Raw genomic sequence first — 72,089 nt, forward strand, 5'->3', positions numbered from 1 at the left:
TCTAAACAGTGAAGGCCAAGAAACATTTAAGTCGGGGTGTGCAGCTACTGGTTCGCCCCGGTTCGCGTGAACCGGTAGCTAATTTTACCCATTTTTAACGATCGGTTCATTGAACCGGAAAGTCTCACCGCTGGCTGGCCTCGCCTACCCTGCCCTTCCCCTCCCCGGAGTCCCCATGTGGTTCGTTTTGCATGTCAGGGAAGTACAGGGCCTGCGTGGAGGCTCAGGAAGGGCGAAAAAACGGCCTCCGGAGTCCGGGGAAGGCCATTTTTACCCTCTTGGAAGCTCGAGAAAAGCCTCCGGAGCCCAGGGAGGGGGGAAACACCCCCCTGCCATGGTGCAAGAGGCCGACTAGGCCACGCCCACCATGGCCACACCCACCCGGCAACTGGGCAGAGAAACTTTGCTAAAATTTTTGAAGCCCACCCTGACTTAAGTGCATTGTAAGAGTCGCACATAGTAGCAGAACTGAGCATAGAAACGCATAAAGGTAATTCTCGACTTACAACAGTTTGTTTAGTGGCCATTCATTACAAGGTTACAATGGCCCTGAAGAAATGTGACTTACGGCTGCTTTTCACACTTATGACCATTGCAGCATCCTCATGGTCATGGGATTAAAATTCAGTGTCCTTGGAGATCTTCTAGTCCAACCCCCTCGTCAAGCAGGAGATCCTATATTATTTTAGACAAGTGGCTGCCCAGTCTCTTCTTCAAAACCTCCAGTGATAGAGCACCCACAACTTCTGGTGGCAAGCTGTTCCGCTGGTTAATTGCCCTCACTGTTAGGAAGTTTCTCCTTAATTCCAGGTTGCTCCTCTCCTTGATTAGTTTCCGCCCATTGTTTCTTGTCCTGCCTTCTGTTGCTTTGAAGAATAGCTTGACCCCTTCCTCCTCTCTGTGGCAGCCCCTCAAATATTGGAAGACTGCTATCCTGTCTCCCATGGTCCTTTTCTTACCAAACTAGCTATGTCCAGTTCTTGCAACCCTTCTTCGTATGTTTTAGCTTCCAGTCCCCTAATCATCTTCATTTTTCTTCTCTGCAATCTTTCTGGAGTCTCAACACCTCTTTTGTAATGTGGTGACCAAAACTGGAGGCAGTATCTCAGGTGTGACCTTACTAAGGCTTTTACAAAGTGGTACTAACACTTTACGAGATTCTCCGTTGATGACTGCAAAAATATTTGATTACCATTTGAATAATAAGGAAACTATCTTTCCTTGCTTTGTCAACGTCCCTAATTTTAATTGTCTTCGTCTTTTCCAACCTGTAACAGAAGATAAAAATTCAGTGGGCCTTATTCCGCTAAGAGGTACAAACCTCGTGTGCCGCCACCCCCCCCACCCTCAACTCCTAACCCCGGAGAATATGATAAATTCTGTTTTATTGCTTCCAGCGCTGTTATTTAAAGTAATTAACCTTAATTTATAAATTTTTATTTCAAACTGCCTTTTAACTTTGTGAAGTGGCAAGCGAAGTCCATTTCCCAAGGCTGCTAATAGTCCCTCTATTTAATCAAAATTCATCCATCAGATTCCAGTGTTAAATCATCTTTTAATTGGGAGTTACATTCTGGTTAATAGTTTTATAATTCACCCACTCTAATAGTTTTTACCACAGGGACCCACTCTATTTCTTTCTCGCTATTATTTCAAGGGTCAGCAGGGATCTTTTAAAACCTTTGCATCCCTCTCTTCCTCTTCTTTTCTTCGGCTTTATTCTCATTAATTGCTCGCTTGCAAATTCCGCATGCCCTCTCATTACGGCCACACAACTTCTTCTGTCGTCGGATGAACTTCACACCTTTTGACAAAGACTAGTCAATTACTTCCCCCATCACCAAGTGAGATTCTGGTCCCCTGCACGGAACCTGGTCCCTCCACCAGACAGCATCAAAATTTAAGTAGAACTAATCACTTATGATTAGGATCCTTGGACTATCAGTGATCTAAAGGTCTGGATATGATTTTTCAACGTAGGTTCTCAGCACCTGAATGCTGAGTCATTGTGTGCATCATTGACAATGCAACGTTTCTAAGAATTCATTAGTTGCATTTTAAGAGGAGGGGATGGTATATATTTTTTATGAAGAGAGAAGATATTTCTTTATGTATATTTTATATTATTTGTATATGTATATATACCATGTTTCCTGAAAAGTCAGACCCACCTGGACAATAAGCCCTAGCATGATTTTTCAGGGTATTCATAATATAAGCCCTACCCCCAAAATAAGCCCCAGTTAAGGTAGCCAGCCAGATGCATTTAGGACCATATTATGTAAACTGAGAGCATTTGCACCAAGACAAATCCCTTGTGTGTCCAATCACACTTGGACAATAAAGAATTCTATTCTATTCTATTCTATTCTATTCTATTCTATTCTATTCTATTCTATCTATATTTCCCAAAAATAAGACCTAAGTGGAAATTTATATATATAAATTTATATATGTGTGTGTGTGTGTGTGTGTGTGTGTGTGTGTGTTATTCAGCTTTGTTCGGGCATTTTCCCATGTCATTATAGTTGTGCTTTTAAAGTTGTAGCAACGTTTCGGCAGAATCCCATCTGCCATCATCAGGCTTCTGTATTGTGTTCGTCTGTGAGTCAGACTTTCACAGCCGTTTCAGTTTTAAATTATCTGACTCACAGACAAACACAATACAGAAGCCTGATGATGGCAGATGAGATTCTGCCAAACGTTGCTACAACTTTAAAAGCACAACTATAATGACGTGGAAAATACCCGAACAAAGCTGAATAACATACGTGTAAGTACCACGAAAACTTAAGAATATATATATATATATATATATATATATATATGTTTTCTGAGGTTTTGCGGTATTTGTATGTGGATCTTTGGTTATTCGGGTTATCTCCCGCGTAAAATTGGAAGTATCTAGGCGACGTTTCGATGAAGTCTCATTCATCATCTTCAGGCTTGTGTCTTCGGCTCTGTGCTTCTCAGAGTTTACTCTGAGAAGCACAGAGCCGAAGATACAAGCCTGAAGGTGATGAATGAGACTTCATTGAAATGTCGCCTAGATACTCCAATTTTACGCGGAGATAACCTGAATAACCAAAGCTATACACACACACACACACACACACACACACACACACACACAGACACAGACACACAGACACAGACACACAGAGACACAAAATCACTCTCCTGACTATTGGACCAAAGTGACCCAGTCACGTTTTATGCCTAAGGCAGGACTAGAACTTCCTAACAGTGAGAACAATTAACCAGTAGAACAGCTTGCCTTCCAACCTGTGGGTGCTCCATCGTTGGAGGTTTTTAAGGACAGCAGTTTGTCTGAAATGGTATAGGGTCTCCTACTTGAGCAAAGGGTTGGACTAGAAGACCTCCAAGGTCCTTTCCCACTAGGTTATTCTATTATTCTGCCTTCCGCCCTTCTGCTAGACTCTCAGAACTGGCATCAAATCAGCTCAGTGATTCGATATCACTTCTGCCCATTCGGTGGCGCAGTGGTTAGAACGCAGTACTGCAGGCTAACTCACTGCTCACTGCCAGTTTGATCCTGATCAGTTCAAGGTTGACTCAGCCTTCCATCCTTCTGAGGTTGGGTAAAATGAGGACCCAGATTGTTGGGGGGTGGGTGGGGGCGGGCAAGATGCTGACTCTATAAACTGCTTAGAGAGGAGCTTTAAAACACTGTGAAGCAGTATATAAGTTTGTGCTATTGCTAGTAGAAGCCAATATCTTACAGGGCCAAGCTGCAGCTTTAAGTAAGCCCCGCTCCATTCTCTGGTCCTCCCAGCCTACCGATAGACTTAAGGTAATATGGTAGCATGATGGTTTTCTAAAAGCGTCCTCTCTATGGAAAGCAGGTCACAACAGAAATGGTAAAACCCTGATTTGCAAACCCAAAGCTCCATCTTTTAAAAAGCCTGCCTTTTATATTTCGCCCCTCCCCACCTCTGGCCAAGCTCTGCAAAACCATTCCAGACAGATAAACTGAAATGAGAATCGTCAAGTGGCCACAGAATTATCGTGCAATTACGATATTTTTTTCCCTTCCACCAACTCTCCTTCTGGCGGAGCTCAATTTGAGGTTTTACGTCCTTTACTACCAATTCTGTTTCCTGCTCTTCCTCCTTCCCTCCCTCCCTGGATAATCCTATGCTGTGACATTATAATAGGCATAGTAAATTTTTTTTATTACGGTCACAGGCCTGCCTTTACAATTGTTTCATCCATTTAAGCCACGGTCCTGGTTCGTTCGTCGGAGATGTGGGAAGAAATATCCATCTTGGTTTAGTTCCAAGCCGGGAGGAAGACATTGGAAACACGGAGGCTGATTGTAAAGATGGTTTATTGATGAAGCAGACCCACATGGGTTTGTGGTTCTGGGCAGTTCTGACAAAATGGAGTTGAGAGTGAGGGGTTTTTATACGTTTTTGGGGGCGTTGTATTTGAGCTTCCTATTCCTGTGCAAAGAACATGTATTCCATTGGCTGTTGTCAGATCCCTATGGGGTCATGTAGGGGTCATAGCTGGCTCTACAGGCAAAAGTGGAAATGCAAATCCTAGGTGCTTGTCAGAGCTAATTTGGTTGAAGTTTGGACTACTCTGGGATGGTGCAATGAAGGGGCTTGTGTTCTGAAAGGGTGTTGGGCAATTTCTATTGTGGCTTAATGGCTTTCGTCCTGTTTTGGATCCTGAGTGAGGAATAATCCTACCATTCCACCTTTGTTCAGACTGTGCTGCAGGGAGTTTCAAAATATCCTGCCTTGGATGGATTTCCGCCTGCAGGAGTTGCTTTGCTCATGAATGGAACTATCTAGTTTTCAATAAGCCCTTTCTCTCTTAAGTGCTGACATCTGCTGTGGGCTATTAAGGAAAGTGGGGGTTGCTTTCTGCCTCTTAAAAAACAGGTTTTGCCATTTCTCATTTAGGGAAATATAAAATTCTGCCTTTTTAAAAATCGTCCTCAAAATATTTCATTCTTTTAGGAGGGTGGGTGCTACAGAGATGATGTTAGATTCCAGATTATCTGCTCGTTTTGGGCTGTCTAAGGAGAAGGAGGAAGGATTGCAGATTACAGAGGCAAGATCTTAATCTTTGGGATGACTTTTATCCTGGCTGGTGTTGATGAAGTGGTTGTTAATTAGAAAAATCAGTAGCAAGCAATGGATTAAGTCATTAGTGGCCGAGATGGTATTGAGCCATGAAACAGTCACTTGTGGCAGCTTAACCTTTTGTCTTGGAAGGACAATGGAGAACAATGGAGGAAAGGTCCACTGTTTGTCCGGGCTGCTAAACAACATCCAAAAAGAAAAAAAGAAAAGAAAAATAATTACAGGTAGTTCTCGACTTACGACCACAACTGAGCCCCAAATTTCCGTTAAGTGAGACATTTGTTAAGTGAATTTCGCAGCATTTTACGAGCCTTTCTTGCCTCGGTGGTTAAGTGACTCACCGAGTTCATAAGTTAGTAACCCAGTTGTTAAGTGAATTCTGCCCCATTTTTACGACCTTCCTTGCCACAGTGGTTAAGTCACTCACTGCAGATGATCAGTTAGTAACCCCGTTGTTAAGTGAATCCGGTTTTTCACATTGACTTTTTGTTCGTCAGAAGGTTGCCAAAGGGGAATCACATGATCCCGGGATTCTGCAACGGTCATAAGTATGAACCAGTTGCCAAGTGCCTGAATTTTGATCACGTGACCACAGGGATGCTGCAAAGGTTGTAAGTGTGAAAAACGGTCTTAAGTCACATTTTTTCAGTGCTGTTGTAACTTTGAACGGTCACTAAATGAACTGTTGTTAAGTCGAGGACTACCTGTACTGTGATACTGGTAGTCTTCGACTTACAACCATTCATTTAGTAACCATTTGAAGTTACAATGGCACTGAAAAAAATGACTTACGACCGGTCCTCACACTTGTGACTGTTGCAGCATCCTCATGGTCACATGTTCACAATTCAGAGCCTTGGTGGCGCAGTGGTTAGAATGCTGGACTACAGGCTACTTTATTTATTTATTATTTATTTATTTATTTATTTTTGTCAATTGCTTACAAGATAATAGGTATAAGTAAAAACATAGTTATGAATACATGGATACATATAAGAAAAATAAAAGAAACAATAGGACAGGGACGGTAGGCACGTTGGTGCACTTATGCACGCCCCCTACAGACCTCTTTGGAAAGGGGTGAGGTCAATAGTAGACAGTCTAAGGTTAAAGTTTTTGGGGTTTGGGGAAGAAACCAGAGTCAGGTAGAGTATTCCAGATATTGACCACTCTGTTGCTGAAGTCATATTTCCTGCAATCAAGTTTGGTGCGATTAACCTTGAGTTTGTATCTGTTGTTTGCTCTTTTATTGTTATGTTTGAAGCTGAAGTATTCATTGACAGGTAGGACATTGCAATGTATGATTTTATGTACTACACTTAAATCGGACCGAAGGCGGCATAGTTGTAGGTTTTCTAGGTCTAGAATTTCGAGTCTGGTGGCATAAGGTATTCTGCAACGAGTAGAGGAGTGGAGAACTCTTGTGAAATATTTCTGGACTTTCTCAACTGTGTTAATATCAGATACGCAATGTGGGTTCCAGACTGATGAGGTGTATTCGAGTATTGGTCTAGCAAATGTCTTGTATGCTCTAGTTAGTAGTGTGATATTACCAGAGAAAAAGCTACGTAAGATTAGGTTAACAACTCTTAACGCCTTTTTGGCTATGTAGTTACAGTGGGCTCTAGCACTTAGATCATTAGAGATGAATACTCCAAGATCCTTGACAGAGTTTGGATCATCAACAAGGTCTTGACTATTCTGCTGACTGCCAGCCGCCTGCAATTTGGCAGTTCAAATCTCACCAGACTCAAAGCTGACTCAGCCTTCCGTCCTTCTGAGGTGGGTAAAATGAGGACCCAGATTATTGGGGGGCAATAGGCTGACTCTGTAAACCGCTTAGAGAGGGCTGTAATGCACTGTGAAGTGGTGTATAAGTCTAAGTGCTATTGCTATTATCCACTTGCTACATTATATATATAAATAGTAAAATATGTAATTCATTAAAAATATTATCCTACTATAGTGTGGTTGTGAAGGTGCCACACACATAAAAACATAGGTGGAACAAGTGGTATATAAGTCTAAGTGCTGTTGATATTGCAGGCAAATTCTGCCCACTGCCAGGAGTTCGATCCTGACTGGCGCAAGACTTTCCATTGCTAAGCAAGGCAGCTGTTAGGTAAGTTTCCCCCCATTGTATGACCCTTTCTGCCACAGTTGTTAAGTGAATCACTGTGGTTGTTAACTGAGGATACTTAATTCTTACACAACACGGAATTTAAGAGCACAGCATTTCAGCAGCAAGTTCTGCTTTTTAGAGTGTAAGTGATGGCTAGCAATTTGTTGGACGTTAAGAAATCTTACAGAGGATTTCTCTGACTCTTTCTCTGTCTCTTTCTCTCTCTTTTCTCTTTCGCTACCTCGCTTTCTCTTTGTCTCTGTTTTCTCTCTCTTTTCTCTTTCTCTAATTATCTCTCTCTTTCTCTTTCTCTCTATCTCTACCACTTTTTCTCTTTCTAACTCTCTTTCTCTACCTCTTTCTCTCTCTTTCTCAATCTTTCCCTCTGTCTCTTTCTCTCTTTTCTCTACCTCTCTTTCTCTTTCTCTCTGTCTCTTCTCTCTCTTTCTTTTCTCTTTCTCTCATTCTCTCTCTCTGTCTACATACCTTTTTCTCTTTCTACCTCTTTTTCTCTTTCTCCCTCTCTTTCTCAGTCTCTTTCTCTCTTCCTTTCTCTGTTTGTTTCTCTCTCTTTCTCAATCTCTTTCTCTTTCTTTTTTTCCTTTCTCTCTCTTTCTGCTTGTGTTTCTCTCTATTTCTTCATCTTTCCCTCTTTTTTTCGCTCTTTCTCTCTCTTTCTGTTTCTCTCTCTCTCACTTTCTCTCTGACCATTCCCCCACATCGCCCACCAGCATAAAACTGGAGTGCCCTTGAAAGAAGCACGTTGCGTTCCCGAAGAAGTGGAGGGACAACTTGACCTTGAATTTTTTTTTTCTCCCGCGTCCTCTCCCTCCGCATTGATCGCTCACATACTTCCCCTCCCCACCTCGTTTTCTTCCTCCAAAGATGAAAGAGGGAGAAAGGCGGGGGGAGAGAGAGAGAGAGAGAGAAGCGTCTTGGAAGAACTAATTTACTTAAAATTTACACTCCTTGGTCCTGCGTCTCCTCCCTTCCTCGAACCCGGCTTCCGCTCCGTTGCTATGAAGCGCTATCGATTGCCGGATCTATAACGGGCCGCGCGGCTCGGCTCCAGGTGGGCGGTGGGGAATTGGAAGGCTAAAATTTCATTTCCATCTGAATGGAGCCGAAAATAACCCACCTTTCCTACCTTCAGAGCTCCCCAAGATTGCGCTCCTCTCATTATTGGAATCGGACAGCTCGTTCTGGGGGAGAGAAATGAGGTTGATTTCCCCTTGACTGGCTTCTTTTCCTCTGCTCTTCCTCTTCCTCTTCTCTTCTCTCCCCTCCTCTCCTCTTCTCTCTCCTTCTCCTCCCCTCCCCCACTCCCCTTCCTTTCCCATATTGATTGATTGATATGCCGCCTTTATTATTTTTATGAATAAGTCAAGGCAACAAACATATTTAATACCACTTCCTCGTCCTGTTTTCCCCACAAAAGCAACCTTGTGAGGTGAATCGGGCTGAGAGAGGATGACTGGCCCAAAGTCACCCAGCTAGCTTTCATGCCTAAAGCGGGACTAGAACTCACAGTCTCTGGGTGATTGGCCCAAATACACCTAGCTGGCTTTCTTGTCTAAGGTGAGACTAGAACTCACAGTCTCCGGGTGATTGGCCCAAAGTTACCTAGCTGACTTTCTTGCCTACGGTGAACCTAGAACTCACAGTCTCCGGGTGATTGGCCCAAAGTTACCTAGCTGACTTTCTTGCCTACGGTGAACCTAGAACTCACAGTCTCCGGGTGATTGGCCCAAAGTTACCTGGCTGGCTTTCATGCCTACGGTGAACCTAGAACTCACAGTCTCCGGGTGATTGGCCCAAAGTTACCCGCCTGGCTTTCATGCCTAAGGCGCTTCATCCCAGCAGCCTCTTACTTACATACAAGCGATACATGGAGTCAGGGTTCCAAGTAATACACCCAGAGGTGGTATTCAGCTGGTTTGGACCGGTTCTGGAATACCGGTAGTTTTGACTAGTTCACAGAAACGGCAAATGCCACTTCTGGCTGGCCCCACCCACCCGCTCCGCCCTTTCCTGTTCTATATTCCCTTGTTTTTTAGCTCAGCTGATTCGCGTGGAAGAACAGATAGCCACGCCTCAGCTGAGCTAAAAAACAGCTCACCTTACTAGTGCTGATAGAAGGAGGTTTTTCATTGCTGCATGTGCTCCAGAGGTGGTATTCAGCGGGTTCTGAACAGTTCTGGAGAACCAGTAATGGAAATTTTGAGTAGTTTGGAGAACTGGCAAATACCACCTCTGACTGGCCCCGCCCCCATCTATTCTCGGCCTCCCGAGTCCCAGCTGATTGGCTGGGTCTCCTTTTGTTACCCTGCACAGGAGAATGGAGCTGGAAAGCAGGTTAGTGGGGTGGGGAGGGAATGGGGATTTTATAGTATACTTCCCCTGCCATGCCCACCAAGCCACACCACGCCACCACGCCACATCCACAGAACCGGTAGTAAAAATATTTGAATCCCACCACTGGCACGCTCCATAAAAACAGTGGGGAAAAACTTGGAATCTCATCACTGAATACATCCATAGCAAACAGGCAATCAGGTTCCTCAAAGAACAAGTTTATTGTTGGCACAGGCTGGTGAAAACCGATGCTAAAGGTTCCCGTGTTTTTCACCTAATTCAAAGTAAAAGTTCCCCCACTTTTCCAAACAGTCAGTCACATGGTCCAATCAAGATGCCATCTGGTTGCTTGGAAACTTCACTCCTCCTCTCTTCAACCACCCGTGGGAATGTCCTTGGTTCTCAGGCAGACTGTTTTGTTTTGGCTACAAAAACCCTCAATTTCCCCCCACTCCCTATCCCTCAGCACCACTGTGGCAACATTGAAACCTCCAAGATGACCTCAGTCAGTCTAGCTTCAGAGTTCACACTTTGTGGAGCTAAATGTGCTCCTTTCACAGTTCCGTCCATCCTTCTCACAGTGCCGGAAATGGGAAACTAGATCTTCCAAGATGCCGCCCGTCACACCCTCTGGAGTGTTTCTTGGAGGTCTTTATACCCAGCAGTCTCTCTATCCTCCTCCGATTTGCACTCCATGGTGTCATGGCTGCCTGGGTGTTCACACACACACACACACACACACATACACTGGCTGTCAGGAGTCCAGCTTAGGAAGCGATCGGTGTCTGCAGAATCTCACTTTGGCAGAAGATGTGTGCTGTCCCAGCGGGCAGGACAGAGTGGCATCTCCTACCGCCATCTCTCTGGAAGGATAATTCTTTCTTCGGGCAAAGAAGCTGCAGGAAATTCCTAATTTTGTCTTGGTGCCTTTGTTTCATTTGGCAAGCTAGGGACAGGATAAAATTGCTCTCTGTGGCCGCACAGCGGAAGGCCAAGCCATCAAACAAACCATTAAAATATGTGTGTTGTTGCACATGTGTGCTGCATGGAGGTGTAAAGTTCCAGGCACAACTCCGCCATTCAGTGTTGCTCACCGCTTTCCGTTGCCTATGGAGCTTTTCGGCACAATCGCTGTTGATCTGTGTCACCGAGACAAGGAACTCCAAGGAAATTTATTATTTTGTAAACATATTCCTGTTATCATACTTTAGAACTTTCTCTAGGGCAGGGTGCATTTGCAGATAGTCCTTGACATACAACTGTTCATTTAACGACTACGGCTAATCCTCAACCTACGAACACAACTGAGACCAAAATTTATGTTAAGTGAGGAGATTTGTCGAGTTTTGCCCCATATTACAATCTTTCCTACCACGGTTGCTAAGTGAATGCATGGAAGTTGTTAAACTAGTGACATGGTTGTTAAGTGAATCCGGTGTCAGGGTTCCAACATGCACCCCCATTCAAATCACGTCTCTAACTGCAAATTCTCAACTCAGAAAGCTCAAACTGCCCAAGGAGCTGCTGATCCAGTTCTACAGAGGAATTATTGAGTCTGTCATCTGCATCTCTGTAACGGTCTGGTTTGGTTCTGCAACCCAACAAGACAGACACAGACGCCAGAGAGTAATTAGGGCTGCAGAAAAAATAATTACTACCCACCTGCCTTCAATCAAGGACTTGTATACTGCACAGAGCCAAAAAGAGGGCTGTGAAAATATTTACAGACCCCTCACATCCCAGACATAAACTGTTTCAACTCCTTCCCTCAAAACGACGCTATAGAGCCCTGCACACCAGAACAACTAGACACAAGGACAGGGTTTTTTTCCCAAACGCCATCACTCTGCTAAACAAATAATTCCCTCAACACTGTTCAACTATTTACAAAGTGCACATTATTATTACTGTTAATCTTCTCATCACTCCTTATCACCCCCCGCACTTGTGACTACATGACTGTAACTTTGTTACTTGTATCCTTACGATTTATATTGACTGTTTCCTAGTATGATTTGATGGTTGATTGTACCCTATGATTATCATTAAGTGTTGTACGTTATGATTCTTGACGAATATATCTTTTCTTTTATGTATGCTGTGAGCATTTGCACCAAGACAAATTCCTTGTGTGTCCAATCACACTTGACCAATAAAGAATTCTATTCTATTCTATTCTGTTCTGTTCTGTTCTATTCTATTCTATTCTATTTTATTCTATTCTCAGCACAATCACTGTTGATCTATGTCACCGAGACAAGGAACTCCAAAGAAATCTATTATTTTGTAGTCCTTGAAACACAACTATTCATTTAATGACTATGGGTAATCCTCAACCTACGACCACAAGTGAGCCCAAACTTTCCGTTGTTAAGTGAGGAGATTTGTCGAGTTTTACCCCATTTTGCAACTTTCGTACCATCACTGCTAAGTGAATTCATGGAAGTTGTTAAACTAGTGACACGGTTGTTAAGTGAATCCGGCTTCCTCATGGACTTTGCTTGTCAGAAGGTCGCAAAAGGGGTTCACGTGACACTGGGACCCTGCAACCATCATAAATATGAGTCAGTTGCCAGTTCGTCTTAATTTGGATCATGTGACCATGGGGAGGCTGCAACGGTCGTAAGTATGAGAAACAGTCACGAGTCACTTTTTTCAGTGCTGTTGTCAGGGTTCCAAGTAATACACCCTTTTAATGGTCATTAAATGATCAGCTGTAAGTTGAGGACTGCTTGTATGTTTTTGTTGGTGCTGCGAATGGATCACCGGTGTGAGGAAAAAAAAGAAAGAAAGAAATTACAAGGTCTATTTTCCTACATTGCAAATAAGTTCAGATTGTCTCGAGTTACAACCATAAAGGAGCCTGCGTGTTACGGTTGTTAAAACAGGTCGGTCACATGACACACCTGATTTTATATTCTTTTTTGCAAAGTTTGTTCAGCAAATGCTGCAGTCCTTAAGCGAACCAATGATTCATTAAGGATGCTCTTTTGCTGAAAACCCAGAAATCAGTGCCAATTTCCAGCGAAACCATAAAAAAACAAGGTCACGTGACCGTGGAAAGCTGCAAACAGCTGTAAAAGCAGCCATGTTGCTGAGGGCCTGAGGCGCAGTCACATGACCATCTGTGACAGTCAGAACTTTGGATCAGGGTTCTAAGTCCCCTTTTGTCAGATAGGTCATAACTGTCATGCCCCTGTTGGAGTCTGAATCCGAGGAGGAAGATGAACAGCTAACAGGAAGCGGGAGTGTGGCTTTGTTGTCTGTGAAGGAAACTGGGGAAGGGCAAAGTCCGGCTGGGCAGAGCAGGGGAAGAGATAGAACAAGGGAGAGGGAGTTCAGAGGAAGACCCAGCCCCCCCCTTCTTCCTAGGACATGCAGGGAGGAATGGAGAAGAGAGCAACGTGGGTTGGATGGCTTACGGGGGAGGAAAGGGCCCTGATTCCCTTCATTAGCCACAGCTGGGGATTAAATTTTCCTAAATTAAAGAAATGCATACTGAGCGCGGCAGCTGTTGGGAACAAACGTGAGTTTATCTTGTGTTGAATTTGGTTATCAGGTTCCTGGCATCCTCTCAACCATGTTGAGTTATTGCCATGTCTTCACATCTGAAATTCTTGCTCCTGCCCCGCCAAACTAATTACCTCATTTTGCCTTGATTGGACTTATAGTTACAGTTTTTGTTGACCACAATTTGGACTTGATTCTCTGCAGCCAAAGGCTGTTCCTGAGAGAGTTTTTTCCTCCAGCCCAGAAGGTAACCAGGACATTGGGGGAAAAGTTGGAGCTAATAAAGGGACTCCTACTGATTATCTGACTGTGTTGCCTTTGTGCCATGCCCCTTTGGGTCATCACATTAACTCTGAACGGTTGTTAAGCGATCTGTCGTAAGTTGAGACCTGCCTGTATGTCCTGGCCTGTTGGAAAATAGTGGTGACAAAAATCTTGACTCTTAACATGCTAGCTTTTATATTTGAGGGTTTATTAGGGAGAAAGGACCTGAGTGGTGCCGTGGCCTAGACGTGGAGTTCTCGCCTCACAGTCAGGAGGTTGTGAGTTCGATCCTAGGGAGAGGCAGATATTTTGTCTCTCTGAGCACAATGAGAATATATCTGCTGGGGAAAAAAAACCTCTGCATTGGTAACAGGAAGGGCATCCGGCCATTAAACACTCTGCTAGCTCCATTCAGTTGCCCAGACTTTACCCATCAAGGGATTATGGGGTTGATAAAAGAGGATGATGATGATTAGGGAGATTGAGGACCTAAACTTGCAACGTGCTATCACATGGTACTGCTTGGGAACAGTTTTTGTGTCTCGTTCCATGTCCGTGTGGAAAAAAAACCCCTCAAAATCCTCCAATTGTCTTGGTATCTGGTGAATCATGCATTTTATGGAGGAAAGAGGAATTAAAAAAAGAAAAGGAGAACGGGGCAAGAGAAAATTGAATAAATCAAATTTCCTGGGACAAATAGCCCAGGCCAAAAGGCAGTTATCCTTTCAATAGCGCACTTCTCCAGATTTCGCAGCGCAAGACTCAGCTAACATCTGCACACAAAAATGCCTAGTTTTGGGGAAAATGCACAAGGAAGTGTGGGTTTCTCCCTCTCCCTCTCTCTCTCTCTCTCCTGGAACTGCTTGTAAAATGTGCCTTTTAGGGGAAAATGTTCCCCATTTAAATGCAAATGTCGGACTATTTCGAACAAGAAAATAGCTAGCCAAAAATATCAGGAGGAGAAGTATGACTGGGAACACATTAGAAAATGACATGGCCTGTAGAATGGCAGAAAGCCATTTGTAGATTTGGGTGTATGTGTGGATGAGTCAAAACTGGAACCTCGTCCTGGAGGATAGACCAGAATAAGAGAATAACAAAGTTGGAAGGGAATTTGGAGGTCTTCTAGTCCAACCCACCCTATATCATGACTAAATTAGTAGACCAACAAAATACTGTGGACATAATATACTTAGAGTTCAACAAGGCATTCAATAAAGTAGACCACAACCTACTTTATGGTAAGCTAGAAAAAAGTGGGATAGATAGCACCACCACTAGATGGATTCGCAACCGGCTGGCAAAACGTACTCAACGAGTAGTCCTTAATGGGTCTAAGTCTACATGGAGAGAATTAAGCAGTGGGGTGCCACGAGGCTCTATCTTAGGCCCAGGGAAGTTCCTTCCTTTAAAAAAAGCAATCAGTTTGTCTTTGGGAAACACACACACGCAAAAAAAGATTTCTATCTGTAAAAAAATGAAAAACGCACCTCCGTACGCACACACCGACACCGAGAGCAACCTGGATTAAACTGTCACTCAGATTCTCAATCTATCCAGACAGCCCATCCGCATCTCTCCAGGCAGCAGTTATCCCAACGGGAATGTGATATTCTTGTCACAATCCGAGAACACAATTGGCACAGTCTGACCGGCCACTTTGATTAGAGTCTGCCAGGACAGATGTCCACAGCAGGTTATCCAAAGAAGCCCATCTTCTGATAACCGCTTGCTCCCCGCCATGAAGCAGAGGTCAAGAGAGCCCCTCTGGATCTTGGAGTCAGAGCACGGAGCAGATTTTTTTGCCCGGCCAAGTTGGCGAAAACAGGGGCCCGTCTCCCTTTGGAGGCCGCCAGGGTTAGAATGGATAAAATAAACAGACATTTATCGGTGGGCCGCAACGCTGTGTGATCCAGCCAAAGAGAGAGAAGGGAGGAAGAATAATTGAGATTTTTTTTTTTACTTTTATCTCTCTCTCTCTCTCTCTCTCTCTCTCATCTATCTATCTATTTATCTGCGAAATACCACTCATGCATCATCACAAAATTTCCAGAACCGTAAAGCCTACAAACTTGAAATTTGGCATGTATGTTCCTCTTGGCTTCTAGGGGTTCGCTAAGAAAGGATTTTTTGAAATGCCCATCAGAGCACCAGTATTTCCTATATTATTATTAACACGCTCTGATGCGAAGGAATTCTACTCCCCCTTCCCCACCTGAAAAGAAATCTGCTCCAAATGCAAAATACAAGCAGAGGAGAGGAGTTTCAGTTTTAGTTTTGCAGCCGCAACCAGCTTTAGTACAGAACAGTTGAGCTAAGCCACGCCCAGGCTCCTTGCTGTATCCTTGCTCACACAGCAAATACTGTTTCAGTTTCCAAACAGCCCTCAACTCTCTCACACACTGACAGAACGCTAGCCAGATGAAAACCGATGGATGCTGGTAGGCAGAGGCACAATTCACGCTCCCTTTATTTTCCTCCCCCAACTACATAGTTTCGTAGCGAAGCACGGCTATCGAGCCAGTTTATATGAATAATCGATGCCGGCAATGAAGAACAATGGATGAAAGCTGACAATTGCCAACAATAAGCCCCAGAGGAAGGCATGAGGAGTCCTCAACTTACGGCCACAATGGTGCTTAAAATTTCTGTGGCTAAGTGAAACCTGTGTTAAGGGAGCTTGGCCTCGTTTTACAACCTTTCTTGCCGCAGTGGGTAAGGGTGCAGTTGTTAGGTTAGTCACACAGTTGTTAAGTGAATCTGGCTTCCCCATTAACTTTGGTTATTAGAAGGTCGCAGAAGGGGTTCTCCTGACCCCAAGGCACTGAGACCATCATAAATGCGAGTCGGTTGCCAAGCATCTGAATTTTGATTCATGGGGCTGCTGCAATGGTCATAAGGGTGAAACAGTCATAAGTAATTTCTTTCAGTTCTGCTGTAATTTTGGTCACTAAATGAACAGTTGTAAATCAAGGACTGTGTTTTGCTTGGTGCTGTGAATGTATCACCAGTGTGAAAAAAAGAAAAAAGAAATTATAGTTTCTTTCTTTTCTTTCTTTCTTTCTTTCTTTCTTTCTTTCTTTCTTTCTTTCTTTCTTTCTTTCTTTCTTTCTTTCTTTCCTTCCTTCCTTCCTTCCTTCCTTCCTTCCTTTCTTTCTCCCTTCCTTTCTTTTATTTTCTTTCTTTGTCTTTCATTCCTTCTCTCTTTCTCTCTCTCCCTCCTTCCTTGCTTCCTTCCTCCCTTCCTCCCTCCCTTCCTTCCTTCCTTCCTTCCTTCCTTCCTTCCTTCCTTTCCTTCCTTCCTTCCCTCCTTCTTCCATTTTTTCTTTCTTTCACTAAGTGAGATAATTAAGTGTGTTTTGCCCTGTTTTATGACCTTTCATGACATGGTTGTTAAGTGAATCACTGCAGTTGTTAAGTTAGTAATACAGTTGTTAAGTGAATCGGGTTTCCCTGTTGATTTTGCTTGTCAGAAGGTCGCCAAAGGGGATCGTATGACCCCGGGACATGGCAACTGTCCTAGATATGAGTCGGATGCCAAGTGTCTGGATTTTGATCGTGTGACCATGGGGATGCCTCAGTGGTCGTAAGTGTGAAAAACGGTTGTTAAGTCACTTTTACAAGACTACCTTCATTGTGTGTTGGAGAAATTAGAAGAAATGCTCAATTGCCTTGATTTAGAGGTTGAAACTGATGTTTTTCGAATGCTGTGCGCACAAAGCTCACACTCACAGAACTGGTTGTTAAACCGGTTGCAGCCCACCAACTGGAGGGCGGTGGGCGCTAACTTTCTGCAATCCCTATAACTCAAAGTAAAATACATTTTTAAAAAATTATTTTAAACGTTTCCGGTCCCGATTGTGGCCGTGCATAACCTGGACTGCCTGTATGCAACTCCTGATAACAGTTGGAAGGGACCTTATAGGTCATCTAGTCCAACCCCTCTACCCAAGCCTTGGATTTACCAGGGGCTCCGTCGAAAGAGAGTCCGGCCCTCTGAAGTGGCTGCAAGGAAGATGGGCTCCCCCCAATGCAGAAGTGGGGTGACTGAGTTGGGTTTGGGGTGCTTGCCTTTTCACCTCTTTGAGAGCCCCGCTCTTTGGCCTTCCCAGGTTCAGAGAAAAAGTGGGGTGCATTCGATCCATCAAGCCGCACAACCCCAGTGCGTCCTGGCTGGCGCCCCAAGGCTGCCCCAGTGAGCAAGGCCGACAGAAGGCAGGAAAGAAGAAACGACAAACTGCCCTGGGCTAAAATGTTGTGGTTTTTGTTTTTTTTAAGGAAGAAAAAATGAAAAAAAAAAAAGAGAGAGAGAATGCTGACTTTTGTCACCTGGTGCCGACTAAATTTTCACTTGCTGCATGTTTGCTCTCTCCGCATGCTATGACATGTCACCATTCCCCAGCTCTGCAGGACAACACGTATTTGATTTTTCATTTCTTTTTCCTTTTTGATCACCCGATAATCTCCCCCCTCCTCCTTTTTTGTCAGGTGGAAATGAGTGTCCTGCCTCTTCGGCTCCCCGTAATATTCAGCGATGGGAACATCGAAGGGTTAGGTTTGTTTTTTTTTACCCCTTCGTGCCATTTCCACCGCAGGTTGCTTTGATTAGCAATTATTTTCCCCCGATATTAAAAGCCAAGTTGCAAAGAATTATTTATGTGTCCCTTATGTTTTATTTGCCTCTGCCCTCCTCTCCCCCCGCCCCCCCCGCTTCCTGTCGGAAGCTTATTAAAAAGGAAGGCTGAAAAAAATGTGACAAATTAGCAATTTATTTCTGTCACTTCGGTCGCTCGGAGTGGAGGCTGAAAAATGGGTTGCAGGCGCAAGGCATTATGGCTTGCAGGTGGTCCTCGACTTACAACCACTTTCAGCCCCAGATTGCCATTGCTAAACAAGGTGGTTGTTAAGCGAGGTTTGCCTGGTTTTATGACCCTTGCTCGCCAGAGTTGTTAAGTGAATTGGTAGCATTTTTTTCTCTCTCTGCCTGGTTAGTAACGATGGTTGTTAAGCGAATCTGGCTTCCTCTGTGACTTCGCTTGTCAGAAAGTCACAAAAGGGGATCGCAGGCTACTGCAACCGTCGTAAATATGAATCGGTTGCCAAGCCATCAGTATATGCTGGTGTCAGGGTTCCAAGTAATACACCCATAGCAAGCAGAACTCTGAGGCAAGTAGGTTGCTTAAATAACAACTTTATTAGATATATCATGTTGGCACAAACTGGTGAAAACCAACTCTGAAGATTCCTGCAGTTTTCACCTAATTAAAAGTAAAAAGTTTTCCCCTCTTTCCCAGAGGTGGTATTCAGCAGGTTCTGACCGGTTCTGGAGAACCGGTAGCGGACATTTTGAGTAGTTCAGAGAACTGGCCAATCCCACCTCTGACTGGCCCCGCCCCCATCTCTTCTCTGCCTCCCGAGTCCCAGATGATTGGCTGGGTCTTCTTTGGTTTCCCTGCACAGGAGAATGGAGCTGGAAAGCAGGATAGTGGGGTGGGGAGGGAATGGGATTTTGCAGTATCCTTCCCCTGCCACGCCCACCAAGCCACACCACGCCCACAGAACCGGTAGTAAAATAATTTGAATCCCACCACTGATCCACCCCCATGATGTCAACTAAAAAAATACTTCTTTGGCCTATTTAGTTGCCACTGAACTGGTAGCGTACCACCACTGGTCCAACCTCTTAAAGATGAGGTGCAGAGGTTAAATGAATCTTTTTGCTTTCCATTTCTTTCTTCAGAAGCACTTTTATTCTCCTGTTGAATTCTGGAGATTTCTTTCTCCCTTGTTTGGTTCACCTCTGCCCCTTGGAAAACTTAAAGAGTCCGTTGTCACTAACGATCCAGCCAAACCCACCTTGCAATTTCTGAAAATGTGTTTCCTCAAAAGAAGCGTTGGGTTTTTCCTCCTTTATTTTCAGGGTGCGTGAGAATTGCTTTTGTCTCTCTTTTTAATGATGTTTAAGAGCTTTTATTCCTGAAGAGAAAAGATTGGGGTTGGTGTTATCTATTTTTCCCTACGCTTCTTTCTTTTGCAGGCAATTCTTTCTTCTTCCCAAGGCCTTTCCTTGCGGGGTTTAATCGAAGCATGAGAATCCAAGAAGACCACAGACCAGGAGTGAGATGATTGTGCAAGGGGGAAAACAGGACCAAACTAAGCGTGAAAACACCTCCTCTCTCCTCTCTATGCCTTTACCAAAATTCTCCTCTGCAAAAGAAATGTGAAAAATTCATTTTTTATTGAGCTGAATGGAGGAAAGAAAAAAAAAATTAACAGGGTCATTTCAATTTTGATAAATTGCAACCGCTTGAAGCTGGTGGTAGGTTAAGTCAAAATAGAGGATGTAATAAAAGCCATGGCTTCATGAACAATATTGGGTGATATTAGGTTGGATTCAGAGTTGCGGCTGAGTTTCCACAATCTTTACAAAAAGGCCGGAAGGGGGAAATTTCATAAAGTATTCTCTGTTGTGTATGTGTGAAATTCTCTACTGGATAGAGATGTCTGAAAAAAGCAGAGTTCTTCAGATAATTCCTCTGGACTTCCTTTTCTGGAGATTTGCATTGGCTTTAAAATATAGTAAGTGGAAGAATGAATGAACGAATGAATGAACGAATGAACGAACGAACAAACAAACGAACGAACGAACGAATGAACGAATGAATGAATGAATGAATGAAAGAATGTCCCAGAGATGCCTTTTTCAAGAGGCAACTGGACTTTCTGTTTTTCTTTGAAGATGTTTCACTTCTCATCCAAGAAGCTTCTCCAGAGCTGAAGAAGCTTCTTGGATGAGAAGCAAAATGTCTTACAAGAAAAAACAAGAAAGTCCAGTGAAACACTTAAGTGTTAAGTGAATCACTGCAGTGGTTAAGTTAGTAATAACTCTAGAGAACAACCAAATAAGCCCATCAGAAAGCAGGACAGCTGGTCGCGTAAATCCTTCCATTTCCCACCATCCAGTCAGAGCTGAAGAAGCTTCTTGGATGAGAAGCGAAACGCCTTTAAAGAAAAACCAAGGAAGTCCAGTTGCCTCTTGAAAAAGACCTTTGGGACAACCATGACCTGGAATGACTGAGAATCTCCATAGACAAATGAATGGAAGAAGGAAGGAAGGAAGGGAAGGAGGGAGGGAGGGAGGGAGAGAGGAAGGAATGATCCCTCTTACAACAATATCCTTTCTTTTCTGGAAAAGTTTTGCATTCACTCTAAAATCTAATAAGTGGGAGATGGAATGAATGAATGAATGAATGAATGAATAGCAATAGCAATAGCAATAGTGTCGTATCGGCCGAGCAATCACAAAGAGACGTGAGGCAGTGACTAGTTTAAAGCTCTTTTTATTTCAGGTTTGAATCTGCCGCCGGCTGAGTATGCGGCGGATTATATTGAACTGGTTCTGGGCACCGTGGCCAATGACAGCCGTTCGAATCACCCGCGATTGGCTCGGCCAATCGTGGTTGTTTCGTAATGGCCAATCAGTGCCGCGCACTCGACCAATCCAGTCGCTGTGCGTTTAGCCAATCAGGGGTGCAGGTTTCCAAGAATGCAAATGTCCATACAGAACAAATAGCAATAGAATAGCACTTACTTATATACTGCTTTAAACTGCTTTACAGCTTTCTCTAAGCGGTTTACAGTGTCAGCATATTACCCCCAACAATCTGGGTCCTCATTTTACCGACCTCGTAAAGATGGAAAGCTGAATCAACTTGGAGCCAGAATTCTATTTCTAGAGCCTGGTTCTTTCAAACATGCAATATACCCTCATCTTATTTCTCATAATAGCACTAGCAATAACCCTTAGAATTATATACCGCTTCACGGTGCTTTTCAGCCCTCTCTAAGCGGTTTTACAGAGTCAGCCTATTTCTTTCAACAATCTGGGTCCTCATTTTACACACCTCAGAAGGATGGAAGGAGGAGTCAACCTTGAGTCGGTCAGGATCAAACTCCTGACTGTGGGCAGAGTTAGCCTGCCGCACTCCCACTTTGGCAAAATATGTGTTACCATTTAATGCAGCGGTAGTCAACCTGGTCCCTACCGCCCACTAGTGGGTGTTCCAGCTTTCATGGTGGGCGGTAGGGGTTTTGTCCCTTACTTTATAAATCACCATTACTGTGGAATCGGTGGGCGGTTAGGGAAAATTTTACGACTAACAGAGATACAAAAGTGGGCAGTAGGTATAAAAAGGTTGACTACCCCTGATTTAATGTATCTTAACGACCAGTTGCTATCAAGTGCTTTTTAATATGACCTTGAAATCTGCAACAGAACAGCTGAAGGTGCAAATCAACTGTGCTGTAGACATATAAATATACAGTCCATTGTTACCCCGTGCATTTTTTCAGGACCCATCGTTTAAAAAAAGAACTTACAATCTATTAAAACAAATGCACATCCATTTTAGTCTGTAGTTTTCCCTTCCTTAACAATCATTTTGGATATAACTTCTAATGCTATTCTTGGTTGGATAAATTTCCCCAGGGTAAGTTGTTTTTTTTAAAAAAAATGTAACTTCTCCAGTTTAAACTCTTCCTTTTTTAAAGCAATTGTCCCATCCATCAATCTAACCTGAACCAACCCACCAACCATCCATAATGACTGTTCTGTTTTCATGGAGAACTTTACAACCCGCCCAAGTCTTTGTCCAGAGCGGGAGAGGTAGTGGGTGGGCTCGGGCAGGTTTTTATTCAGAGAAAAACCAGATTCTTCTGTAACAGGAAAATCTATTGCAATTGTTGTGTGCTTTAGGGCTTCCGATAGAAACTGGCAGTTCTTTTCAAAAACACATCGAATAGAATTCTTTATTGGCCAAGTGTGATCGGACACACAAGGAATTTGTCTCTGGTACATAAGCTCTCAGTGTACATACAATCTGTAAGTGATAAATCATGATCATCATCATCGTAAAAGTACATTCATCATAAATCGTAAGATACAACACTTAGTGATAGTCATAGGATACTAAATAAGCAATCAACATAAGTCATACTAGGAAACTAAAATGAATAAATTGTAGATACAAGCAGCAAAGTTACAGTCATAAGTAGAAAAGGAGATAGGTAATAGGAAGGATGAGAAGAAGAATAGTAATACGGTCTTCGTAAATAATTTGACAGTGTTGTGGGGATTAGTTGTTTAGCAGAGTGATGGCATGGAAGGGAAAACTGTCCTTGTGTCTAGTTGTTCTGGTGTGCAGTGCCCTATAACGTCATGCAGGAAGTCCTCGGCTTACAACCATTTAGTGACCGGAGTTACGACAGCACTGAAAAATAAAGAACAGATAATCAGACCTTGTAGGTCATCTAGTCCAGCCCCCCTGCCCAAGCGGGAGACCCTACACCATTTCTGACAGATGGCAGTCCAATCTCTTCTTGAAAGTGTCAAGTGATGAAGCTCCCACAACTTCCGAGGGCAACTTCTGTTCCATTGGTTGATTGTTCTCACTGTCAGAAAGTTTCTCCTTATTTCCAGGTTGAATCTCTCCTTGTTCAGTTTCGATCCATTGTTCCTTGTCTGGCCTTTGGGTGCCTTGAAAAATAGCTTGACCCCTTCCTCCCTGTGGCAGCCCCTCAAATATTGGAAGACTGCTATCCTGTCTCCCCTGGTCCTTCTGTCATGCCCCTGGTGGAGACTGACTCTGAGGAAGAGGAGGAACAGCCGACAGGGAGTGGAAGTGTGGCTTTGGAGGTGGTGGAGGAGGCTGGGGAAGGGCAGAGACCAGCTGAGCAGTCAGAGGAGGACCCAGGCCCATCCCCTCTCCATCCTAGAGCACACAGGGAGGAGAGGATAAGGGAGAAACATGGTCTACTCGGGAGGAGAGGGCCTTGATTCTCTTCATGGGCTGCAGGTGTGACAACTAAATAAGAGTACGGACCTACGTACTGGCAAACGCTGGAAACAAAGCGTGTAAATATCTCTAGTTTATAGTTCCTCTCAGAGTTTGGCGTCCTTCCCAGTGTGTGTTATCTGTGGACATCCTCCAGTCCTTATCTTGCCTGGTTTGTGTTGCTTTTTCCCTTCTTCTTGTAACTGTTTGTGTGGGAATTTTTTGTCTTCAATCAAGAACATTCGGAACTTGGAAGCAAAGTGTAGGAATAAAAGGGGCTTCACCTGTTTTCTGTGACTGTGTTTGTTTTGTATCCCACCCTGGGTCATCACACCTTCTCTTCCCTAGACTAGCCATGCCCAGTTCCTGCAACCGTTCTTCATATGTTTTAGTCTCCAGTCCCCTAATCATCCTGGTTGCTCTTCTCCGTACTTTTTCTAGAGTCTCAATATCTTTTTTACAGTGTGGTGACCAAAACTGGATGCAGTACTCTAGGTGTGGTCTTACTAAGGCTTTATAGAGGGGTAATAGTACCTCACTTGCCATCGATCCTCATGACTATGGAAGCATCCCTGTGGTTACAGGATCAAAATTTGGGTGTTTGGTAACTGGCATGTATTTATGATAGTTGCAGTATCCCGATACCCTGTGATTGCCATTTGCAATCTTCAGACATGCAAAATCAGTTGGGTGGGGGGAGTCAGATTTGTTGAACAGCCTTGCAATCACGTGCACAAAATTCAGATGCTTGGCAACTGGCATGTACTTATGACGGATGCAATGTCCCGGGATCACGTGACCACCTGTGATGACAAGGCACGAAGGCCACACAGCCAGCTGAGACTTCAAACTCCCCCTTTCCTGCTCCAAAATTCCCCAAACGCTCCCACGTTTTGGGCAAGTCCCAGAGCAAAGCGAAGGAGAAGGGAGGGAGAAGGAGAGAGGTAAAGAAAGAGAGAGAGGGGGAGGAATGGAGAGAAGGTGTGAGAAAGAGAGGTAAAGAGAGAGAAAAAGAAAGAGAGACAGAGAAGGAGAGATAAAGAGAGAGAGAGAGAAAGGGAGGAAAGGAGAGAAGGTGAGAGAGAGAGGTAAAGAAAGAGAAAAAAGAAGGAGAGAAAGAAAGAGAGACAGAGAGAGAAGGAGAGAGGTAAAGAAAGAGAGAGAAAGGAAGGTAGGGAAGGAGAGAAGGTGAGAGAGAGGTAAAGAAAGAGAAAAAAGAAGGAGAGAAAGAAAGAGAGAGAGAGAGAGAGGTAAAGAAAGAGAGAAAGGAAGGGTGGGAAGGAGAGAAGGTGTGTGTGAGAGGTAAAGAAAGAAAAAAGAAAGAGAGAAAGAAAAGGAGACAAAGAGAGAGACAGAGAGAGAATGAAGGCGAGATGTAAAGAGAGAAAGAGAGGGAGAAAGAGAGAGAAAAGGAGAGAGAGCGAGAGAGCATTTTGCAGGCATTTTGTCGAAGGCTTCCTGAAAGTCTTCAGCATATTTCTCCATATCTTTCATGCTCCAAAATTCCCCAAACGCTCCCACGTTTTGGGCGAGTCCCAGAGCAAAGCGCACACGTGCGCGCGCGCGCACACACACACATACAGCAGTCCAGCAAAGCAGAGGAACAGGGAAACGAGTCCACAAAACAAGGAACAAACAACGAGTCCACGAAGTAAGGAAGAAGTCCTGCAGACTCCAAATATCTTCCAACGGCACCACACAAAACGTGTTCCCGACAAACGCCCCTCCACACAGCGTCTCCTTAAATCTCGGTCCCCAGGTGCCTTGTGAAGAGGGGCAGGGCGCTCTCCTCCCGTGTAGTCAGCTCAGCCTGCGCTGTTCTTGCCTTCTCTCCAGTCTCCACGCACAGGGATCAGGGAGAGGGCGGACCCTACTCATTGTTGGAGCTCCATAGCCCCTCATGTCCACTGCTTGCCCTCTCTCGGTCATCCTGCCCCCCACCGCCCCCCCTGTTCCTCCCAGCTAACAAGCCGTCCTAATCCTGAGGGGCCCTGGGCTGCCTCGGCCATCTCCTCCCCACATTCCTCCAAAGCCAATGAAGCTGCCCCCTCAAATCTCCCTTGGCTCTAGTGCCGGCTCACCCGCCTCCACAGATTCAGGGTCTCGTGGGGCACGGCACCCCCTTTGGCGACCTTCAGATGAGAGAAGTCCACGGGGGAGCAGCTGTGTTACTAACCTCCCAGGTGCACTTAACCACGGGGGTAAGAAAGGTCATACAGTGGGGCAAGGCTCATTAGCTATTGTCTTGCTTACCCACGGAAATTATAGGCTCTATTGTGGTCCTATGTTGAGGACTCCCTGTGGGCTACAGGCGGTTCTTTTCTTAACGTGTGGTACATGCATCTTGCATGACAAAGGGTTGGGCTTTGGTGGCAAGATAGTGGCCTCCATCAAGACCTTTTTTGGGTTTTTTTGACACCGCTTCTCTCCAGTGGGTACTGCCTGCCTGATAACTGTGTTCTCTTGGGGTCTGAAGAAGGACATTGAAGAAGGATCAGGGCTGACATGATGGCGGTCTTCCAATCTCTCAGGGGCTGCCCCAAAGAAGAGGGAGTCAAGCTATTCTCCAAAGCACCTGAGAGCAGGACAAGAAGCAACGGGTGGAAACTGATCAAGGAGAGAAGCAACCTAGAACTAAGGAGAAATTTCCTGACAGTTAGAACAAATTAATTGGTGGAACAGCTTGCCACCAGAAGTTGTGGGTACTTCAACACTGGAAGCTTTTAGAAAGAGATTGGATAACCATTTGTCTGAAATGCTATAAGGTTTCCTGCCTAGGCAGGGGGTTGGACTAGAAGACCTCCAATGTCCCTTCCGTTATTTTGCTATTGAACAACTACAGGCATAAAAAAAAGGTTTCAAAACTTTTCCACCCAAGGCGCAATAAGCTTAGAATGACTTTTGGGAAGATGGGAAAGGCAGCCGTGTAATCATGAGGAGGAAGAAAGAATGTATGCAAGAGAAAGAGGGGGAGAGGGAGGGAGGGATGGAGGGAAGGAGAGAGAAAGTGTGTGTGAGAGTGGTAAAGAAAGAAAAAAGAAAGAAAGAAAGAAAGAAAGAAAGAAAGAAAGAAAGAAAGAAAGAAAGAAAGAAAGAAAGAAAGAAAGAAAGAAAGAAAGAAAGAAAGACAAAGAAAGAGAGGGAGGGAGAAGGAGAGGTAAAAAAAGAGAGTGGAAGGGAGGGAGAGACGGAGGAATGGAGAGAAGGTGTGAGAAAGAGAGGTAAAGAAAGAGAAGAAGAAAGAGAGAAGGAGGGAGATAGAGAGGAAGGGAGGGAAGGAGAGAAGGTGTGAGAGAGAGAGAGGTAAAGAAAGAAAAAAAGGAGACAGAAAGAAAGAGAGACAGAGAGAAGGAGAGGTAAAGAAAGAGGGAGAGGAAGGGAGGGAAGGAGAGAAGGTATGTGAGAGAGAGGTAAAGAAAGAAAGAAAGAGAAAGAAAAAGAAAGAAAGAAAGAAAGAAAGAAAGAAAGAAAGAGACAAGAGAAAGAAAGAGAAGACAGAAAGAGAGGAGAGAAGCAGAGGTAAAGATAGAGGGAGAGGAAGGGAGGGAAGGAGAGAAGGTGTGTGAGAGAGAGGTAAAGAAAGAAAAAAAGAGAGAAAGAAAAGGAGACAAAGAGAGAGACAGAGAGAATGAAGGCGAGATGTAAAGAGAGAAAGAGAGGGAGAAAGAGAGAGAAAAGGAGAGAGAGCGAGAGAGCATTTTGCAGGCGTTTTGTCGAAGGCTTCCTGAATGTCTTCAGCATATTTCTCCATATCTTTGCGGAGTCGGAAGCCGACGGTGTTTACTAGGACGGATGGGCCCGTCATCTCTATTGTGAGTCTGTGTGACATTCATTAAGTGCAACTCCAGAAGGAGAGGGTTAAGCAGCGTGGCCTTTTTCTTCTGATTTGATCATACATCAACAGGCGCTCCAGGTTAAATGCCCAGGATACGGCTTCAGATGAATAGTCAGTAAGCGGGTAGGAGATACTTCACCCTGTGCTACTTAACTCAAGGAAATGAGTCTCAAAGGTGGTGTCACTGTAAAATATGGACGCTCCACTTAGATAATCTGGGGCTTGGAAATCTCACGCGCTTCCCTTTCTTTCAGCTTTTACAACTGGCTGCACTTTAAGATGCAAAGACCGCTCCTCCCTCCCTCTCTTTCTCTCTCTCTCTCTCTCACACACACAGACATTTCCCCTCTCTGTCCCTCCCTCTCTCTCTCTCTCTCCGTCTCTCTTTCTCTATCCCACCCTCTCTCTCTTCCTCTCTCTTCTTTCACCCCCTCTCTGTCATGCTCCCTTTCTCCATCCCCCTTTATCTCTCTCTCCCCCTCTTTTTCTCTCTCTTCCTTTCTCCTCCCTCTCTTTGTCCCTCTCTTCCCCTTCTCTTCCTCTCTCACTCACTCGCTCACTTTCTTTCTCTTCCTCCCTGCCTCTCTCTTTCACTCCTCTCTCTCTTTCACTCCCATTCTCCATCCCCTCTGTTTCTTTCTCTCTCTCTTCCCCTCTCTCTTCCCTCTCTCTTCCCCATTTCTCTTTTCTATTTCTGTCCCTTCTCTTCCTCTCTCACTCACTCGCTCACTTTCTTTCTCTTCCTCCCTGCCTCTCTCTTTCCTCCTCTCTCTCTTCACTCCCATTCTCCATCCCCTCTTTTTCTTTCTTTCTCTCTTCCCCTCTCTTCCCCTCTCCCTTCCTCTCTATTCTGCCCTCTCTCTTCCGTCTCACTCAGCCTCTCTCTTTCTCCATCCCTTTTTCTTTTTGTCACTCTCTTCCCCTTCTAGTTTCCCCCTCTCTCCTCTCTCTTCTTCTCTATATGTCCCTCTCTCTTCCCCTTCTCTTCCTCTCTCACTCCCCCCTCTCTTTCTCCGTCCCTTTCTTTTTGTATCTCTCTTTTCCCCCTTTCTCTCTCTCTCTCTCCCTCCCTTCCTCTCTTTCACTCCCATTCTCCATCCCCCATCTTTCTTTATCTCTTCTACTCTCTCTTCCTCTCTGTCAGCTGGTGCTCCATTCAAAATCCAAGAAAGAAATGCTTAGACTCCTTTAATCAGAGAAAAGATATCTTTTACTGGAAATCAAGTGGTAGCAACAAAAGAATTCTAAATCTGAGAAAATGGGCGTGTAAATCACATATACAAAGTAATGGCAACGTTCCCACCCCCAATAGTTCACTTGGCTCATCCAATTAAAAGTTGTGTATATCATCATGTGGGCATCTCCAGGTGGTGATGAGGCTTCTGTCCGTTGATCTTGACATAGTTTGATAAAGGGTTGCAGCTGCACGTAGCATAGGATAGAAACCTAAGCAAGAATGTAGCCCCCCCCCAGTTTATACAGTTCTGGTTTGTAACACCTCCAGCTCACTTCCCATAACCATTCCCCCTCCTCCCCCGTTACTTATGACAGCCGAAAGATGCAAAGCAAAGGGAGAAAATCTTGAAGGCGGACATTCGGCCCACCTAGAAGAGAGACGTTAGTCCTAAAAAAGATAAAAATAGAAGGTAATAGAAAATATACATGTAACAGCAACATACTAATTTTTTAGGGTTTATCAGGATATTTAGTACGAAATGCCTTGATAAGTGTAGGAGCTCTAACATCCTTCTCATTCACCCACTCAGCCTGGGAAGGAGGAAAATGTTTCCAAGCAACCAAATACTGGAGTCGACCTTTTCGTTTCGAGAATTCCAAAATTTCTTTAACTTCACAATGTTGTTCACTTTCAATGAGCAATGGTACAGGGGGATCAACCTGAGTTGGTCTCAAGTCGGAGGTATGTTCAGGTTTTAATAAACTAACGTGGAAAACAGAGTGGATCCGTCGAAGAGTTTTTGGTAATTTCAGTTGGACTGCCACAGGGTTCACAATTCGTTCAATTGAGAAAGGTCCAACATACTTAGGTACAACCTTTTTTGACTTTTGTGTGGTCTGCAAATATCTGGTGGACAGAAAGACCTTGTCACCCACTTGGTATGGTTTTTGTGGAGTTCTCTTTTTATCTGCAAATATTTTATGAGCTTGATGAGCATCATCTAATGCTTTACGGGTAACCAGCCAGGTAAGCTGGAGCTGTGTTATCCATTCATCTAATGACTGAATGTTAGGTTTCTCCTGTGGAAGCTCAGGTACAGGTACAAAGTCTTGTCCCGAAGCCACTTTAAATGGAGTAAACCCAGTACTACTATGTACCGAATTATTATATGCCATCTCAGCGAATGGCAATAGGTCAGCCCAATTATCTTGCTGATAATTTATATAACATCAAAGATATTGTTCCAATACCGAGTTAGTTCTCTCACAAGTCCCATTGGTTTGTGGGTGGTGGGCGGAGCTTAAGCCCTGGGCGGAGCCCAATATCTTCAGGACTCCTTCCAACCGGCTCCCAGGGACCATTTGGGTTTTACAGCTGGTTTTTCCCCAAGTTTTAGTTCTGCTAACAAGTCGGCTTCCCCTGCTTCCTCTAGCAGCAGAGAATCTTGTCCTCCCGTTGCTCCCAGATCTTCTTGGTCACTGGCTGGATTTGACATTGTGTTCAGACCCCCTCGGAAGAAAATTTATTAATTCTCCGGGTGGGGCTGGTAATGTGGAGATTCAGAATAATGTCAGCTGGTGCTCCATTCAAAATCCAAGAAAGAAACGCTTAGACTCCTTTAATCAGAGAAAAGATATCTTTTACTGGAAATCAAGTGGTAGCCACAAAAGAATTCCGAATCTGAGAAAATGGGCGCGTAAATCACATATACAAAGTGATGGCAACGTTCCCACCCCCAATAGTTCAATTGGCTCATCCAATTAAAAGTTGTGTATATCATCATGTGGGCATCTCCAGGTGGTGATGAGGCTTCTGTCCGTTGATCTTGACATAGTTTGATAAAGGGTTGCAGCTGCACGTAGCATAGGATAGAAACCTAAGCAAGAATGTAGCCCCCACCCCAGTTTATTCAGTTCTGGTTTGTAACACCTCCAGCTCACTTCCCATAACCATTCCCCCCTCCTCTCCCCCGTTACTTATGACAGCCGAAAGATGCAAAGCAAAGGGAGAAAATCTTGAAGGCTGACACGCTCTCTCTCTCCTCTCTCCCTCTCTAATTCCCTCCCCCCCTCTTTTTCTCCATCCTTCTATCTTTTTGTTTCTCTCTTCCCTTCCTCTCTATTTCTCCCCTCCCTCCTTCCCTCCCACCTCTGGTTTTGCTACCGCCAAGAGCCAGTTCACATTCTGCCAATGGTTGCTATTTTTATGTGTAATTTATCTTTATTGCAACATCAGGGAAGAGGTTTAACCCTTGGCACAGTTGAAGGAACTCTTGGTGGCCAATTGATAAGGATTTCCATAGGTGGGTGTGTTGTACCTGTGGGTGTGTGGGTGTGCATGAGAATGGGGGGGGGGAAGGGAAGGTGTTGGAAGATGCCCTTGAAAATTGGCAGCATCAGCCGGTGAGTTTGAAATAACAGGCAGACCATGATGTGCAGGAAAGTCACACGTAACTTGCCGTCTGCGAAGCTTGGAAGAACATTTCTCTCTTTGCTGGCTGGGAGATTCTGGGAGCTGAAATCTACGCATCCCCAGGTTGCGAAGATTGAGAAACGCGGCTTTAGGTGAAAGAGAGAAGAAGAGGCAGAAGGATCGAGGCTGGCTGAAAGAAACAGAGAGAAATACACCACTCAGATTTGGGCAGGAAAAAAAAAATGTAAGGCTCAAGGATAGGATGAGGGAGAGTTATTTTATTTATTTATTTGTATCCCCCCCTCCCCATTCTTATTTTTACAAATAACTCAAGGCGGTGAACATATCCGACATGTCTTTCTCCTCTTATTTCCCCCCCCAATAACAGCCCCCTGTGAGGTGGGCTGGGCTGAGAGAAAGTGATTGGCCCAAAGTCACCCAGGTGGTTTTCATCACTAAGGCAGGATTAGAACTCATGGTCTCCCGCTGATTGGTTCAAGGTCACCAGCCAGCTTTCATAGCCTAGAACTCAAAGTTTCCTGCAGTGATTCTCTTAAGAATCCTTACTACATTCCATGACGTAACCACAAATTTACTTTATAACGGGTAAAATTGTCTAAATATAGGATAGGATAGGATGGGATAGGATAGGATAGGATAGGATAGGATAGGATAGGATAACAGAGTTGGAAGGGACTTTGAAGGTCTAATCCAACCCCTTTCTCAGGCAGCAAACCCTATACCATTTCAGAAGAAATGGTTGTCCAATCTCTCCTTTAAAAACTTCCAGCATTCACACCTTCTGGGGGCAAGCTATTCCATTGATCTCACTTTCAGGAAATTTCTCCTTAGTTCGAAGTTGCTTCTCTCCTTGATTAGTTTCCATCCGTTGCTTCTTGTCCTGCCCTCAGGGGCTTTGGGGAAATAGCTTGACTCCCCCTTCTTTGGGGCAGCCCCTGAGATATTGGAACACTGCTATCATGTCTCCCCTAGTCCTTTTTTTCATCAAACTATTTATTTATTTTTATTTATTTCTTTTTGTCAATTGCTTACAAGATAATAGGTATAAGTATATACATAGTTATGAATACATGGATACATATAAGAAAAATAAAAGAAAGAATAGGACAGGGACGGTAGGCACGTTGGTGCGCTTATGCACGCCCCCTACAGACCTCTTAGGAAAGGGGTGAGGTCAATAGTAGACAGTCTAAGGTTAAAGTTTTTGGGGTATGGGGAAGAAACTACAGAGTCAGGTAGAGTCTTCCAGACATTGACCACTCTGTTGCTGAAGTCGTATTTCCTGCAAACAAGTTTGGTGCGGTTAACCTTGAGTTTGTATCTATTGTGTGCTCTTGTGTTGTTATGGCTGAAGCTGAAGTATTCATTGACAGGAAGGACATTACAATGTATGATTTTATATACTATACTTAGATCAGACTGGAGACGGAGTAATTCAAGGTTTTCTCGACATACCCAGTTCCAGCAACCGTTGTTTATATGTTTTAGCCTCCAGTCCCCAAATCCTCTTTGTTGCTCTTCTCTGCCCCTTTTCTAGAGTTTCAACATCTTTTTCACATCGTGGCGACCAAAATTGGATGCAATATTCCAAGTGTGGCCTTCCCAAGGCCTTATAAAGTGATATTATCACTTCCTGTGATCCTAATTCTATCCCTCTGTTTATGCAGCCTAGAACTGTGTTGGGTTTTTTGGCAGCTGCAATACACGGCTGACTCATATTTAAATGGTTGTCCACTAGGACTCCAAGATCCCTCTTACAGTTACTACTATTGAGCCAGGTACCATATAGCTGTTGTTATTGTTCAGTTGCTAAGTTGTGTCCAAGTCTTTGCAACCCCATGGACCACAACATGCCAGGCCCTACTGTCCTTCACTGTCTCCTGGAATTTCCCCAAATTCATGTTCATTGCATCAATGACACTATCTAATCATCTCACCCTCTGCTGTTCACTTCTCCTTTTGCTTTCCATAGCACTAGCAATAGCACTTAGACTATATACTGCTTCATAGGCTTTACAGCCCTCTCTTAAGCAGTTTTACGGAGTCAGCCTATTGCCCCCAAGAGTCTGGCTCCTCATTTTACCCACCTCGGAAGGGTGGAAGGCTGAGTCAACCTGGAGCCTGGTGAGATTCGAACTGCCAAATTGCAGGCAGCCGGCAGTCAGCAGAAGTAGCCTGCGGTACCGCACTCTAACCACTGCGCCATCGCAGCTCAGGGTCCCATTAGGGTCTCTTCCAATCAGTCCTCTCTTTAGGTGGCCAAAGTATTTGAGTTTCAGTGTTTAAAGGGTGAATTGTGGCAACTGGAGCAAACTTGGTTAATCTGAGACCTTTCATTGCTCATCCAAGCAACGTCATCAGTCAGAGCAAAATTAGTTAGGCAGAGAGTCAAAGAGTCGTGGTAATGTACCAACTCTTGCCAAACCGACTTCGGGGGATTTCTCCCCCAAATGGCTTGCAATATGACGGATGGGGTTGCTTGGATGAGCAACGAAACATTTCAGATTAACCAAGTTTGCCCTGGTTCAAACTATAGATACTTTTGGCCTGGAGGGTTGATATTTGGGCTTCGGTTTCAGGATCTGTCCTTCCAAAGATCAGTCAGGGTGGATTTCCTTGAGGACCGACTGATTGCATCTCCTCACAGTCCAAGGAACTTTCAAGAGTCTTCTCCAACACCCCAATGTGAAGGCCTCAAAATATGACCTCTCTGGCCACAGTCGTTAAGTGAATCACGGCAGTTGTGAAGTTAGTTGCACGGTTGTTAGGTGAATCTGGCTTCCCCATTGACCTGCTTGTCTTCTCCAGCACCAACAGATATAGTGAGAAACGAATAGGTTTTGGGTTTGGCTAGACTAGAGAAGAGGATGTGGTGGCTCAGTGGCCTAAGACGCTGAGCTTGTCCATCAGAAAGGTCGGCTGTTCGGCGGTTCGAATCCCTAGCGCCACATAATGGAGTGAGCTCCTGTTACTTGTCCCAGCTTCTACCAACCTACCAGTTCGAAAGCATATAAAAAAATGCAAGTAGAAAAATAGGGACCCCTTTAGTGGGAAGGGAACAGCGTTCCGTGCGCCTTCGAAGGCATTTAGTCATGCCGGCCACATGACCAGGGAGACATTTTCAGACAGCACTGGCTCTTCGGCCTTGTAATGGAGATGAGCACACCGCCCCCCTAAAGTTGGAACTGACTAGCACGTATGTGCAAGGGGAACCTTTACCTTTACCTAGTCTAGAGAAAAGGAAGGCTAGGGGAGACATGATAGCAGTACAGTGGAACCTCTGGCCACAAACCCTAGTGACCACAACCAAATTGGGTTCTGACCAAAAAATCCACAACATTTTTGAATCAGGTCACGATTCAAAACTCGGGTGGTGATCAAACATGGCCTCGCCTGATTCCCCCTTCCACACACCCCCGCCCCCCCTTTTTTTGGTAGCCTCATGCACAGTCAGTCTCATTTCCGGTCACAATCAATTCGGGTTACAACCGAAGTTACAGAACGAATTGTGGTTGTGACCAGATGTTCCACTCTATTCCAGTATTTGAGAGGCTGCCACAAAAAGGAAAAGGTCAATTTATTCTCCAAAGCACCTGAAGGCAGGACAGGAAGACCTGGATGGAAACTAATCAAAGAGAGAAGCAACCTAGAACTAAGGAGGAATTCCCTAACAGCGAGGACAATTAACCAGTGCAACAGCTTGCCACCAGAAGTTGTGGGTGCTCCAACACTGGAGGTTTTTAAGAAAAGACTGGACAGCCACCTGTCTGAAATGGTATAGCAAGTCCTGCTTGACCAGGGGGCTAGACTAGAAGGCCTCCAAGGTCCCACCCAGCTTCTATTCTATTCTATTCTATTCTATTCTATTCTATTCTATTCTTTTTCTGTTCCTATTCTATTCTATTCTATTCTATTCTATTCTATTCTATTCTATTCTTGTTCTGTTCCTATTCTATTCTATTCTATTCTATTCTATTCTATTCTATTCTATTCTATTCTATTCACAGGTAAGAATCACTGCTAAATAACAAGTAGAATAGATTTCATTATCTGGTCTGTGGCATCCTCGGTGCTCTCTGAGCTTGGTGATTTGCTTGCAGATGTTTCATTACCAGGGGTGGGATTCAAACGTTTTAACAACCGGTTTTGTGGGCGTGGCTTAGTTGGTGGGCGTGGCTTGGTGGTCATGTGACTGGCTGGGTGTGGCCAACTCAACATCACTCACATCGAGGCACGCATCTCCTCGCCTGGCCTCTCATGACTGTGGCGAAGCTGCAACAGTCGTAAGTGTGAAAAATGGTCATAAGTCATGTTTTTTCAGTGGCATTGTAACTCTGAATGGTCACTCCACACAAGCAAAGTACCAGCAAAAGAGGGGGAAAAACTCCAGAGAAGTTCCAGAGACAGGAAGTCTAGTCCTGCCAAAAATGTAATAAGGGTTAAAGGAGAGGCAGTTTCAGTAAGCAACACCAGAATGTTTCCTTCCTGCCTTCCTTACAGGATTAGGCCAGTAATTTCTTCTAACAGCCGGTTCTCCGAACTGCTTAGAATGCTAACAACCAGTTCTAGCAAATAGGTGCAAACCGGTAGAATCCCACCCCCGTTCATTACCCAACTAGGCAACATCATCAGTGCTCTCGTGGCTATAATTGTATCAGTGGCTATAATTGTATCATGGCGAGGCCCGTGGTGAGGATCGATGTCTATAATTGAATCACGTCGAGGACCAAAAATTACGTTGAGTCGCTCTTTATGAGGCACCTCTTGTAAATATCACCACGCAGATGTTATTTATTCATATATTGCTGTTTTGGTTGCAAGCCATGCTCAAAATGGATCAAGGGACATTTTGAGCATGGCTTTGCAAAGCAAAGCCTGTCGCATAAAACAGAGCAATTGAAGACGTTTACAAGGCAATGCAATTATAAGCAATCTTGCAAACACTAATGCAAATACAGGTAAAATTAAAACATCCAGTAATACTTCACCTATGGGCTAGAGCAAGAAAAATATGCAAAACAACATCCAAAGAGCAACGATAAAACCCTTTTGTCCACGGTGAAATAAATGCCGCAATTCACAATCATCCCGAGATAATCGTCAGGCCTCAGCGACCGTGGGCTATATTGATATATGATTCAATCCCATCCCATCTCATTTCAAAGCAGGCATTTTGGGTTTTTTTAAAAAAATGCAAAACCTCTCACTAGAGTCATGCAGATTTTATTTTTTTTAAATTTATATATTAGGTTTCATGCTACTCCAGATATAATCTGTTCAACGAAGAAGAAAATATGCCAGCAAAATCACACAAAGAAAATATGTTGACTTATAGGAAAGTAGTCCTTGACTTGGAATCCTTCGTTTATTGACCATTCAAAGCTACAATGGCATAGGGAAAAAAGGTTGACTTACGACCATTTTTCACACTTACGACTGCTGCCGCATTCCCATGGTCAGAGATCAAAACTTGGAAGCTTGGCAACTGGCTTATATTTATTATGGTTGTCCCAAAGGTGCTGTGAAAATATTTACAGACCTCTCACATCCTGGACATAAACTGTTTCAACTCCTACCCTCAAAACGACGCTAGAGAGCACTGCACACCAGAACAACTAGACACAAGAACAGTTTTTCCCTGAATGCCATCACTCTGCTAAACAAATAATTCCCTCAACACTGTCCAACCATTTACAAAGTCTGCACTACTATTACTATTAACCTTCTCATCACTCCTTATCACCCCTCCCCTCCCACTTGTGACTGTAGGACTGTAACTTCGTTGCTTGTCTCCTTACGATTTATATTGACTGTTTCCTAGTATGATTTGATTGCTTATTGTACCCTGTGACTATTATTAAGTGTTGTACCTTATGATTCTTGACTCTTGACAAATGTATCTTTTCCTTTATGTACACTGAGCACATCCACACCAAGACAAATTCCTTGTGTGTCCAATCACACATGGCCAATAAAGAATTCTATTCTATTCTATTCTATTCTATTCTATTCTATTCTATTCTATTCTATTCTATTCTCAAGATGCAATTGGACTTTCTGGTTTTTCTTTTGAAGATGTTTCGCTTCTCATCCAAGAAGCTTCTACAGCTCTGACAGGATGGTGGGGAATGGAAGGATTTACATTCCTTGCAGACAGCTGGTCATTTGCATCCATTCAGAGGGTCATTGAGGCCACTTGGAGGTTTATTTGTGTCCTCAGGGACACCTGAGTAGTGCAAATGGGTGTGGAGCCTTCTTGGACCTGCTGAAAGGACCATGTGTTGTGGAGCTTTGCTTTCTGCAGGATATTTGCTTCCCTATGTCCTTTCACTGTTGGGTGTGCAGGCTGTTGGGGATGAGTCTGTGTTGTCTGCGTCTCAAACTGAAGCACAAATGGTTCCTATAGTCTGTAAACTCATCCCCAACAGCGTGCGCCAGTATTCAACAGGGAAGGGACACAGGGCAGAGGAAAAACCTCCTTCAGAAAGCACAGGGCAGGGCTTACACTTCATGTTCACGGCTGCCATTGTTGTGGCCTGCCAGCGGCCAGAGGAGCTGGTGACAGACTTGGACAGTGAGGAGGTTGGGGAGGAACATGGGCCAGTCCTGGAGTCTGGGGAAGACTCTGATGAATGCGCTGCGTCAGAGACAGAGGTGGGGCCAGGGCCGTCTGACAGTTATCAGTTGCCTTCGGAGTCGGAGATCAGTGGGGCAGAAGAACAGCTGAAGCCTGTTCCCAATGTGCGCATGTGCAGAGTTGCCAGACGAAGGGAACAAGGGTTGACTCAGGATTAAGGGCACATGTGGGTTATTTATTCCCATAGGGAATAAAGAGGAGCAAAAGGGAAGTGGGCCTTTGCAGGAGACAATTAGTTCAACTCCTTAGAGTGAAGATCTATTCTTGCATTCTTTTTTTTTTTTTATAAATTTTTATTATTTTTTTTAACATTTAGTTTGGGATCTTTTCTATCAATGGTTGAATGATGAAATATTAAAATATAAAAGTTAGATAATAAGGAATAATAATGACTTTATTTTCCCTTTCCTTTTATTGGTTTTTGATACTATATCTATATAATAGTTTTCTTTGTTTCTTTCTTTTTCATATTTGGGATAGAATTGGTATGATTATAAGATTTGTTTTAGAATAAAATATTTAAAATATAGTTATCTCATAAAGGCATGACCGAATAAAAGTTTAGTCAAATTTTTTTTTTTTCTTTAATAGCGATACTAGGATTTATAAATTTGTATTGATAAGAGTATTATATAAAGTAACTGTAATTGTGACTATGAGGTGAATGCACAAAACCGATGGACCAACCGACTTACTGTGTGTACAAAAATATGGGGGAGCTGATACTTTTATGTTTTGTTGTTGTGTTTTTTTTCTGTTCTTGCATTCTTGCCAGGTATTGCCTGCTACAGCATGGCGTTTAGAAGATAGAGGTCTGACAACTCTCCAAGCCTGACGAAAGGTCTGTAGTTGTGAAATCTCTTGACAGACTGTTTGCCAGGACTTTTCTGGAGAGGAATTCCCCTTAACCCAAATAAAAGGGGTTTTATCGGGACGAAGCCTCTGCTTCATGATTCTGGGAAGCCTAGGTCAGAACAGCCATTTTGAAGTTTTTGACCCTTCTCCCTTAAAGAAGAGCTGCTGAACCCCGTCAGATCCTTATCCCAAAGAATATGCAGGCCCTCTGTTTTGCTTCAAAGACCAACCTGGAGGTCCATGCACGGGGAACAATGGCATGCAAAATGTGTGTGTATGTGTGTATGTGTGTGTGGGTTTGTGTGCACACGGGGTTGTGCAAACAGGACCAGGGAAGTCCTGCTGCATATAAATCATTATTGGCGAACATCTCAGCTTTTGGGAGCACGTTGTTTCACGGCTGCCTTGCAGGAGCCCGGGACATAAATCATAATTCTCCCACAATAGATCCTTTTGCAGCCTCCATCAGGAAAAACGATGTTGGTTTTATTGATTTTTTTGACACCCGAGCCCTGGTGGACGGGCCGCGCTGAATCATTATGAAATGAAACTGATTAGGAATTCATAGAATACTAAATAAACTTTACGAGGCCGTTGCAAGGTTGTTGTTTTTTTCTTTTTGATGCATAGGGAGCGGAAAATGAGAACTAATGATATAAAAATTACACAGCGTGCTGGCTATTATTAGACCGCTATTGATTGGCTTCAAACTGTACATCAGAATCGAAGGATGCGGAGTTGTGTGGGGGCTGGCATGGTTTATTTTTTGGTGCGCGTTTGTCTCTCTGTGTGTTTGGGGGTGGGGTGTTTAAGGCTGGAAAGACAGAATGCTGAAAGAGAGCCGCTATTTTAAAAAGCTAACGAGGAGTATAAATTTAGCCCTGCGGTTCTCCTACGGAGAATAGGACTTTTAGCCACTTTGAAAGAGGGGGTGGGTTAGTCAAAGAGGGGGGAAATTATTTATTCCCCTCCAAAAAATGCATCTGCCTAATTTCTCCAGCTCTAAAAAAAACAACAACCCTATTTTTGATTTTTAAAATCGGATTGCAAAGTGGGAAAAATGATTTATTTCCCCCCTAAAATGCGTCTGCCTAATTTCACCAGCTCTGTGAAACCAAATTTTTTTATTTTTTAAAAATCGGATTGCAACGTTGAGTTCGGTTGCAATCCAGTTGCTTCCATCTGTTAACATTTTTAAAACTATTATTAATAAAACTTTATTAATAAATATTATTAATAAAACTATGCTTATAATACCTATTATCTTGTAAGCGATTGACAAATAAAATAAATAAATAAATAAATTCGCTTCCCAATTCTTGCAGGTCTTTGGTTTGGATTCACGCCAACACTTTAAAAGTCATCCGTACGGGTAGTCCTCGACCACCGCAGTTGAGACTGAAATTCCTGTCGCTAAGTGAAACATGTCTTAGGTGAGAGTTTGGCACCCCTTTGGGACTTTTCTTGCCAGAGTTTTTAAGTGAGTCACTGCAGTTGTGAAGTCACATAGTTGTTAAAGGAATCTGGCTTCCCTCGTCGATTTTGGTTGCAAATGGGATGTGACCCCGGGACACGTCAATCGATAAATAGGAATCAGTTGGCAAGCGTCTGGATTTTAATCACGTGACCATGGGGATGCTATAGGCAAAAGTACGAAAAACAGTCAGCCTCTCTGTGTATTTCTCAAGTTTTAATCTTTTATTAAATTATAAGATGGTGGTGCTTAACCTTTTTGGTACCGAGTGCTGAAATGCGCGCACGCTGAAACCGGAAGAGCAGCTCCCAGCATGACGCGAGTATGTGTGCCGGCCACCTGGTCTTCCGGCTTCTAATGCGCATGTATGCACAAAGACCCACTGGCCGTCCTGTTTCTAACGCACATGCGCTCACTGGCCAGTGGGTCTTTGTGCGCACATGCACATTAGAGGAAGACCAATTGGCTGGCACGCATGTGCATGCTAGGAGCTATTCTTCTGGTTTCCGGAACTCCTGTGTGCATGAAGACCAGCTGGCCGGTGCGCATATGCATGCCGGAACGCAAAAGAACAATGGGTGACTGCTGATGTGCCTGGAGAGATGTCTCTGCATGCCACTTCTGGCACATGTGGCATAGGTTTGCCATCACCAGGGGTGTCCAACTCAATTTCATTGAGGGCCGCATCAGGGTTATGTTTGACCTTGGGTGTGTGTGTGTGGCCAGAGTGGGCATGCCAGCTAGACGTCACTCGTGTTGGGGTTGCCTATGGCAGCCCGAGTGCTCTGCCAGTGAAAGCGGGCTCCTGAGCTCCATTTTCAGCTCTGACTGCCTCCTGCAATCCTCTGCCAGCAAAAACAGAGGCTGTGATGACCCAGAGTGGGGATACAAAACAAACACAGCCACAGAAAACAGGTGAAGCCCCTTTGATTGCTTCACTTTGCTTCCAAGCTCCGAATATCCTTGACGGAAGACAAAAAACTCCCACACAAACAGTTACAAGAAGAAGGAAAAAAGCAACACAAACCAGGCAAGATAAGGACTGGAGGATGTCCACAGATAACAGAACACACATTGGGAAGGACACCAAGCTCAGAGAGGAACCATAAACTAGAGATATTTCCATGCTTTGTTTCCAGCACTTGCCAGTACGCATGTCCGTCCTCTTATTCAGTTATCACAGCTGCAGCCCAAGAAGAGGATCAAGGCCCTCTCCCTTATCCTCTCCTCCCTGCGTGCCCTAGGATGGATAGGGGATGGGCCTGGGTCCTCCTCTGACTGCTCAGCCAGCCTCTGCCCTTCCCCAGCCTCCTCCAAAACCTCCGGAGCCACACTTCCACTCCCTGTCGGCTGTTCCTCTTCTCCCTCAGAGTCAGTCTCCACCGGGGTCATGACAGAGACTCTCCTGAGCTCAATTTTCGCTGGCAGAGGCACCGCAGGCCAGCCTTTTGCTGTTTCCAGAGCAGCCCTGCAGGCCAGATCTAAGCACCACACAGGCTGGATCTGGTCCCCAGGCCTTGAGTTTGACACCCTTGGCCATCGCGGTTATAAGATAAGCCATTTCTATAAGCATCTAATTGGTAAAACCCAAAATCAAACTTTCATTTTTTTCCCCACCTCAAGCACAAAGTTCAGAAGCAGTCTCCCAACGTGGAAATAAAAATACTCATATTCTTTTCTTTAATCAAAGGAGTCGGTTTTTTTGCCATTTCTGCCAATACCACCAGCTTCTTCAACCCTTCGTCCGTGGTGGGAATCGAAGTGTCCTTCCAATTTCATGTGTACAATAGTCTTGCTGCTATCAACATATATACGGTCAGAGTTCCAAAGGTTTTCTCCAAGTCTTTTTCCATTAGACCCAAAACATAGGTGGTATTCAGCAGGTTCTGACCAGTTCTGGAGAACCGGTAGCGGAAATTTTGAGTAGGTCGGAGAACTGGCCAATCCGGCCTCTGACTGGCCCCGCCCCCATCTCTTCTCTGCCTCCCATTGAGTCCCAGCTGATTGGCTGGGTCTTCTTTGGTTGCCCTGCACAGGAGAACGGAGCTGGAAAGCAGGTTAGTGGGGTGGGGAGGGAATGGGGATTTTGCAGTATATCCCTCCCCTGCCATGCCCACCTAGCCACACCCACAAAACCAGTAGTAAAAAAAAAATTGAATTCCCACCACTGATCCAAAAGGAAAATTTCTGGTTTCATCTTTATCTTTGTTTTCAGAATTTTCTGTATTTTGTGTATTTGTGTGTTTCCACCCCTGGGTATGTAGGGCTTTTTCCTTAGGTCTCGCTTTGCTTTTTCTCAGATATGTATATTGAATTTAGATTTGTGCTGTTAGTACCTTCACTCACTCATTCACTGCCATATTGACTATATAAATTGAGTGTTACATGTAAGGGGGAAGAGTTTAGACATTATTCTCTGTAATTTGATTTAATGGCCGAGATTGGCAGGCCTGCTCTCCCTCCCACAGCCTTCTCTGCCCCTCCTGTGATTATTTACATATGTATTCTCCACAGCGTACACACACCAACATATTCACCGTCAGACACTCGGCTGCACATACCCCATATTAGTACAGGGAGTCCTCCATTTACGATCCTAATTGAGCTCAACATTTCTGTGCTAAATGAGACATTTGCGAAGTGAGCTTTTGCCTCATTTTATGGCGTTTCTTGCCTCCGTTGTTAAGTGAATCACTGCAGTTTATGAGTTAGTAATCCGGCTGTTAAGTGAATCCGGCTTCCCTATTGATTTGGCTGGTCAGAAGGCTGGAAAAGGGGATCATATGACCTCAGGACACTGCAACGGTCATAAATACGAGTCAGTGGCCTAACGTCTAAATATTGCTCACATGATCATGTGTGTTCTAGTTCCACCTTAGGCATGAAAACCACCTGGGTGACTTTGGACCAATCACCAGGAGATTGAGAATTGTAGTCTTACCTTCGATATGAAAGCCAGCTGGGTGACTTTGGGTTAATCACCAGGAGACGGTGAGTTCTAGTCCTGCCTTAGCCAAGAAAGCCAGCTGGGTGACTCCCTCTGTGTCACCCAAACCCCCCTCACAGGGTTATTGTTTTGAGGAAAATAGGAAGAAAAAAGAACGTTATCTATGTTCAACACCTTGAGCAGGGGTAAGATTCTACCGGTTTGTACCAGTTCAGGTGAACCGGATGTTAAATTTGTATCTGGTTCACCAAATCGGTATTTGAATCCCACCCCTGACCTTGAGTTACTGCTAAAGTAATAAAGGCAGGATAAAATTCTAACAAATTAAAGAAAAAGACATAAGTAAAATTAGAGTAGGAGAACAGGCCTAAAAATTCATGGAATTCATATCTCTATCACTAAATAGATGGATCCCCCTGTCCTCCTTCCCCCACCTCTCCAGTATTAATCTGTAATTTGATTACATACCCGTTTAAATACAGTCGCATGTTTGACAGAAATATTAGGTGCAAGGTAAGGAATTACGTCCAGAGCACTATATTACTGGTGCGAAGAAAGTTTTTCCTAAGTAGCCCGCTAAAGATTAGTTAGTGCTTGACACACCATGTCTTGCTGCCTCTGTTATTGGGCAAAATTAAATCAGAACAGGAAAATATTAATTTAAAGTCGGGGGGATAGAGGCCATTCACTTCCAATTATGCACCACCCTGACAAGCTTTATACAGGCATAAACAAGGGAAGAGGGGCTGAATTAATTGCCTTGGATTCTGCCCCATTCCAGAACCAATTACAGAAATATATTGGCTCCTAGCATTATTATATACACTGCTGTGAAGGAAATTGTGTGAAATTTTAACGGATTTCAGATGTAATAATCGAGAACACAATTCCTCACTGTATTAGCAGTCCAGCGAGGTTTCTCTCCTTCCTTCCTTCCTTCCTTCTCTCTCTCTCTCTCTCTCTCTTTGTCTCTGTCTCTCTCTCTCTGTCTCTCTCTGTCTCTCTGTCTCTGTCCCTGTGTGTATGTCTCTGTGTGTATATGTCTCTCTCTTTCTCTCTCCCTGTCTCTCTCTCTATCTCTCTTTCTCTGTCTCTCTCTCTCTGTGTCTCTCTCTGTCACTGTCTCTCTGTCTCTGTCTCTCTGTCTCTGTGTCTCTCAGTCTCTGTCTCTCTCTCTCTGTCTCTCTGTTTCTCTCTCTCTCTCTCTCTCTCTCTGTGTCTCTGTCTCTCTCTGTCACTGTCTCGTTCTATTTCTAACATGGATGGGTAAAGATTAAGCTGCTTGGGACTTCATTCTGTATTAAAAGATCATCTGGTTAACCCAAGAACAGGCAGCTTTCGATACCGGCCAGACAGCAGATGGAATAAAACCGCCAATCTCTTGACAACAAGGAACTTAAGTCCACAGATTGAGGGGTATGGGGTGTTGGCAGTGCACAGAGGATCACAATATAGGTGGTCCTTGAGTTACATCCACAATTGAGGCCCAACATTTCAGTTGCTCAGTGAGACTCAGTTGTTAAGCAAAATTTCGCTTGATTTTATGACCTTTCTTACCACCGTTGTTAAGCGAATCACCACAGTTGTGAAGTTAGTAACATGGTTGTTAAGTGAATCTGACTTCCCCATTGACTTCGTTCATCAGAAGGCCGCAGGAGGGGATCACATGACCCCTGGGACACTGCAACAGTCATAAATGTGAGTCAGTTGCCAAATGTCCAAATTTGATCCCGTGACCCCGGGGATGCTGCAACAATTGTAAGTATGAAAATAGCAATAACATTTAGATTTATATAACACTTTGTGGTGCTTTAGATCCCTCTCTAAGCAGATTGCACAGTCAGCATATTGCCCTCAACCATCTGGGTCCTTCATTTTACCGACCTCGGAGGGATGGAAGGCTGAGTCAATCTTGAACCGGTCAGGATTGAACTGCTGCTGTGCAGTGGGCAGAGTTAGCCTGCAATAGCAATAGCCCTTAGACTTATATACTGCTTCACGGTGCTTTACAGCCCTCTCTAAGTAGCTTACAGAGTCAGCCTATGGCCCCCAACAATCTGAGTTCTCAATTTACTGACCTCGGAAGAATGGAAAGCTGAGTCCAACCGGTCAGGATTGAACTGCTGGGAGTGGGCAGAGTCAGCCTGCAATACTCCATTTAACCACTGCGCTACCATTGTCATTAGTCACTTTTTTTAGTATCGCTATAACTTTGAATGGTCACGAAATGGACTGTTGTAAGTTGAGGACTACCCAGACCCATGGCCACCTAAGTGGGGCAAAGATGGTTTCGGCCCTGTTGAAGGCAGGCGCAGGCTGTTGGGGAGGAGTGATCAAAACTTGAAAGCTTGGCAACTGGCTCATGTTTATGATGGTTGTACCACATGTGCTTTCTCAAAAGGCAACTGGACTTTCTTTGTTTTTCTTTGAAGACAGCGGAGGAGAGTCTGTGTTGTCTGCATCTCAAACTGGAGCGCAAATGGTTCCTATACAGTGGAACGTCCGGTCATGAACGCTTCTGTTTGCAACCAAATCGGGTGACGACCAAAAATTGGGGGGAAATTGCTGCTCCTGGTTGCGAACAGATCCTCGGGTGCCAATCAAATGCAGTCGTGGTGGTTTTCCCTGTCGCGCAGTCACAGAACTGTAGGCGCATGCGCAGTCAGTCTTGCTTTTGTTCACAACCAAATCGGGTTGCGACCGAAGTCTTGGAACGGATTACAGTCGTGATCCAAGGTTCCACTGTAGTCTATAGACTCGTCCCCAACAGCCTGCATCTGTTTTCATCAAGGAAAGGGACACAGGGCAGAAAACATCCTCCAGAAAGCACAGCCCCACAACACACGGTCCTTTCAGCAGTTCCAAGAAGGCTCCGCACCCATTTGCACCCCTCGGGTGACCCTGAGAACACAAATAAACCTCCAAGCGGCCTCAACGGCTCTCTAAAAGGATGCAAATAACCAGCTGTCTGCAAGGAATATAAAATCCTTCCATCCAGTCAGAGTAGAAGAAGCTTCTTGGACGAGACGTGAAACATCTTCAAAGAAAAACCAGAAAGTCCAGTTGAAACCCCCCCCAAATGGAGGGTGGATATTCAGCTGAGTGACTCTGAAGACACTGATAAACCTCCAAGTGGCCTCAACGACTGTCTAAAAGGATGCAAATAACCATCTGTCTGCCAGGAATATAAAATCCTTCCATTCCCCACCCTTCGGTTAGAGCTGAAGAAACTTCTTGGACGAGAAGCAAAACATCTTCAAAGAAAAACCAGAAAGTCCAGTTGTCTCTTGAAAAAAAGCACCTTTGGGTCAACCCTGACCTGGATATGACTGAGCATCTCCACAGACATTCTCCTCCTCTTCTTTCTTTCTTCGTCTCTCTCTGTCTGGAAACAACACACATTTTTAAGAGATCGCCTTTTGTAGAATCCTTAGCCTTCAGTCTCAATCCTTGCCTTGTATTCCTTCAGGTTGACTGCACTTAATAAATTTGTTGGCTACTTTAAAGAAAATTGCCTGCGTCCCAGCTTGCTGGTTGGGTATGCGAGTCCAAAGAGAGTTTGAAGTCCTGCCGGTTTGATTTAAAATCAAGGCACTGAAAACCACCATAGAGCAACAAGAAAAAATAAAATAAAATCAGGGCTGATTTAAATAATTGATTTCCACCCCATCATTTTGGCTTCTGAGATCAAGGTGGCTGAAGAAGCTGGGATGTTCATTTCTTGCTATCGGAGTTCTTTTCAAGATTATGAAGAATAGATTTATAGGTAGCCCTTGAACTTACAAGCACAACGGAGCCCAACATTTAATTGCTAAGCAAGACAATCACTAAGTAAGTTGTTAAGTAAGAACCTCTCTGGTTCACCTGGATGAAGCCGGGACTCTCAGATTCGGGTTGTCCCAGATGTGCCAATATGACAACTCTAATAAAATGGAACTCTGAGGAAATGTTTTGGTGGAAGTTATAACCCACCCCTCTCCTAGGAAAATAAAATATTTTGGGATATACTAAAAAGGCAAAACATTTCCCCTGAAAAGAAAAGTAGAAACCCAGAGAGGCAGAAACTCACCCCCCCTCACCTTTGCTAATGGACTATTACTCTGGCCTAGGCCAGTCTATTTTACATAACAAAGATCTACTCCAGGTAGAGCTATAATAGGAATTGTCCAAAGCCCTTTTATTCAATTGTCATCCAGTAAGGCTCAACCAAGCCTGGGACTCAGGACAGCCTACAGAGTTGCCCCTGCGTGTCCCCATGGGAGTCTGACAACCAATCAGAATACAAGCTCAAATTCAAATCCCAACAGAGAGTATAAAACAATTGCACTCTCAGCATATCAGCCCTTCTTTCTTCACCCAAGGCGTGTGATCCTGTCATTAAACCATTAAACTATATTTCCAAACAGCCTGTTTCCAGTGTCTTTTTCCCCACTTGAAACTGAACCCAGAAGGATAATTTCTTCCATCAGTTTGTCCCAGAATTTATTGGTTTGGAGTTGGTTAGATAGAACGCTGATACCAGGGAGATTCTATACAGGTAATCCTTATAACCATTCAATTAATGAACGTTGTCATGCTCCTGTCGGAGTCTGAATCTGAGGAAGACAAACAGCTGACAGGGAGCGGAAGTGTGTGGCTCCATTGGCTGTGGAAGAAACTGGGGAAGGGCAAAGTCTGGCTGGGCAGAGCAGGGGAAGAGATAGAACAAGGGAGAGGAAATTCAGAGGAAGACCCAGGCCCACCCCCTCTTCATCCTAGGGCACACAGAGAGGAGTGGAGAAGGGAGCAACGTGAGTTGCATAGCTTACGGGCGAGGAAAGGGCCCTGATTCCCTTCATTAGCCACAGCTGGGAAGAGAGTTTAAAAGAGATGCAAGCTGAATGCGACACCTGCTGAGAACAAACATGAGTTTATCTTGTGTTGACTTTGGTTATCTACATTCCTGGCATCTTCCCAAACATGTTGAATTACTATCGTTCCTTCACATCTGGAATTCCTTCTCTTGCTCTGCCAGACTAATTACCTCATCTTGCCTTGATTGGACTTATAGTTACAGTTTTTGTTGACCATGTTTTGGACTTGATTCTCTGCAGCCAAAGGCTGTTCCTGGGAGAGTTTTTCTCCAGCTCAGAAGGTAACCTGGACATTGGGGGCAAAGTTAGAGCTAACAAAGGGAATTCTACTAATTATCTGACTGTGTTGCCATTGTGTCACGCCCCTTTGGGTCATCACAACCATTCAAAGTTACAACAGCACTGACAAATGTGACTGTTTTTCATGCTTATGACCATTGTAGCATCCCACGGGGGTCACATGATAACAATTTGGATGCTTGACCTCTAACTCCCTTTTATGACAGCTGCAGTGTCCCAGGGTCATGTGACCCCCCTTTGGCGACCCGACAAGCAAAGTCAATGGGGAAAGCCAGATTCACTTAACAACCATCTTGCTATCTTAACAGCTGCAATGATTCGCTTAACAACTGCGGCAAGAAAGGTTGTGAAATGGGGCAAAACTCACTGAAAAACCGTCTCACTTAGCAACAGGAATATTGGGCTCAATTGCCGAAGTCTGACTGTACTGCAAAACTGGAGAAAGAAAAGTACAACACAGTGCAAAACGTTCATGGATCCCTTCTGGTTTCCTTGTGCAGAAAAAGTGCAAGAATGCAGCAATTGAGTTTTAATGCAGTCGATTTGTTGCTTGAAAAACCAAAACCGGAAACAAAGTTCTCTTCTTGCTATTGGATATGAACCTGGTAGAGGAAATAACAGAACAGAATAACAGAGATGGAAGGGACCTTGGAGGTCTTCTAGTCTGACCCCCTAGTTAGGTGGGCAACCCTATAGCATTTCAGACAAATGGCTGTCCAATCTCTTCTTAAAAGCTTCCAGTGTTGCAGCATTGACAACCTTTGGAGGCAAGTTGTTTCACTGATTCATTGTTCTAACTGTCATGAAATTTCTCCTTAGTTCTAGGTTGCTTCTCTCCTTGATTAGTTTCCACCCACTGCTTCTTGTTCTGCCTTCAGGTGCTTTGGAAAGAGAAGAAAAAGTACAGAGAAGAGCAACCAGGGTGATTAGGGGACTGGAGGCTAAAACATACAACGAACGGTTGCAGGAACTGGGCTTAGCTAGTCTAGGGAAGAGAAGGACCAGGGGAGACATGATAGCGGTCTTCCAATATTTGAGGGGCTGCTACAGAGAGGAAAGTGTCAAGCTATTCTCCAAGGCACCTGAAGGCCAGACAAGGAATAATGGATGGAAACTGAACAAGGAGAGAGTCAACCTGGAAATAAGGAGAAACTTTCTGACAGGGAGAACAATCAACCAATGGAACAGAAGTTGCCCTCAGAAGTTGTGGGAGCACCATCACTTGAGACTTTCAAGAAGAGATTGGACTGCCATTTGTCAGAAATGGTGTAGGGTTTCCTGCTTGGGCAGGGGGTTGGACTAGATGACCTACAAGGTCCTTTCCAACTCTGATTATCTCTTCTCTTCTCTTCGCAGTGAAGTGAGTACTCTCCCTCTCCCTCATTGAAGGACTTTAGCTCTTGAACTGACAGTGTAAACAATACATTAAAGTTAGGGCAAAGTTTAAAAAAACCAGCCCTTGTTTGACCAAAAAAAAAATAAAAAATGAGCAAGCAGCATTAAAACAAACAAACAAACAAACATGCATTCAGCTGTTCCAGAGTGTTTTACATCTGCAAATCTGATCTTAGAGCTCTAAACAGAGGCCAGGCAAGCTCTCGAAAAACCATTTATTAATTTTCCTCTTCCTCATAGACTCCGTTGATAAACACAAACCGGACGGGGTTGTTTATGAGCCGATCTGTTCCCATCATAACCCAGGGAAGACAAGATGGATCAGACAGGCTGGTGTAAAAATTACAACAGGCCATACATCTTACCTCGGGTTGGAATGTCGAGCTGAGGGTTAATCAATAAAGCCCTAACTCGGGTATTGTATGAAATGGCACTTCATCCATTACTTGGAGTTTGGGATAAAAGACGATTTACTGGCTTGATATATTGGCTCTTTCACTTCGGGGACTTACATTCAAATCCAGTCCAACCTGAAGTGACTAAAGATCGCTTTCCCTGAAGAGAGAAAGGGCAGAAAGAAACAGAGCTTATGAGGTAGGTATGCAGGCATGAGACAGAGGCTGCTTGAATTTCTAAAAAACACACACAACCAAAGTGGGTTCTGAACCAAAGTGGGTTCTCCCTTAAAATTGGAAGAACCCCGAACACCATTTGAAGCAAGTATACAAAAGTTTCTTATTGTTCTGACCCACGACCTTTTCCAACAAATCAAACACAATCCAAAAGGAACAGAAACCTTGTAATGCTTTTACAAAATAATTAGCTGTGATAAGCACAAGTCTTGCCAAACTGTGCGAGACTTGCCAAAACATAACAGACAAGAAATAATTTGCAATACGAAAATGTTCAAATACAAACTCAGGATACTGGAATGTCCATGAGGCTGGAGTCTCAAAATGTCTTTGTCTTCTGCAAAGTACATTTGTTTCACAGCTGGCTTTTATCTTCTTTGAAGGAGGAGCCATTACCTTGCAGCCTTACTCCCGAGTCACCTGTGCTGTTGTAACTGCTCTTTCATCTGAGCAATCCTGCGCACACGCGTATTTAGCACAGGCTCCTCGGGAACCTCCTCATCACTGCTGCCAGCCCCCACAATCTCTGAAGGCAGCAGTCCACTTCCTAATGGTCTTGACTCCTCACCTGAGTCCTCACTCTCCTCGGCCGTCTGCACCTGCTGCCGGCTAACCACAACACTTATTTTTACTTGGTTACATAAGAGGAACTCAGCATGTAGCAGATAAGGTACGGGACCTACAAAAATATGTCTGGAATGGTATAGGACAGTGGCCCCCAACCTTTTTTGTGCCGCGGCCCGGTACCAGCATCACAAAATGATCCACGGCCCTGTACCGGCATCAGCACGCATGACAAGGCAAGGCGAGCCGAGCGACTGGCCAGCCAGCCGTCCCCGCTTCTCCCCGCCACCTTCAACTCCTCCTTTGTAGCTTTGTCGATGGGCTTCGCTTCGGGACGGTTTCGGGACGGTCGCTCGGCTCGCCTTGCCTTGGGTGCTGAAAGAATCCTCGCACCTTAGTTTCATTCAAAGCCCCCCCCCCCCCTTCGATGAAACTAAGGCGCGAGGATTCCTTCAGGACCCAAACGCCACTTTCCAACTGGAAAAGCTCACCTGGAAGCACTTTCTCGTCAAACAAGATGATGGCGCCCAGCAAACCGGCGGCCCGGTAGGAAATGTTCCACGGACCGGTACCGGTCCTCAGCCCGGTGGTTGGGGACCCCTGGTATAGGATCTCCTGCTTGAGCAGGGGGTTGGACTAGAAGACCTTCAAGGTCCCTTCCAGCTCTGTTATTCCGTGGAGGGTGAAATAAGAGCTGAACTCAGAGAAACGATGGAGCATGGCAAACATCTAAGAAGGGACTCTCCCCCCGCCCCCAGGTTCCTGGGCTGTAAATGTGAGGGAGGAAAGATTTAGGAGATGATCAGGCTGAACCTGAGGGATGGGTTGAATCAGTCTCAAGTCCCTTGGTGCCCACAAGAGATCTAAGTTCAGACTACCTTGAATTCCATTCATTTTTATCTCCTGCCAATTTGCTTTGACCGTTAATATGTCAGAGTGTTTGCGGCATGACTACTATTGTGAGACAACCCAGGAGCAGAACACAGGACCCAGAGTCTTATAAACAGTAGTTTATATATTACTACATACATACATACACATGCTAGGCACATACCAAGCAAGCAAGCAATCTTCAACTCTACACAGAGAACTACAATGGAGATAGAACACGAGGAGAGAGAGAGATACTCCCTCTCACGGCCTCCCTTATATAGACAGATTCTTAAAGTGGCAATAACCCTGTTGACTCATCCTCATCAGCATTTACAGCAGCCTTACAGCAGTTGGTCAGCTATTAAATCTTCATTACCTTAACATAATAGTTCAGATTGTTGTAGAAAGTGCTGGCGTGCATTCAAGTTATCTTCATTTGAAGTGCCTGGGCTCCTGATTTCTTGCACCTCACAAGAGATGTACTCAAAAGATTACGTTACTGCGACTTCAGAATAAAGGTGCAGGTAAAACCACAGTTGGGGCCAGAACCTCCATTAGTAAGCAGAGCATTCATTGAGTCACATCTGAGTTTACAACTTTTATTGCCATGGTTGTAATGAGTCTTGCTGTTGATGTTGGTCTTGGCCTTGGCCTTGATATTGACATTGGTCTTTGCCTTGACAATGGCCTTGATATTGAACTTGACCTTGGTCTTGGTGTTGACATGGTCTTTGGTCTTGACATTGGCCTTGGTTAACAGTGGCCTTGATATTGGCTTTGGCCTTAGTACTGACATTGGCCTTGATAATGGCCTTGATATTGATATTGACCTTTGACCTTGATGTTGATATGAACTTTGGTCATGGCATTGGCCTTGGCTAACAGTGGCCTTGATATTGACCTTGGTCTTAGTATTGATATTGGCCTTGGTCATGGCCTGGTCTTGGTCTTGGCCTTGCTATTGATCTTGTCCTTGATCTTGGTGCTGATATGGACATTGACCTTGACATTGGTCTTGATGTTGGCCTTGGTTAACAGTGGCCTTGATATTGACCTTGGTCATGGTCTTGATTTTGGTTGCAGAGATCTGCCACATCTTCCAAATCCTTTGCAAAGCACGGACAACCTTAATATGAAACTTCTGATCGGAAACCTATTTAAGCACCTAGGACCCCTCACCTATTTAATTTCCTGCACAAATGGTGGTCCAGAAATGATGCTGTTGGTGAGGCCACATTTCCACCAGATTTCAGAAAGCTCAGAGTGGCTTGAAGTGTCCCACTCCCCCAAAAAACCCCAAGAACTGTCATACCTCAGGAACAATGTCAGATAGTGAGGTCACACTGCACCACAGAAGATCCAATAGAAGAGAAGACTCGTAGCTCAGGGTTGAACGGTGGAGTCCTCGGTGCCCTCTATGCATGGTGGTTTGCTTGTGGACATTGTACTGATGAGCCTCAGTGCACTGATGTTGCTTAGTTGGGTCATGAGACGTCTTGCAAGAACCCCTTCCTGCTCCTTCAGCCTGTTGCCAGGAGGAATGCCATGGTGCAAGCAGAGAAGTTTGCAATTAAATTTGTGCTTGGGAATCAGGGACGAAGAAATGGGGGTATCTGCGGAGAGAAGCAGCGATATAATGAAACTGCTTTCTCAACCATAACTGAAGCACCACTGCTGTGATGTTGTAATTGCAATGCCAAGGAATATGTCGGCTTAGGAAGTTAATAAGTGCCACTATCAGTATTAAATAAAATGCGTCATTTTGTGGGGTGGGCGGGTGGGAATGGATATGAAATCACGTATTTGCGTGCATGTTCCGATTGGAAGGGGAGAAAAGGATCTTTCCCCACCCCCTGCCCCATCTTCCTCGCTTAGCTGTGCCAATATTTAAAAGATTCTGTAGTTTATCTACGCAAAAACAACTTACGTATGTTCAGCATGATGTAATCTAACGCGGCATAAGGAGACCTCTTAAAATTAAGAGTACAGAGAAAAGCAACAAAGACAGTGCTGGGATTCAGCTAGTTTGCGCCAGTTCGGCTGAACTTGTTGTTAATTTTTTGCATAGTTTGGTGAACTGGTTGTTTTCACCCGGAGCTGGCCTTGCCCTGCCCTGCCCACCAGGGTTGCCATTCAGGGAGGGGAGGCTGCAGGGGCATGACCGGGAGCCGCACTGATCAGCTGGGGGGCAGCAATGGACTGGCCATGCCGATCAGCTGGGAGGCTGATCAGTCAGTTCAGTGATACCTTCCAACTTCACGAGATCTTTTTCCTCCCGAAGAAGCTGGAAGGTCTCACTGAACATTTTTTAAACTGGTAATCACACGGTCTTCTTTTGTTGCCCTGTATGCAGGAGAATAGAGCTGGGAAACAGGTAAGTGAGGGAATGAATGGTGGTTGTTCTGGAATGTGGTGGAAATGAGGATTTTGCATTATGATTGCTTATAAGTAAGTAAGAACCAGTAAAAGAGAAACGGAAAAATCCCTATCTGTAGATCAGCGTTTTTCAGTCTTGGCAAGTTTAAGATGGACGAACTTCATGCTGCCTTGGGAATTCTGGGAATTGAAGTCCATGTACCTTAAAGTTGCCAAAGTTGAGAAGAAGGTGTCTACGCTAGAGCTTAGGATTTTCCATTCCTGTTTTTAGAATTTGGTGCAATTAAATAAACCAGTTGTGGTTTCCTTAACAAATAGTGGTTAAAGCGATATGAACCATGACTGGACTTTTTGTGAGAAACTGAAATTAAAAGTTGATCTGGGCTTTGACGATTAGATGTGGGATTATGGAAATAATGTAGACAAATGTTAATCTTAAAGTGAGAGTTTGATATAGTTTTTACTTATATCTGTACCAAAGAAAGTTGGAAGTCATTCTTTTGCAGTTTTCCTTCTTTTCGTTTCTTTCTTACACTCTCACTCTTTTTCTTTCCTGAGTCTTTTCTTTTTTCAAATCTCTTTTTTATTTGTTTATCCCTTAGCTTTGTATATATATATTTTTGATGTATGAAAGATCAAATACTCAGCCATTATAATTCAACATTCCTTATTTACAGAAATCACATCAAAATCTCGAATGAAACCCACTGGGAGCCATCTCATATAACACAGGCCTTGAGTCCCTCTAACCAAAAAATGTATTTGCAGCTCAGGGTTGAATTGTGGGGTCCTTGGTGCGCTCTGAGCTTGATGGTTTTCTTGCAGATGTTTCATTACCAAATTAGCTAATATCATCAGTACTAGAAGGGAGTGGAGTTTGCTCTTATTTTTATATACTAGTGGCTTACCCTGTCAGTATTGGTCAGTTGCTTCGCAAACAGTGTTTTGATTGATGCAGAGTCTCTACAGCCTCAGGCAGAGAAGGGTTTTTCTGCACCCCTCCCTCAAATGTTTTTTTAAAATACAGCATTCCTTTAGGAACCTCCAACATGCAACCTGGGGTTAATCATCCTAAAGCAAATCCTCTTTACCAGGAGCTTCAAAATTTGCAATTTGCTGGGAAGATGTGTAGCTAAAAGTCAGTCTACATTTACACCTGGGGATATTACTTCATAGCCAAACAAAAGTGTGTATTTTCTGTGCAGTTCACACCCCTTGCTGGCTGGATCTGGATGTCACAAAGCAAAGCCCGCATTTTGTAATTAAACCCTGTGCTCTGTTTTGACTGACAGGCTGCTGCAGGAAGCTGAGTGCTGTCATGCCCCCTGGCCACGCCCACCCAACCGGTCATTAGGACAGAGAACTGGTTGTTAAATTATTTGAATCCCACCACTGGCACTTAGACTTATATATCACTTCACGGTGTTTTACAACACTCTCTGAGTAGCTCACGGAGTCAGCCTATTGCCTCCAACAAGCTGGGTCCTCATTTTACCGACCTTGGAAGGAGGGAAGGCTGAGTCAACCTTGAGTCGCTGAGAATCAAACTGCTGGCAGTGGGCAGAGTTAGCTTGCAATAGCAATAGCACTTAGACTTATATACCACTTTATAGTGCTTTACAGCCCTCTCTAAGCTGTTTACAGAGTCAGCCTCTTGCCCCCAACAATCTGGGTCCTCATTTTACCCGCCTCGGAAGGATGGAAGGCTGAGTCAACCTTGAGCCTGGTGAGATTCAAACTGCCAAATTGCAGGCGGCTGGTAGTCGGCAGAAGTAGACTGCAGTACTGCACTCTAACCACTGTGCCACAGAGGCTCATAATGGTGGACTTGATGCATGAGGTGGACTTGATGCGTCTGCTCAACAGTTAAATATAATTTTGCAGAATTCTTGACCTTTGACAATAGTGCCTGCTGAGGTAATTAAAATTATTCATGTGATTCGCAATAAATTGGGTGAAAATGTCTGAGGAAAGAAAAAAAAATGGTCTGAAAAGTTGTCAGGTTTAAAAACTCAAAGAAAAAATAAACCACCAAGGTAAAGGTAGTTGTCAACTTACAACTGTTCATTTAGTGACCATTCAAAGTTACAACAGCGCTGAAAGAAGTGACTTATGGCTGTTTTTCACTCTTATGACTGTTGCAGCATCCCTGTGCTGTTGCAGATCCCATGATCAAAATTCAGACACTTGGCAACTGACTCATATTTACGATGGTCGCAGTGTCCCTGGGGTCATGGGATCCCCTTTTGCGATCTTCTGACCAGCAAAATCCGTGGGGAATCCAGATTCACTTAACAACCATGTTACTAATTTCATAAATGAAATGATTCACTTAACAAGAGCGGCAAGATAAGCCGTAAAAATGGGGGCTCAATTTTGTGGCCGTAAGTCAAGGAATACCTCACCAGAACAGTGACCGCCAACCAGTGGGCCGGGGACCACTGGTGGTCCACGAGAAAATTTTGGTGGTCCACAGAGAACTGTCACCCCAAAGCACCCCCAAAGCAATTAATCCAGGCTGCGTGGGAACACAAGGCTTGCGTTGCCCACATGGCCTATGGGAACACAAGGCTTGCTTCGCTTGCATTGTGAACAACACGAGGTAGTGAGGGGAGGGGGGAAAGGGCAGAGGGGGGAACTTGCTCCACTCTCCCCACGCGCCTGGCCTGGTCACCGGGCTGCTTCTTTCCGCTTCTTTCTTCTTCTGCTTTTGGCTGCACGCAAGGAAAGCAGCAAAAGTCTTCCTTTCTCTCCCCCAAACTCCGCCAGAAATGAGTCTTTGGGACCCTGCAAGGCCTCCTGCTCCAAGAGGCTGCGCCCTTCTGGCGGAGTTTGGGGGAGAGAAAGAAAGACTTCTGCTGCTTCTGCTGCTTTCCTTGCATGAAGCCAAAAGTCTCCCCCCCCCGAGAATGGAGCTGGAGACAGTATCCTGTGATCCCAAATCAAGAATGATCGGTCGGTAGGAAAACAGGGTGGGCAATTTTCCTGCAGACCTTTTGGGGGATTTTCCCAGGGTCTCTGGTCCACGGGATTTAAAATTATGAGTTTGGTGGTCCCTGAGGTCTAAAAGGTTGGCGACCCCTGGACTAGATGACCTCCAAGGTCCCTTCCAACTCTGTTATGTTGTTATTCCATGAATAACCAACCTTTCTGGAAAGTCAAAACTGCAGAAGGCCAGGCTGCAACTCGATTTTGTTATTTTATTTTTTGGGGGAGCCATTTTTTTCCTTCTCTCGGTTTCCTTACTGAGAGCAACTCAGGAGTAGGCCCTGCCAGCGGCTTATGTGAGACTTAGAAGCAACCAGGCCATTAATAAACCCCCAAATTTCCAAGGCACCTGTGAGGCGAGCAAGAGTAGAAATCAGCAGTGCTTATCACCTTATAGATGGCAACCTTGCCTGCATATTGTTCCAAACTGCAGCCCTACTGTTTTTAATTAGTGTACAGCAAAAAAAAATAAAAAATTAATAGAACCAAACTAAAAGGAAGCTTTAAGAAACCTCTAAGGGGAAAAAAAAATAAAATAAAAATAAAAACCGGCACAAAGGGATCGGTCCAGTTTTCCCTCCAAAAGCCCTAATAGATTTTTAAATGGGGTTATTAACACCTCCGATGAATTATTTTTAGGGGCACTAATTATAAAAAACAAAACTTGGCTAATTGGGCTTTGTAGACGCCTCTCCGTGGAGGGTGAAAATAGGCTGAGGAAGAGCTGAAGGGTGGAGGAACTGATTAGGGTGGGGAGAAGGAAGGAAGCGGGAAAAGCTGCAGAGAACGCGTGGATTTCCTTGCCAAAGCCCGGTGAATAATTGCGGCTTTAATTATCGGCAGAACTGCTGGCTTTGGGCTCTATGGAAAAGTTGGTCTGGGTTACTCAGCCAACCTTAGGACGGATGGACAAATGCTATCGAGCCCCAAATTTCTGTAGTTAAAGGAGACATTTGTGAAGTGAGCTTTGCCCCATTTTGCGACCTTTGGGTAGATCGTTAGGGGACTGGAGGCTAAGCCTGAGACACGTAAAGAACAATTGCAGAGATCTCCAACCTTGGCAACTTTAAGACTTGTGAACTTCAACTCCCAGAATTCTTCAGCCAGCCATGTTGGAAAGACCAAGGGAGGAAGGGAGGAAGGAAGGAAAAGAAGGAGGGAGGGAGCAAGAAAGTAAGTAAGTAAGTAAGAAGGAAGTAAGAAGAAGGAAGGAAGGAAGGAAGGAAGGAAGGAAGGAAGGAAGGAAGGAAGGAAGGAAGGAGAAAGCAAAGACCAGAGAAGGGAGGGAGGAAGCAAGGGAAGGAGGGAAGGAAGAAGGGAGGGTAAAAGAAAGAAAGAAAGAAAGAAAGAAAGAAAGAAAGAAAGAAAGAAAGAAAGAAAGAAAGAAAGAAAGAAAGAAAGAAAGAAAGGGAGGGAGGGAGGGAGGGAGGGAGGGAGGAGAAAAGGAGAGAGGGAGGGAGGAAAGACCAGGGAAGGAAGGGAGGAAGGAGGAAAAAATAAATAAATAAAGAGAAAGCAAAGACCAGAGAAGGAAGGGAGGAAGAAAGGGAAGGAGGGAAGGAGGAAGGGAGGGTAAAAGAAAGAAAGAAAGAAAGAAAGAAAGAAAGAAAGAAAGAAAGAAAGAAAGAAAGAAAGAAAGAAAGAAAGAAAGAAAGAAGGGAGGGAGGGAGAAAAGGAGAGAGGGAGGGAGGAAAGACCAGGGAAGGAAGGGAGGAAGGAGGAAAAAATAAATAAAGAAAGAAAAAGAAAGAAAGAAAGGAGGAAAGAGCAAGGGAGGAAGGGAGGAAGAAAGAAAGAGATGGAGGGAGGAAGAGAGGAATGACCAGGGAAGGAAAGGAGGAAGGGATAAAGGCAGGGAGGGAGGGAAGAAAGGAAAGGAGTTTTCCGATATTCCCTACAAGATTCCCAAAAAGAAATTCAAATGAGGCGGGAAGTCAAAAGTTGTCCCTGCTCCCGCTATATTTTTGTCCAATTTGTTTCTCTGCTTTAAGTTAAGGAAATGTTTCGGAAATGTTGGTGGTGGGTTACCCTCAGTGTACGTGTGTGTGTGTGTATCTGTGTTGAGAAAAGACCATATGGAGGAATGAAGTAGGTGTTACACTCAGAAAAGACAGTGTAAATTGGACTCCGTACTTGTTCCCGTGAAGACAAACGCTATATGGCGATGCAGCCATGCCACAAATACAAAGATATACAGGAGGACGGTAGAGCAAAATTGGCAGCTACACAAACTATAATAAGGACATAAAGTCGTGTTAATTCAAAAGTCGGGGAGATGGAAGGAAACCCAGTTGGATTTGGACTGAATAAACATGATCAGGCCAGAGATAGGTTAGCAGAATTATTATTATTATTATTATATATATATTTTTTGCAAAGGGAATTCTTGGCTGGCTGGTGCCTCTTTCAAGCAATATAAATGCAAACTCCACACACTTGGACATCGCCGGATTCTCAACATTGTAATCAAACTGACGACATAATAGGAAGCCAAAGACGGAGAAGCGCAATCAAGTCATCCAGGAACACTTCCAGGTGCAAATGGTGGAACAGACGATGAATTATTGGTGTCAAATAGACAGGTTAGACTGGGGAAAATTAAAGGGGATAAGTAAGCCAGCAAGATTTGACCTAGAGGACCTACAATCAGAATGTAACATCGATGCAAGGAACCGGGGGGTGGGGGGGTAGGGGGTAGCGTGCTTATCTTACGTGACCCTCCTGAGATGCTAGGGAAGAGATAAAAGACCTAACAGAATAACAGAATGGGGAGGAACCTTAGAGGTCATCTAGTCTAACCCACTGTTCTAGTAGTGGGATTCAAATTTTTTTTACTACCGGTTCTGTGGGCTTGGCTTGGTGGGTGTGGCGTGGCTTGGTGGGCATGGCAGGGGAAGGATACTGCAAAAATCTCTATTCTCTCCCCAACTCTGCAAAATGTCCTACCAGTCAACGACTACTTCAGCTTCAACCGCAACAATACAAGACCATACCACAGATCCAAACTCAATGTAAACCGCTCCAAACTTGATTGCAGAAAGTACGACCTCAGCAACAGAGTGGTCAATGCCTGGGATGCACTACCTGACTCTATTATTACATCCTCTAACCCCCCACTCCTTTAACCTCAAACTATCCACTATTGACCTCCCCTTAATAAGTAAGAGGTCTGTAAGGGGTATGCATAAGTGTACAATCGTGTCTACTGTCCCTGTCCTATTGTCCCTTATTTATTCATACCGATTTCCTGTATTCTTATGTTTATACTTATACCTATTATCTTGTAAGCGATTGACAAATAAAATAAATAAAATCCCCGTTCCGTCCCCACCCCACTAACCTGCTTTCCAGCTCCGTTCTCCTGTGCAGGGCATCCAAAGAAGATCCAGCCAATCAGCTGGGACTTGGGAGGCAGAGAATAGATGGGGGCGGGGCCAGTCAGAGTTGGTATTTGCCAGTTCTCTGGACTACTCAAAATTACCGCTACTGGTTCTCCAGAACTAGTCAGAACCCGCTGAATACCTCCTCTGCCCTACTCAAGCAGGAGGCCTTATACCTGTGATACCTGTCCATTTTTTGTCCTGTTTTGCCCCTTTTTTTTTACTGTTTTCAGGCCATTTGGGGCCATTTTCAGGCTGTTTTGGGGCTCCTTTTGGACCAAAACAAAATGGCCCCAAATGGCCTGAAAAACAGCCCCAAAATGGCTTGGAAAATGGCCCAGAAAATAGGCCAAAAATGAGTGGGAGCGGAGCCAGACAGTGGTGGGATTTGCCAGTTGGCCAAACTGCACACAGTCTTAACTACCAGTTCTCCAGAACCAGTGTGAACCGGCCACAGCTCACCTCTGGGTGTAGCCCATTACTGTATATTGCATGGAGAAAGCGGGTCAAAAGGGGCCCTCTCTAATTTTAGACCCGCAAAGGAGATGGCAAGAGAATTATACTTCCTGACTTGCAAGATTCTGTCATTGTAGTTTTCCAATAAAGTAGAATTAGCTTACCTGGAAACAGCATTTCTTGGTTTACTAATCTAGTCCTTTTTTTGGAAAAAACAAGTAATAAGGTGCCTCTCGCATGACCAGTTTTTAACCAACCCATGCTGGTTTCTACTGATTACTTTGTTCGTTTCCGAGTTGTTTGCAAGCTTGCTGAATGATTATTTTCTCTAGTTTTCTTCCTTAGGATTTTTACAGCAATATCAAAGTGACTGAACGAGAAAGTTCCTACTTGTGAATTCTAAAGCAACTATACTGAATTTGGGCTGCTGGATTAAGATGTAGATTGAAATCTGATTCTATATTACACCCACCCACTTTTTTCCCCAATGTTGATGTAATGTCCCTACTTAAAAGGGAGGGGAAACTCCCAATTTCACACCCTCTTGTAAGAAGTAATTATGCACCCCGTTGGTGGTATTCAAAATTTTTTACTACTGGTTCTGAAGGTGTGGCTTGGGGGGCATAGCAGGGGAAAGATACTGCAAAATCTCCATTTCCTCCCCACTAACCTGCTTTCCAGCTCCCTTCTCCTGTGCAGGGCAACCAAAGAAGACCCAGCCTTTCAGCTGGGACTCAATGGGAGGCAGAGAAGAGATGGGGTTGGCAGGGCCAGTCAGAGGTGGGATTTGCCGGTTGTCTGAACTGCTCAAAATTTCCGCTACCGGTTCTCCAGAACTGGTCACGATCTGCTGAATACCACCTCTGATGCACCCAAACACACACAGAATGAAATATTTTGGGGAATACCAAAAGAGGCAGAATATTATATTTCCTCAAAGGAGAAATGGAGAAACATGCTTTTAAAGGCAGAAAGCAGCCCCACTTTCCTGCATAGTAGAACAGCCCACAGCAAATGGCTGAAATCTTTAGAGATGAATATTTTGTGCCCATTAAGAAAGTTTGGGCCGATCTATTCACAAACAAAACATCTTCCACTCCAGGGGATGGGATTAAAAAGGACAGGACTTAACCTTTTAGGACATAATAGGATTAACCCACCACCATTGAAATAGCAAAAGGTACAAGCTCCTTCATTGCACATGTCATGCCCACATTGGAGACTGAATCTGTGGAGGAGGACAAGCTGAAACTTAAAGGGTTATAGCTTCGTAGGCTTTGGAGAAATGTTTGGAGGAGCAGGCTGAGGCAGCCCAGGGCCCCTCAGGATTGGGACAGTTTGTTAGCGGGGAGGATGTGGGGCAGGATGACCAAGAGAGGGCAAGCAGTGGACATGAGGAGCGACGGAGCTCAGGCGATGAGCAAGGACTGCTCCCTCCTGATCTCCAAGCAGGGAGAGTAGAGAGAAGGCAGGAACAGTGCAGGCTGACCTGCACAATTCGGGAGACAGCACCCCGTCCCTCTTCACAAGGCACACCTGAGGACTGAGATTTAAGGAGACGCTGTGGGCAGGGGCATTTGTCGGGAATAAACACCGAATTGGTAGAGTTTGGTGTGCCAGTGCAGACATTTGGAGGTTGCAGGACTGTTTGCTTCTTCCTTACTTGTGGACTCAGTACCGTCTTCCTGATTTTGTGGGCTCCTTGTTTGTTCCTTGTTTCGTGGACTCATTTCCCTGTTCCTTTGTTTTGCTAGACTGGGTACAGCCCAGTGTGTGTGTGTGTGTGTGTGCATGTGTGCATGAGCAAGCACACTCACCTGCTTTGCTCTGGGACTTCCCAAGAACGTGGGAGCGTTTGAGGGGAGATTTGGAGCATTAAAGGGGAGTTTGAACTGTCACCTGGCTGTGTGACCTTCGTGCCTTGTCCCGGGTCATCACAGCACAATCCCCAGAACAGTTCAAACTCCAAAGTCACAGAAACCTATAAAGATCCATCCCTTCATCCAACCAACTGGCCAGCTGTCCCAGAACCGCATGCTGTGGCTGTTGGTTCTGCTCATCAATAAACCTCCTTTCCTTGTAGCCAGTCACGCTCCGTTTTATTTCCATTGTCTTTCGCCCATCTTGGAACTGGACCAGATTTTTCTCCCAACACTCTCCTGTCACAAAATCGACCTCCTGATGTTCAACCCACTCTCTGTCCCGCCACCGACCCCATGAAAACAGGAGATGTCGGGCTTCCCCGCCATAAAACTTCTAGCATGTTGGCAACTCACCCCTCCCATTCCCCAAAGCCGCCCCATTTCAGCCGTTCCCTTAGGAAAGGGACATGGGTTACTTACAAGCCTTCCCTACGTGTGCAAGCCGTCTTTCGAAGCCGATGATGTATAGACTGACAAAAGCTGTAATGCCTTGAATACATAAAAGGCGATGCCTGAGCACCGAAGTGTGGTAGATGCCCTTTAATGTTCTGCTTTTTAAAGACCAGGGTAGAGTTCAGGAGGCACAGTCATGAGGTTTAATGATTTAATGGGGGATGGCTGGGGAGCTGAAGTAGTTACTACACCCTGGGGAAAGCTGGCTCCTCATACATATTACTTTAGTCTAATGGCCTATGAACGCTTCTTCGGTGACACAGAGGAAAAAGTCATGCTACATAGACTCTATAATCTTGAACGGGTTGATTAAATGCATATTAAACAACACTAAATTGGAAAAAAAGGGGAGGGAGGGAGGGAGGGAGTCCAGGCGCCACGGTGTATGTTGACACCATTCTTGGGAAATGTTGTGACTCATTTCATTCGGTGGGTGATACGGACGTAATTTCTCCTGGCCGCTGCTTTTGTTTCTGACGGAACTTTGTTGCAGATGAACTCTGTTGGGTGGATTGGAAGAGGCAATGTTTGAGGGTGGCTTAGGAAGGGGCCATGGAAGTCGCTTGGGGAAGGAGGCAACGTCAAGGCTGAGATGAAGGTGAAGGTGAAGGGAACATTTGTAGCTCAAGGTGGAATTGTGAGGTCCTTGGTGCTCTCTGAGCTTGGCTGTTTTCTTGCAGACGTTTCATTACCCAACTTGGCAATATTATCAGTGCTAGAAGGGAGTGGGGTTTGCTCTCATTTTTATATACTGATGGTGAGGCGTAGCTGGCCACGGGGCACTCCTAATGGCAAGTTCTCCCCACACCTCCCCCCATTTCGCATGTTTTAAAGTAGGCCTAAATTTGGGGGGAGGGGCTTAATTTCATTTTATGCCTAGAAAACATGCTGGGTCTTCCTTTTGGGGAGGGTGTATTGTTGGAGAAACACGGTACATACATACATACTTATAGATATGGAATACTTGGTGTCCTCTGGGCTTAGCTGTTTTCTTGCAGATATTTCATTACCCAACAAGATAACATGATCAGTGCTAGAAGGGTTCAGCCTTCAATAGGCACATAGAGATAAACAATGTTTACATACTGTTCAAAAGATACAGTCAAAATGTCAAAAAGGAAACAAAAAGACCAAAACGCTTCCTCACCACCAACACCCAGATAAGCAGAGATTAACACCAAGTTTAACAGTAGACTGACAATCAAGAAATAAACAATAACTTAATCAAGGAACTATTAACACAGGCAATCTAACAGGAAACAACAGCTAATCAAGGAACCACTAAAGAGCACTTTGACCAGCACTAACAAAGCAAGTGACTTCTATATAAACAGAGGACAAACCCTGCAACCTCATTGATGAGTTACCTAGTTGAGCAATGAAATGTCCACGAGAAAATTGGGACTGATTTTCTGAATGTTCAAATGTGGGTTTTTTGGTGTTCTCTGAGGTTGTTTTCTGGCAGACGTTTTATTACCCAACTAGGTGATATCATCAGTGCTACAAGGGAGTGGGGTTTCTGCTCTGTTTATATACCAATGTCTTGCCCTGTCAATGTTGGTGGTTTTTGGTGGTTCCTTGATTAGGCTGTTGTTATTGATTGTTTGTCTGAGTCAGTCGTTCCTTGATTGGGGAATAGTTTACTGTGGGATCCTTGGTGCTGTCTGAGCTTGGTTGTTTTCTTGTAGACATTTCATTACCCAAGTAGGTAACATCATCAGTGCTAGAAGGCAGTGGAATTTGCTCTCTGTTTATATACCAGTGTCTTGCCGTGTTGATGGCCATGTTCTTGGAAGTTCCCAGATTAGACAACTATATACTAATTGTCTAGATTGGTCATTCCTTGATGACACTGTTTACTGTTAGACAGGGGTGGGCTGCCGGGGGTTGCTCAGGAGAGACCCTACCTAAGATTCTGTGCAGTTTGGAGAACCCCCAAATCCTACTCCTGGGTGCCCCTGCCCAACCCTCCCCTCCCAGGACTCCCCACGCAACCTGTTTTGGATGCAGGTAAGTGCAGGGTGCATGTGGAGGCTCAGGGAAGGCAAAAAACAGGCCTCCCAGAAGTTCAGGAGGTCCAGAAATGCTCCTGTTTCCTATTCCCAGAGAATCCTGGGTCCTGGCTGCTCTGAACTGGGTGGTTTTCTTGCAGACATTTCATTACCAAACTAGGTAACATCATCAATGCTCGAAGGAGTAGTGCTTGCTTTTATATACTCATGGCTTCCCCTGTCAATGTTGGCGGGTGTGTTCTTGGTAGTTCCTTGATTAAGCTGTTGTATATTTGTAGCTTGTTTGTCTGTGTTGCTAGTTCCTTGATTGGGGTATTGCTGGTCTTGAGTTAATCTTGGTGTTAATCTCTGTTCATCTGGGTGTCGATTACTGGTGAGGAGGAATTTTGGTCTTTTAGTTTCCTTTTGATCTTTTCAATTACCTCTTTTGAACGGTATGTTATGATATGTACAGAATAATCCTTGAGTAACAAGGATATGCACATGGAAACATTTATGAGAGTAGTTATGAATAATTATTCAGCCACATACAGATACACTAAATTGAGTTAAAGTTTACTTTAAGAAATAGCACAGTCCAATAAAGAATCGAAGTCATATACATTTTAACAGTCCAAAGAATATCCAATTACAAAGTCTTCTTACCTGTTGTCTTTGTCATTTACAGTAAACAAAAATATCAAAATATAACCACAGCATAAATACAACAGAGAACCTTAGATAACAACAGAAAGTCAGAGATACAGAATGTCAGAGATACAGAATATGAGAGAGAGACAAGCTATGATAATTTGCAATATAATCAACCAATCGGAATATAGTATAAATCAATACAGTGATTTTGTCTTAAAGCTACAAACATACATTGTTGGTTTATATATTGCCAACCCAACTAATTGGTGGACAGATTCTTAACATGGCAGGTAGATGCTGTTTACCTCAATGTGCCTGTTGATGGCTGATTAATCCGAGTATGTAGATATTGTCTAACTCAATGTGCCTGTTGATGGCTGATGAATTCCTGGATTAATCCAGGAATTCTCTAGCATTTTGGGACTTAGTTTGCCCTAGGATGTTTCACCAGTTGAAACAATATTTTTCTGTCACCAAATTTGAGACTTTTCCCCCCATCCTCATTCAGACATCCAAGCTGTTTTTGAAAAAACTTTCCAATCCTACTGGCAGAGCCATCACTTGGAACAGAATCTTATGGCAAGTGATAGAGAGGGTTAAAATATATATAAAATATATATATATACATACATACATATATATATATATACATACATACATATATATATATATATATATATATATATATACATATATATACATATATATACATATATATTGCAACCCCCCCACCCAATACTTCCCCAATGATGGCTCGGTTCTCCTTTCCCTCCTTCTAAGTGATGTTATTGAATTTTTATGCAGCCTATTAGCCAGTTCTCAGAGTATTTGGCTCCCAAATTGTATCTCCTGCCATTTCTGTGTCACATTTAAAATGCTAACAGTACAGAATGTCATTTACAGAATCGGGGCGTTTGCTGCGGAAAATTAATTTGACTTATTCCTTCTGCCTTTTCCTATCTCCAGGCCAATATTATGCTACTCATTCTACAAGAGTAATACTTAATGAATAGGACTATTAATAATGTCAGGGTCTAAAAAAGGGAGGGCCCTCTTATGGGGAAATGGAGAGGCGTTGCGGAGGGTTTGTGGGGGAGAGAGACGAGAAATCACCTGACTCGGGTTAATATACCATGGAAATATCAGGCCATGCAATGTAATTACGGAGCAGAAAAGAGTTAAAAAAGAATATCAAACCAGTTGGAGTTACCGGCTGGCAAGCACCCACCCTGTTTGCCTCCTTCCTGCCAATAATTCTTTTTTCTTAGCCTTTGGGAAGGCAAAAATGTTTTTGAAGGTATCACAGCAGGTCAACTGTGAAAACATCAAGGGGAAACAGAGATGGAGCTCTGAAGAATGCGGGGCGGTTTTCTGGAAAGAGTGCAAGCAGTCCTGGACTTACAGCAGAGGTGGGTTATTCAGCAGGTTCTGACCAGTTCTAGAGAACCAGTAGCAGGAATTTTGAGTTGTTTGGAGAACCGGCAAATACAGGGGTGGGATTCTACCAGTTCACATCTATTTGCTAGAACGGTTGTTAACATTCTAAGCAGTTTGGAGAACTGGCTGTTAGAAGAAATTACTGGCCTAATCCTGTAAGGAAGGCAGGAAGGAAACATTCTGGTGTCGCTTACAGAAACTGCCTCTCCGTTAACTCTTATTACATTCTTGGCAGGACTAGACTTCCTGTCTCTGGAACGTCTCTGGAGCTTTTTTCCCCCTCCTTTGCTGGTACTTTGCTTGTGTGGAGTGACCATTCAAAGTTACAATGGCACTGACAAAAGTGACTCATGACCGTTTTTCACACTTACGACTGTAGCAACATCCCCAGTCATGAGAGGCCAGGCGAGGATATGCATGCCTCAATGTGAGTGATGTTGAGTTGGCCATGCCCAGCCAATAACATGACCACCAAGCCATGCCCACCCAGTCAGCCACGCCCACAGAACCAGTTGTTTAAAAATTCAAATCCCACCCCTGGGCAAATCCCACCTCTGACTGGCCCCACGTCATCTATTCTCTGTCTCCCGCTGATTGGCTGGGTCTTCTTTAGTTGCCCTGCATAGGAGAACGGAGCTGGAAAGCAGGTTAGTGGGGTGGGAAGGGAATGGGGATTTTGCAGTATCCTTCCCCGCCATGCCCACCAGCCACGCCCACCAAGCCACACTCACAGAACCAGTAGTAAAAATGTTTGAATCCCACCACTGACTTACAGCCATAACAGAGCCTGGCATTTCTGTCATAAGTCGAGACACCCCTAGAGTCCACCCGATTTTATGGCCTTTTTTAAAAAAGCCCCAGTTGTTAAGCTAATCCCTGCAATTGTTAAGTGAAATCACATACTTATTAAATGAATCCGTTTTCCCACAGTGACTTTGCTTGTGGGAATAACAATAGCAATAGCACTTATATACTGCTTCAAGGTGCTTTATAGCTCCCTCTAAGCGGTTTACAGAGTCAGCCATCTTGCCCCCAACAATCTGGGTCCTCATTTTACCCACCTCAGAAGGATGGAAGGCTGAGTCAACCTTGAACCAGTCAGGATTGAACTGCTGGCAGTGAGCAGTGAGTTAGCCTGCAGTACCGCATTCTAACCACTACGCCACTCATGGGAAGCTGGCTGAGAAAGTCACAAACGTTGATCACATGACCCTGGGACGGTGCCGCCACCATAAATTCATGCTGGTTGCCAAGCAGCCAAATTTTGATCACGTGACCACACTTGCAACGGTTGCAAGTGTGAGGACTGGTTGTAAGCCACTCTTTTCAGTGCCATTGTAACTTTAAATGATTGTTAAAAGAATGGTTATAAAGTTGAGGAGTGCCAGTAACTGTTTGCCTTCCCTCCCGCTCAAAAATGGAGCTGTTTTTTGTATTCCTTTTCTCCCCCTTCCCCATACCCCAAATAAATAAATAAGTGGTTGGCATCACCCTGGTTTTGCCATTGGATTTGGCTCCATAGTGCCCAGTGGCAGGGCCTTTTTCAGTCTTGGTGTCAACCATCCCAACTTGGTCAGTTAAAAAAAGACAAACTCTCAAATCCCTTGACCCAAAGATGCTTTTTCAACAGTGTTCAACAGTGACCTCATATAACATATAACAGATAGAGTTGGAAGGGACCTTGTAGGTCATCTAGTCCAACCCCCTGCCGAGCAGGAGACCCTACACCATTTCCGACAAATGGCAGTCTAATCTTTGTTTGAAAGCCTCCAGTGATGGGACACAGGGCAGAAAATGTCCTCATAAAGCACATCCCCACAACCACAGTCCTTTCAGCAGTTCCAAGAAGGCTTCGCACCCATTTGCACTACTCAGCTGACACACAGATAGACCTCCAAGTGGCCTCAACAGCTCTCTGAAAGAATGCAAATAACCAGCTGTCTGCAAAGAATATAAATCCTTCCATTCCCTACCCTCCAGTCAGAGCTGAAGAATGAAAAGCGAAACGTCTTAGAAAAAGAAAAAGAAAAAAAAAACAGAAAGACCGGTTGCCTCTTGAAAAAAAAAGCACCTTTGGGACAACCACGACCTGGAGGACTGAGCATCTCCATAGACATTTAGCACCACAAATCCATCGCTCACGAAAGTACACTTTACTAAAGCCAAATGGTTACAGAAGCAGCAAAGCCAGATCTGAGATTTTCGCATTTCCTTTGTTCTTACCTGCCTCCCTGGTTATCTGTGAGTGTCCAATTAGATGCTAACAATTTGTTTGGGTAACACGATCCCTGTCTTCATGGGCTGGATGGTTCTGTTGTGGCCTGCCAGCGATCAGTGGAGCTGGCGGCAGACTCAGACAGTGAGGAGGTTGGGGAGGAACACAGGCCAGTCCTGGAGTCTGGGGAAGGCTCTGACGAGTGCTCTGCATCGGAGGCAGAGATGGGGCCAGGGCTGTCCGACAGTTATCAGCTGCCTTCGGAGTGGGAGATCAGTGGGGCAGAGGAACATCTGGAGCCTGTTCCCAGTTTGCGCATGCACAGAGCCGCCAGGAGAAGAGAACAGTTAAGGAACAAGGATCAACTCAAGAGTACAGGCACAGGTGGATAGTGGATGGTGAATGGCCCCTCCCTTAGGGACTAAAGAGGAGCGAAAGGGGAGTGGTGTTTGCAGGAGACAATTAATTCAATTCATTAGGGTGAAGATCTGTTCCTGACTTCTTGCCAAGTAATTTCTGCTACAGCATGGTGTTTGGAAGGGTTTTTTTTCGGGATGTGGAATTGGCTTCGTGGTTTTGGGAATCCTAGGTCAGAACAGGTTCTGCATTCCTTAGTGTGACTGTCATGCCCCCAGTGGAGGCTGACTCTGAGGAAGAGGAGGAACCGCCGACAGGGAGTGGAAGTGTGGCTCCGGAGGTTGTGGAGGAGGCTGGGGAAGGGCAGAGGCCAGCTGGGCCGTCAGAGGAAGACCCAGGCCCATCCCCTCTTCATCCTAGGGCACGCAGGGAGGAGAGGTTAAGGGAGAGACGTGGTCTCCTCAGGAGGAGAGGGACTTGATTCTCTTCATGGGCTGCAGCTGTGACAACTGAATAAGAGTTTGGACCTGCGTACTGGCAAATGCTGGAAACAAAGTGTGTAAATATCTCTAGTTTATAGTTCCTCTCAGAGTTTGGCTTCCTTCCCAGTGTGTGTTATCTGTGGACATCCTCCAGCCCTTATCTTGCCTGGTTTGTGTTGCTTTTTTCCTTCTTCGTGTAACTGTGTGGAAGTTTTTTTGTCTTCCGTCAAAGATATTCGGAGCTTGGAAGCAAAATGAAGGAAGGGCTTCATCTGTTTTCTGTGACTGTATTTGTTTTGTATCCCACCCTGGGTCATCACAGTGACCTTGGAACAACCAGCAGCTTTCATGGGATGGCACAATGCATAGCTACTATTCCCCTCATGCTAATCCACCCCCTTATTCCACCCCGTAATCCCCTCCCCTGTTGAGTTTGCTGACAGCAAACAATGCACAGCGTACCAAGATGGCAGTGCTGACATGGGGCTCCTGAAGGTCACTGCGTTAGATGAAGACGTCCCCGTTTTCCAGCAGCATTGATAGCCTAAAATGCAAATTGAACAAGGTGCCACTGTTTTAGACAAGTAGTCCTTGACTTCACGACCACACGTGGGGCCAGATTTTGTGGGGCTGTAGGTAGAGGTTCTACAGGGGAGGCTTTATTAAAGCTGGATTGTGCATTAATCTCTATATCTAGGGACATCCTCAAATATCTGTTGCAAAGGAGCAATGTTAGCCTTGTGCTGAATGAATTTAACAGGTTTCATACATCAGTTACGTGGAATTTTAATATCTGGATTATAATTGTAGATTTATGGATTATAATTTTTCTCACTTGCTGCTGCTGTGTGTGTCTAGGGTTTGTAATTCGTTTTAATTGACTTTATGATTGCTGTCCAGGCACTTGTTTGAGATGGGCAGCCATAGAAATTAAATGAATGAATGATTGAATGAATGAATGAATGAATGAATGAATGAATGAATGAACAAACAAACAAACAAACAAACAAAATGTGGAGATTCTCAGTCATCCAGATCATAGTTATCCCGAATATGCTTTTTTCTTTTTTAAATTTTTTTAAATCGATTTGCCATTAAATACATTTCTTAGTGTTTAATAAACATTGTGTTGTCTAGGTATTTAATTTGCTTAACACTACAAATTTACATTCTAAATCTCCACCCACTTTTATTCCAACCATTGGTAAAATAAATTCCATGTTTGATAATATTCTACATCTTCTCTCTGTTTAATTTTCAATGTCAATCTATCCATTTCTGTGCAATCTAGTATCTCACTGACTATCTCCTCATCTCATGGTATATCTTCATTTTTCCAGTATTGTGTGAATACAATCCTTGCTGATATTAAGGCATGTAATATTAAATACTTATCAATTTTTTTCTGATATTGTACCTAATAAAAATAGTTCAGGTTTAAAATCTACCAAAGATGCTTTTTCAAGAGGCAACTGGACTTTGTTCTTCTTGGAAGATGTTTTGTTTCTCATCCAAGAAGCTTCTTCAGTTGTCCACCATTCAGTCAGAACTGAAGAAGCTTCTTGGATGAGAAGTGAAAAGTCATCAAGGAAAAATAAAGTCCAGTACTTTGGGGAATGAACGAACTCTACTTTTTCCTGGTAACCCCGCCACAAGACATCTAGTTGTCCATTATGAAAAATAAATAATTGATGGACCAAAAAAGGCCTTGGCTGCATCTAGCAGAAATTTCTTATGTTCTTAAGACAGATCAACTACGAAATCTGCTAGCAAAGGACACAGAAAAGAGCCAAGTTTCTTGGTGTGGGAACTGTCCGTGGTGCTGACTCAGACTGATTAGCACCACTAAGAATCTCCGGATCCAGCTTTTGGAGGATCACATATTGGATCCACGAGGCACCCAAATCCTGCATTACATATGGGGATAGGATTGTGACTTGCTTTGCAAGAGATGTGGGAGTGGATGCCATCTACAGAGAAGGTATTTAATATGGCAGTGAAGGTGCTGGCCTAAAAACTCGAAGATTGTGAGCTCTAGTCCCATGTTACACAGGGAAAGCCACCTGGGTGATTTTGGGCCAATCATTCTCTCTCTCATCCCAACCTACCTCTCAGAGTTGTTGTTATGAAGAAAATAAGAAAAGGAAGCAATATTAGATGTTCACTGCCTTGAGTTACTTATAAGAAGTAATAAAGGCAGGA

Source organism: Pseudonaja textilis, chromosome 1 (genome assembly GCF_049901715.1).
Source record: "Pseudonaja textilis isolate UNSWEBS1 chromosome 1, rPseTex1.2, whole genome shotgun sequence".
NCBI classification, from domain to species: Eukaryota; Metazoa; Chordata; class Lepidosauria; order Squamata; family Elapidae; genus Pseudonaja; species Pseudonaja textilis.